This window comes from Triticum aestivum, chromosome 4A, assembly GCF_018294505.1.
Source record: "Triticum aestivum cultivar Chinese Spring chromosome 4A, IWGSC CS RefSeq v2.1, whole genome shotgun sequence".
Classification (NCBI taxonomy): Eukaryota; Viridiplantae; Streptophyta; class Magnoliopsida; order Poales; family Poaceae; genus Triticum; species Triticum aestivum.
Window position 1 is genome coordinate 744,074,121 of NC_057803.1, and position 72,089 is coordinate 744,146,209.

The following is a 72,089-nucleotide window of genomic DNA, read 5'->3' on the forward strand; positions in this document are numbered from 1 at the left end:
CTTATGTTTCTTCGTCTCGGGAGTGCTCCATAGTTTCTGCAAATATTTACAACATGTCAATTATTATTCAAACATGGTACATAGTGGCAAACGTAGAACTAGCTAGCTAATCACAATAAGGAATCATGTTAGTGGCCTCGATGCTGCTTCTCTAGGGTTTGGGGTCGCCTCGACACAAAGGTTCAAGGGTTTGGGGTGGCCTCGACGATAACGCTCTTTTAACTTGATAAATTTGGGTGGCCTCGAGAGAGTTAATTTGTCGGGTAGGGGCGCGGCGGGAGGGGGTAGGAGACCTGCAACACCGTTTTCTCTCTAGGGTTTGGGTGTCCTCGAGAGTTTTCCTCGAGCGAGAGGGCCGAGGGGGGTGCTGCAGTTGTATAAGTTATCACGGTCGAGAGGGGGTATATATATCGACCGCCCCTCATGTCAAAGTTATCTAGAGGGGGTTATATCGACAACGACACGACATACATATACATGGGAAAATAATGTTATCGGGGAGGGGGTATCGGTACCACCCCCTCGTGTTGAAGTTTCTTCTTTCTCCTTTCCTTTCTTTCTTCTTCTCCTCTTCTTTTTCTTCTTCTCCCTCGAGAAAGGAAAATAATTAAGGAAAAGGAAGAAAAGAGGAAGAAGGAAGAAGGAAGAAGAAGAAGAAGTAAAAGAAGAAAAAAAAAGAGGAGAAGAAGAAAGGAATAGAGGAAAAGAAGAAAAAATAGAATTTTTTTTCTTCTATTTTTTCTTCTTCTCCTCTATTACTTTCTTCTTCTCCTCTTCTTTTTCTTCTTTTTTCCTCTTCTTATTTATTTCTCCTCTTCTTCCTCTCCTCTTTTTCTCCTTTCTTCCTCTTCTTAATTATTTTTCTTTTTCCTCTCATTCTTTTTCTTCTTCTTCTTCCTTCTTCCTTCTTCCTCTTTTCTTCCTTTTCCTTATTTTACTTTCTCCTCTACACTAACCTAAAATGCACTAACCTAAAATCGATTGATATCTACTAACAACCTAAATATAAAATTAATACATATATGAAAAAACATATATAAACAAAAAAAATGCTATGAACATTATATTCATACATACATATATAGCCACATCCATCATATATATATATATAGCTACCACATACATATATACATTATACATATGAAAAAAATGCAATGAACAAAAAAAATACACTGATGAAAAAAATACTATGAACATGTACACATATATACACATACAAACACATATACACAAAAAAAATGCAAAAAATGCTATGGAGGAAAATACACTCATAGCCTTTTCCAACAAATTGTCCACACTTAGAAATTACAACTTTATTGGACTCAAAAACCAACTTAAAACCATCTCGACATAAACGGGAACCGCTAACGAGATTTTTATTGATGGACGACACATGATGAACGTTCTTCAGACGCACGGTCTTTCCCGAAGTAAACTTCAGATCGACCGTACCAACACCTCGAACGATGGCATGTGACCCGTTCCCCATCAGCACGGGAGAAGTCCCTGTGGCCTGGTAAGAAGAAAACATGGAGGCGTCATCACAAACATGTACATTGGCACCGGTGTCAATTAACTAATCAGGGGATTGAAATACTGAAAGGATGGTAGGAAAAATACCGTACCCTAATTCCTTCATATCAGTATCACCGATGACAACATTAGCGGACTTGCTGCCCTTCTCATGTTTGCGCTCCTCAAAGCGGTTAGGACACTTCGGAGCCCAGTGATTAGGATCACCGCAGACATGGCAAAGTCCCTTCCCATTCTTATGAGAGTTCTTCTTGAAGTTGGTAGAATGTGATGGCTTGTTCTTTGTATCAGACTTGCCTTTCCCCTGAGTTTTGTTCTTGCTGTTTTTGAACTTATTGGGCTGGAAGTTCTTCTTCTGTACCATGTGGGCACTAGAAACTCCCTCGGCAACTCGAGCACGTGTGTCCTTTGCTCTCGCCTTCTCTTCAACATCAAGAGTACCAATGAGATCCGCAACGGAAAACTCATGTCTCTTGTGTTTCAGGGAAGTAGCAAAATTGTTCCACGAAGGTGGAAGCTTGGCAATAATGCCTCCGGCCACAAATTTGTCCGGCAACACACAGTTGAAGTGCTCAAGTTCTTTTGCGAGTGACTGTATCTCATGAGCCTGCTGTACAACAGAGCGCTCATCAGTCATCTTGTAGTCATAGAATTGCTCCATGACGTACAACTCGCTACCGGCGTCCGAGGCACCAAACTTGGCCTCGAGCGCAGCCCACATGTCCTTGCCGTTGTCAAACGACATATACGAATCCACAATGGAATCATCAAGAACACCCAAAAGAGCGCCTTTAAAGAGAGTATCGATCTTCTCAAAAGCTTCCAGTTGTGCTGGATTAAGATCGCCCTCAGGCTTGCCCTTAGTGGCGTCATAGCAGCCCATGGTCTGAAACCAGTAGACTGCTCTCGTGTGCCACCTCTTATATTGCGCCCCCTTCAAGGCAGGCGGCTTCAGATGCGCAGCAAAACCACTCGGAGTAAATTTCCTATAATCAGGTTTTTGGATTGTTGGAAATATGAGCAAATTACTACGAGATTTAATCCGAATAAACAGAAGATAAATCATGACTACAGTAGCAGAGATTGAACTAATTATGCAAACTAGCATAGCAGATGAACAGATCACATCTAGGGCACAAACTAGAAACATGAATTCTACCACGATCTCGAACAGGAAAAATAGAATCACGTACGGTGCAGCGGGAGCAGCACCGCCGGCGTTGACGTTGTCGCCCATGTCATCGAGGATGAGGTTGCCGAGGTCGGGGAAGAAGTCGTCGTTCGCAAAGTCGTCGTTCGCAAAGTCGTCGCTGCCAGCAGTCGCGCGAGTGTGCTCCCCAAAAACCTGATCGCCCCTCTCCCGTACAGGATCACGAGAGGCGGGGTTCCGGAGGCCTGCTGTCCCTTCTCCCGATGCACGCCGAAAGGAGGGATGGAGAAGACTTGCTTGGCGGCGCAATGATGTGTAACGGTGGCGAGAAACCATACGAAGCGGCGGCGGCTAGGGTAGACGTATGTCTGACTATATAGTGCGGGCCGGGTAGGTCGTGGGAGTAAACCCCACGTCCGAGTCGTCACGATCCAAGAGAATCGGAAACGCTTCAGTAATTAATGCGTCCGTTAATTATTAATTAATGACTCATTAATTTTTCCTGAGCAGCAAAAATATAGACAACGTGCATAGCTCTGTCCTCGGCTCGGCTCAATCTCGCAACCCGCGGCGCGTCGTGACGAGGCGTGGCTTGGCGAGGAGGAGGAGTGCACGTGTAGGTCTCCTCTTCTCATGCTCATACAAGTGGTAGGAGAGCTCACCTTATAAAGAGGTGCAACTCTCTCTCAACTTATGAGGTGGGACTAAACTTTAGCCTCACTCACTCCACTCACATGTGTGCATGAATGGGACAAGAGAATTTTAGAATTTTAGTTGGGCTTTGGGCCAAAAGCCCACTAGCAAATTCCAACAATCTCCCACAAAGTCTCATTGGCACATTTCACCATTTGTTTCCAAAACATTGTTTATATACCGGTGCTTAGGTGAGACTGTGAAGTTGAACTTCCACTTAGAGATTGATTTCCACTTTGTGAGAGAATAAGTAGCTGCTTGTGAACTGGAAGTCGGGTTTATTTCTACAGATGATCTGTTAGCGGATGTATTTACTAAACCTGCTACTAGACATATGCTAGACCGTTTTAGAACCAATCTGAATCTTGTATGTAGTTCAGATTGAGGGGGCATGTAAAGTAGGGTCTAGTATATTGTCCTTGTACACGTATTTGTATACGTATGTAATTGTAATTGTGATCCTCTATATATTGAGACGTGAGGCTGGATGTCAACCACCCACGCAAAACCCTAAACCCTGTGTTTCAACTAGGAGACCGGCGAGCGTTGATCGAACAGTCCATGGAAACGAGATTACTTAATGGATCCAATGGCAAATGTAGACAACCAGATGCGTCGCGTCAGGATTGCGATTGCTAATTGCATCATGAAACTTTTTTTAGACGATTGATTATTGCATCTTGTTACAACAGGCTAGTATAAAAATTTGCATGTGTATAGTACAATAGTACGTAGCTTTGAAGCTAATCAGAGATGCATGAGGTCGGCATGGTGCTCAGTCGTCGGCGAGATGAAGCATGGGTGACGATTTGCATACTGTTGAGGACCCCCGAGGACGGAAGACGGTCGAGGTGGCTCGCTGGGCCGTGAACGAGTACACCGCTCGGTTGGGCGTGTACCACACCGTGCGGAAAGAAACATTAGTACCACACCGCTCGCTACGAAGTCTAAGTCGCGGTCTAAATAGCCTGGTAGTGACCCACGTATTGCCGACGACGCAAGCATATACACCAGCTTGCTGGTCCAGGGTCTGCCGAGGCAAAAAGCAGTCATGACGTATACTTCTGGCCGGGCCAAGCCACGGGCCTGTCACCTGAAGTTGCTGTTAACTCGGCATGAGGGGGGCTAGAAGTGTACGGATTGACGTCAGTCTTTTTTTTTTCCTTTTCTTCTGAGCCTTCACTTTTTTATACCAACATCTATTGTAAAAGTTTGAAGTACAAGCTATTTCAAATATAATAAAAATTACAGCAAGGTCATTGGGCCACCGAACGATCATTATACCGTCGTCGGTACGACTCGCTGAGAGCCTTCCTTTTTCAGCCTCTGCTATTCCTATGCTACTTCATTTGTTGTGCTTTTAATATAACTTGATCTTTTGGTCATCCGGACATTAAGAAATGACAATTTATTTTAAGAAAAATCATAAGCTTTATTACGGCATAATAGTTGGCAAATCGGCTATTATAAGGCTATCAACATTTTCCTTTTTGAATCTCCCTATCAACGTATGTTAGAACATTATACTCCCAATAGCAGCGAGACCCTTCCCGCGCACATACACACACACTTATTTGGGCCAACTCATGGGCCACACCATTGAAATTTCTTTTACATGAAATAACATCACACGCACAAACCAAGTCTTAGGGCAACTCCGATGCGGATCACCTATTGGACACCATTATTGTCTAAAAAAACTATTAGACATAACCAAGACCTCCTTTTCCCCTCATGCTAGGGTTAGCTTTTCCCTCATCGGTGATGGCAACTTGGGCTCAGAGACGACGACCTCCATGATGTTCTTGTGCAACAGGATGAAGCACTGACGGATAATTTGACATGATGGATAGCCATTGCACGAGTCCATATGGACAAGCCCAACAACCAATACTGTTTTTACAAGAACATGATAGTGGCGTGAAAATTTGCCAAGGAGGTGACCTTTCGCCCCCTGAACGACAACCTTTACACCTTGGAGTCCTATTGTGCCTTCACGATTCGAAATGGGTTATCGAAGAAGGGCCTTGGAATTTTCGTGGTATTGGTGCCATACAAAGGGTTTACAAAACCCTCGCCGATCAAGCTCAATTCTCCAAAGATATGGACCTAAATCCACGACCTACCAGATGAGTATGTGTTGTTACTGAATCACTAGCGGGAAAGGTTAGTGAATTTATCTATGCTGAGCCGAAGTCGCATGATTTTGAGGGATTTTTTCCAGAGCTGAAGTTAAGATCAATGTTAATAAATACACGAAGAATGTTGTTTCACTTATCCCGGATAATAAGCGCTAGATCTTTCGCGTGAAATATGAACGACTCCCAAACTAGTGCTCGGTATGTGGAAACCTTGGTCACATGTACAAAGAGTACGGCGATGGGATTCACCCCCATCCCCCGCTGCCCCTTGTCTTTAAGGATTTGTAAGCAACCTCGTTAAGAGGAGTTAGACATGGCCCTCGATGTGGTAGGGGTCATGGTCAAATTAGATGGTTGTTTTAGTTCGAGTGAAATACACTGTAGGTCCCTGAAGTATTTCATGGTATCATGTAAGTCCTCAAAATATGAAAATCATCATCCAAATTCTCGAAGTGCAGTAAGTGTGTCATTAAAGCCCAAAAATTGTCCAAGCCTGCCTAACCGGCCAGCTGGTGTCGCTGACCCATGACACGGCCCTCAAGGCCGGTGATGGAAATACACAAATAAACTAAAATCATTATGTCAAAAAATATTCGTGAATATGGAAAAAAATGTTCATTAAATAATAAAAATGTTTGCAAGTATTGAAAAAAGTTCACGGCTTTAGAAAAATGTTCGCGAACGATGAATTTGAACAAAAGTTCACGAACGATGAATTTGGAATAAAATTTTGCGAACGATGAATTTGGGAAAAATGTTTGCGATGTTAAAAAATGATTGCAAACGATAAATTCAAAAGAAAAGAAGATATATTCACGAACGATCAATTTGGAAATATGTTCACGAACAACAGAAAATGTTCACGAATATGGAATAAATGTTCGCAACTTTAAAAGAGTATTCACGAAAGATAAATTTTAAAATATGTTCATGGACCACAAATATTGTTTGCGAATATGAAAAACTTGTTCGTGACTTAAAACAAATGTTCACGAGTGATGAATTTGAAAAAAGTTTTTGTACGATGAATGTGGAAAAAAAATATTCGCGACTTTAGAAAAATATCTGCGAACGATAAATTTTAAAAGAAAAGAAAATATGTTCACAAACAACCAATACTGTTTGTGAACGAAAAATTTGAAATTATGTTCGCGAACCCCAAAAATTGTTCGCGAATATGGAAAAAAGTCACGAACGATGTCTTTGAATTTGTTTTTGCACAAATTCATAAATGATCATTTTTTTCAAACATTGGCGATTTTTAGAAAGTTTACATTAGCAGTACCCGCCTGCCTGTTACCCCAAGTGTATGGCACACCTGAATAACCCAAGTCCTGCATGGCACAATCATCCAACACCTCTCGAAATGCACGCATTTGGCTCTCTGATCTAGGTGATCGACTGAAGTGCTACCAAGTTTCATTGAAATCCCCCACACACAACCATGGCTGATGTTGGATGGCATGTAGTGTGCGGAGACACCACCAGCTATGATGTCTGTCCTCACTCCGCGGGGCTCCATAGAACCCAGTAAATCTCCATTCAGGAGAGCTTTGATCAGCTTTCCGGACCATCACATTGATATGTCCCGAACTGAAGTTTTTTAACTCAACAACGACTTCATTGGACCAAAAAAGTCCAACTCCATCACTGAGACCAACACTATCCACTGCAAAACAACCTGCCAAACCAAGAGTATGACGTAGATCTTCCACCCTCTTCACCCTAATCTTTATCTCCATAACAAAAACTAAGGCAGGCCCTTCTTGCTTCACTACCTTGTGAAGCTCTCGAACTGCCTCGGGGTTCCCAAGCCCCCGGCAATTCCAACTTAGACAACTCATTGGCTCTGGCAGGGCTGACTAGCAGCCACTGCCGAATTTTCAGACGACGGAGGGGTTGGTTTCTTCTTCTTCGGATCAGGCTCGACTAGAGCTGCATCACCCCCTACCCGTGTTCCATTTGAGTGTCCTTTCCCTGTGGCTTTGAACACCACAATATCAGTAGTAGTAGCTGCACCTATAGCTGTAACTCCTTCTGTATTTGGTAGGTCCAGTGTCTCTACTCTACGATACACTTGATTCTGCTGTGGTCCTCCCTTTCTTTTATTCTGATTATCCTTCCTTTAACTGGGGAGTTGACCTCATTGCTAGCACCTGCCTTATTGTTGGGAGGAACTGTATCTTTCTTTCTGTATCTTTTTTTCTGTTATTCGAGCTTTGTGGTTCCTTGGACGAGCCCTCACCTGAGGCAGTAGGCTTCCTATCCTCCGGCGCACGCAGACTTGTCTTGAAAGGCCAAACTCCGTTTCATCTCGCGTACCGGGTGTAGGACACACCATATCCGAGTGGCCAAGCCGATCACACGAAAAACAAAAGTTTGGAACCTGTTCGTAATGAACATCATACCAGTCCCGACTTTTCCTTTTTGCTGAGTCAATCAATATCCATCTTCTCAATGGTTTCGTGACGTCAATTGTGACTCTAGCTCTAAAAAAACCCAATGGGATCAAACTGGACCGAGGTGATATTCTTGTCAATTTGCTTTGCAATCTCTAGCCCTCGAACTGTGTTTTGCATATTGAAGGGTAGGGTTGGAACCCTAGCCCATAATTGTAATCTGTCAAACTTAAGCTCTGATGGTTGCATGTAATCCTCAAACTCAGTGAGAATCACCGCGTACCGACTGACGTGCCACGGAGATCCATCTCGCACCCGATCGCGATCTCGGCGATTCTCGAACTCCGCCACAAAAACATTCTCGCCTGCTGGCCTGAAGCTCAAACCCCTAGGGTTTCCCCATACCGGCTTTAGAGCACTCTCAATCGTCTGGACGTGGAACACCTTGCGGTGGAGAACCTTGCCCGCAATCGCCCACTTCTGCTGCGCTTCCTCTTCCAGATCATCGACCACCAAAGGGGTGGCCTCCTCTTCCGTGAGATCAAATCTGCCCATCGCCTCTTCCATCTGGGCTCTAGCCGCCCTCGACGATGCAGACCCCGTCTTCCCTGTACTAGGAGCAGTGGATGTGGACATCCTCAGCCCTAACCTCGCGCGCCTTGCCGGCGAGATGCCGATGAGCGCCGCCTGTCTCCACCGAAACCCTAATCGCCCTTGCGAGTGCTCTCAGTTTTTCAGGAAAAAAATCCGATGTATTTACGCTCATTCGCCATCCTATTCGGCTATTCCTCCGCGAAAGTGTGGACTGGGCGTATCCAACTATGTACGTGGGTGAAAGGGTGCGGCAAATAATTAGCGAGTAGCCAACAATCAAAATCTTTTTGTTTTTTGACTTGGGAACAATAAAAAATATCGAGCCAGCTCTTTAATTTTTTACAATCCGCTCGTATAGTTTGTCACGGCTCACGAGTTGAAAATTCCTCCTCTGCACTTTATTTTTCTTGCTTCAGAAAATCAAAAATCTCCCTCTGCACTTTTCTTCTTCTTTTCTTTGAGAAAAACAGGGGCGGACCAAAGGTTGACAGTTATAGAGGATCTATAGTATACTAGCAGTGCAGAAGCAACGCCGCGCCTGTCTGAAACCATTGTTCACTGAATTATAGCTTAGGCGTTGTTTGGATAGAGCAGGATACATGGTAAACGAGTTTGTAGCCGGATTTTAGCAAAATCGGTTTTGCTAATGAATTTTCGGATAACTAATTTACACAGAAACACGTTTGGGTTTGGAAAGGATAAAACTGGCTTGTACATTTCCTTGTTTGGGTAGGAGGATACCGATTCACTTCCTCCCCCTTCTCTCTCTTACTTTCCCCAATTTTGGCCATTGACGGCGACTTCCCAAAGCTTGGACTCCAGCCGCTCCAGCCTGTGATTCCTCTTCCGTCGTTCATCCTCACCGCCAGACACCGGTGCCCTCCTCCCGTCGGGATGGCCTCGACGACTCCGCGCGCGGAGGCTTCCCCTGGTCGCCTAGGCCGACTCTGGTCGTCCCCGTACAGGCTCTGCTCGACGAGATCTGCTCCTCGAGCTCATCCCGTAGGTCCGCCGCCCCTGGGCAACCTCCCTCATCGGCCCTGCACAGGCTTTGCTCGGGGAGAGGTTCTTCTCGAGCTCATCCCAGATGTACGCCGCCCCTTGATGCTGGTCGTCCAGCAGCGTCCGTACATGCAAGTTCAGATCTCAAAAGAGTGCTCGATGCCGTCCACCCTGATAGCGGCCATGTCGGGGCTGGAGGTCAAGCGTCAGGACGATGATTCGGCGGAGCAGGTAAACATTTCATCTTTGTTTGCATTTCAAGGTCGAATTATTTGAGCTGGGAGCTTGAACAATTCATATGATGATTCTACTTGTGCTAATAAGAAATGCCATTCTACTTGCCAAGAGGAAAACAACTTCATAGTTTACAGGGCTTAACAATTAGCTACATGGTAAAGTCGCTGATTTAATTCTTTCCCATAATAGGGACGAAGTGATAATTTGATTAGTGGTTTGACACAGCCTTTGCTCATAGAGACAAAGGAGTGGCAAGTTGACAATGCAGAGGATAATGATGGTTGCTGGTCCATACAGATTCCTCATGCCACATGTGAAGGTTTTCTCGTAATCTCTTTAATGTGCTTATTTTTTGTTGCTGAATGCATAACCTTCATTTGCATTGGCTCTTTTCACAAATATATCAGTTTCAGTTCTTCATCAACTTCATTCTCTAGTCTGCAATGGTCATTTTTCTTATGGAATGACAAATTTATTGCACACAGTTGTACACAAAATATTTTAGCATTACTATCATCTTCTAATACAGAACGGGAAGTGTTGGAACCTATAAATCGATGAAAAATTGGAACAATTATTTTTGTAATGAATCTATAAATAAAATGAAAAAAATAATATTGTAATGCTCAATCATCTTCTGGTTGTTGAGCGGAACGCTGTTGATGATTACTCCACAACTGTCGAGCAATGCCTGCACGAACTCTCTCACCAGCAGCTCGTTCATCTTCTCTTGCTTGCCCTCTAACTTGCTGATCACCATGGTCAACATGTTGTTGTGCTTCCCCATGCTCATAAAGCTTGAACAACTCATCATGATGATTAACCTTCCGGATGAAGTTGTGGATAACACAACAAGCCATAACAATTTTGACTTGTGTTTTATATGGATAAGGAATTCCTCCTTTCCTACTTAAAATTGGAAAGCGAGCTTTTAGAACACCAAAAGTTCGCTCAACAACATTTCGTAGTTGTGCGTGCAGATGATTGAACATATCTTTCTCACTAGTATATCGTCGATTACTTCCACGAAAAGAAGCAATATGATAACGATCTCCACGGTACGGGGCAATAAATTTTGGAGTATTTACATATCCAGAATCAACAAGATAAAATTTACCTGCACGTAAGGTTTGATAGCACGGTCAGAATCTTTATGTAATAAGATTAATCAATATATAGTTCATATGTTTGAACTTTTACCTTCAGGAACAACAAAACCCCCACTAGTAACAGCCCATCTTAGAACTGCTTGATCTGACGCAGAACCTTCCCATCCAGCAGCGACATATGAGAATGTCATGTCAAATGACACTGCTGCCATTACATTTTGAGAGGGGTAACCATGCCTATTTCTATAAGGAGTTTGCTTATCTAGCCTGATTTTTGCCTCAATGTGTGTCCCATCAATTGCTCCTAGGCAGTTCTGTTGGGATTTTGGTTAGTCAAACAATGAAGTTTAAGTTTCCATGACATAGTATTTAATCATATTTAAAAGTAACATGTGTTTGCGATAGGAAAATACCTTGAAATATGGGTAGAACCTTGCATCACCCAATATTTTTGCTGGGATTTCATTCCTTGGATCTGTTATGCAAACATCACGCAACCCATTTATGGCATCTAAAACAATGTTGAAGTGTCGGCTGATTGGTTCACCAGAATGCTGATATCTATCTTGGATGACACGGTTCCTAACATTGTGACCAATGGTATGTAGAAACATGAGTAGTTGTTCGTCCACTGTCATTTGCTTTGTATCCTTCAGTAAGCCTCTCTCACACAAAACATCTCGCAGCAAGTAGAATATGTGCTTCTCAAGACGAATTTGTTCATAAAATCTAACTGGATGTCCCTCTAGCAACTCTTTTGTTTTCTGGGCACCAGTTAATATGGAGGTGTTACGAGGTGTTTTGAATAACCTTGTGAACAACACATCACGAAACACGGACACTGCAGAAATGTTATTAATAAGAACTTGCTCGGAATCAGAAAATTCATCATCTGGAACATTCAAACTGTTCATGGTTCCCTGCACAGTGTACACTATTGATTGTATCATCTCAGAATAATATTTTATAAGATATATGAAATAGTTGGAAATGAACTTTCTCAAACTGAAAGTACAGTTGATTGTTGCAACACAAACTGACAGAAAAAGCAATGGAAATTGTTCTCTAAATACATAAAACGACAATTACTGAAATCAAATAATGGTGTATTACAAAATAACTAAGGATCAAGAATCCAAAGCTTTCGAGTTTCTTCATCCATCTCAATGAAAATGGTGCGTTTGTCACCATCTGTAAATGCTTTTACTGCTTTCAGTTTTGTGCTGGCATCGAGGCTACCCATACTATTTAATACTGACATGCATGATTTAACCGAGTAAGTGTCATTTTGTTCTGCTGTTTTTTTCTTTGCTTCAGCAATGCTGAGTGATGCATCTGCAAGACGATCAATTGCTGTTATGGCATCATCAGCTGTACGTTTTTGTCCTCTTGTAGTTTCTTTTGATCCACTTCCAGGGAATTTCCTTTTTTCTGGCTCAATGGCTGTCGACTTCTTAGTGAACACACCAGGGGAGCCATTGTTTTCATCAGACTCGATTTCATGTACTTCAACATCCTTATTGAGATCAATTTGAGATGATTTAGTTTTGCATGAACCATCTTTCCCTTTGCTAGATACAGCACCAACTCCAGATGCCGTTGAACTAGCACATATTTGTTGAAGATCTTCCCAACTAGGCCACACCTTTTCTCGATATTCTTGGAGTGACTTATCCTTCTGCAAGTTGTTAATTTTTATATTAATAAATATAATATACCAATTTTATATGAATCCTACTCGCACAAACTTACCTCAATTAGTTCCTCCCAAGTTTCTTCTGAAGCTTTTATCATTTTGTCATCGTTGTCCCAACCAAATCCCGTCAGTTTAAGAAGTCTATCCATGGCAGCATAGCAACTCCTGTAGTACTTATGGCGATTTTTCAATTGTTGTAATTCAAGTTTGTCTACTCTTGAATCATTGAATTGTTCTAAGATATCAAGCCATGCTTTCTTTGTGTAACCTGTTCCTTCTTTCCCTCCGTGTAAAGTTTGATCTTTCAGTATAGTGAGAAGTATTTTGTCCTCCGACGATTTCCATACATGCCTCTTTTTATCTGGGTTTTCTTTCCTATTTTTTTGGTCCTTCTGATCATCCATATTTATCTACAAGAAAATAAAAAATTTAAATGAGTTGTACTGCATTCATGATAATAATATTTCAACTGCATTCATGTGATCTCTTGGCGTGTATTCTTCTAATTGCAGTAGACAAATGGGGGTCTAGGACTGAGCTAATCTTTACTGTTTTACCCATGACAACAGTTACTACTAATTGTTTGATTTCTACGTGTATTCCTATGTTCTTTTCACAATGTAGGTCGGCAAAGGAACTGATGGCTTGTATTTCAGTGATCTACTGTTGGCTTACCATTTGTTTTTATAGAGGTAAGCTGCATGTGGATGTTGAATTTAAATTCGAGGGCCCCTTATATCCAGGAGTACACGGTTGGCCTACATACTAGACTATGATACATGTGTATACAATTTAGACTACATCACAAACATACATACTTATATCGCACAGTTCAGATTGGCCTAGTGCCTATTAATACCATATAAATATATAATTAGAGTTAGCGTGCCATTTACTATTTTTTCATATCTGGCATGTACCTGGTTTCCATGTACAGCAGCAAGTAACTAGTGTAGTGGGTTTCTTTTATAATCAAACAGAGGTGTGTTTCCAATTAGAGAGAGGAAGGGACAAATTGCCAAGTTGGTGGTTCTAGTTTCATCTACGAATTGGCTATGTCAGATTACCAGAGTTTTTTTTCTTTCTGCAAAATGAGCTTCATTACCAAAAAAATGAATCGATGAACAATACCATGAATTTGTAGATCTACAACTTATACATACGAATTTGTTGATCAGGATGATTGATCGATGAACAATACCATGAAATTTGTACATCTACAACTTAAATGAACTAATTTGTTGATCTGGATGATTGATCAATGGACAATGTCATGAAATATGTACATCGGCTACAACTTATATTGACAGGATGATTGATCTTACCAGGGTCGTGCAACTTGATTGAAGATGGGAAGATGATGAGAACCGCCTGATGAAGACGCCGCTGAGAACCAGCGCCAGCGTCTCCCAGCCAGCGCCTGTGACTGGAATTGACGGCCAGCCAGTTTAATTAGCGATGGGGCCTGTATATAAGCAATGAAAAAGGCGCGAGGGCGAGCAGCAAAACGCAGAACTGGCGCCAGAAAAGTTGTTGAGAAGCGAGCGGGCGGGAAAAAGTTGTTGCGATCACGCATATAGAAATCGCGTTTGTGGAAAAACGGATAAAACTCGTTTTTCTATAAGCCCGAATCTTGGGTTGTACAGTTCCAGGTTTCCTATAAACGTGGATTTGTTATAGTAGCCAAACGAGGTTTTGTTTGGTTGAACCGTTTTCCTGGTTTATAGAGTACGGATTCTATATATATCTTCTATCCAAACAACACCTTAGCGATGCGGAAGCAAGCTACAAACTTCAAGCAACCACAAAGTTCTAAAACAAAAGCAGAGCGTAAAAACACATTACAGAGAAGGCAAAAAAAATACCACCTATACGCCAAGGGGAACACCAAGTCGATCACCTGACGGAGAAACACATCAAACGGATATCCTTCTTGTATAGGATGGTCCTTTGTTTGTTACATTGATCGTAACTCAATGATCATGAAACTGCTACATATAAATTTTCGAAAGAGAGAAAATTTGCATAAACACAGATTTTTATAAGTCCTTGCCACTGACTTTTGGTGATCGTCATGCACTCATGCTACAACACAAATGGACAGGAAATTGGCAGCGGCACTATGTGAATAGCCATTTAGTACTCGGTGCATTTGGAAAGATTCAGGTAATTAAACCACATCTACCTTTATTAGCCCCAGTAATAATCTCATCTCCCTGCCGAATACCCTCTCGCCAAGCCTAGTGATCAGTAGACATGTACAATTGCAGAGTCTCAATGATCGATTCATATTTGTCAGAAGTATAACAGGAAACCAATCTTCAAACTAATTTCATTCCGTGGAAAATTATCAATGACTATAGAATGCAGACCATGGACGAAATGACAGATCAGCATTGCCAACATAATCAGTACCCTTTCATATAGCATCACAGCTGAGAAATGCTCTGGAACAACCATGAACACGCTTGTAGACAGCCCCATTAATATCAACCATTGTATTAGTTGGGCACACAATAGCAAGTTGTCCAAACTAATCACTATCAAAATAGTTGAAGAAGAATAAATCATACTCCCTCCATCCATATATATCCAACATGCCAAATATGCCAATATGCCAAATATCCAACATAAAAGCCTAATAAGTTCTCCAAATTTTTGTATAATTAAACTTAGTAATTACTATGCATTGTTGTAGTATGTATTCATAAACTTGTCTATATGATTGATTTATTACATGTTGCATGTTGATTATTTTGTGTGATCTGGTTATTCTCTTATTTCTTTAACCAATGTGTCACTATTATTCGTATCCACTCCTAATGGAGTAAACATTGATATTTATCCGCATCCGAGCAATATCTGATCCACATTCGTACTTGCAAAAATTCATATTAATGTTCGTGTTTTTTTAAATATGAAAACAAAACTGGTAAGAGCACCCTTGTCTATTTTCGACTCTAAAGGACATCTCCAACGTGGACCCTCAAACCGCCCGTTTTTTATATCTGGACTGTGTGGTCCGGACGTGTTGTGTCTGTTGGGGAACGTAGCAGAAATTCAAAATTTTCCTACGTGTCACCAAGATCTATCTATGGAGAAACCAGCAACGAGGGGAAGGAGAGTGCATCTACATACCCTTGTAGATCGCTAAGCGGAAGCGTTCAAGTGAACGGGTTGATGGAGTCGTACTCGTCGTGATTCAAATCACCGATGATCTAGTGCCGAACGGACAGCACCTCCGCGTTCAACACACGTACAGCTCGACGATGTCTCCCACGCCTTGATCCAGCAAGGAGAGAGGGAGAGGTTGAGGAAGACTCCATCCAGCAGCAGCACAACGGCGTGGTGGTGACGGAGGAGCGTGGCAATCCTGCAGGGCTTCGCCAAGCACCTACGGGAGAGGAGGAGGTGTCACGGGAGGGAGGGAGGCGCCAGGGGCTCAGGTATGGATGCCCTCCCTCCCCTCCACTATATATAGGGGCAGGGGAGAGGGGGGAGGCGCAGCCTTGCCCCTTCCTCCAAGGAAGGGGTGCGGCTAAGAGGGGGGGAGGAGTCCATCCTCCCCAAGGCACCTCGGAGGTGCCTTCCCCCTTTAGGACTCTCCCCTTTTTCCTATATCTTGGCGCATGGGCCTCTAGGGGCTGGTGCCCTTGGCCCATGTAGGCCAAGGCGCACCCCCTACAGCCCATGTGGCCCCCCGGGGCAGGTGACCTCACCCGGTGGGCCCCCGGGACCCTTCCGGTGGTCCCGGTACAATACCGATGACCCCGAAACTTGTCCCGATGGCCGAAACAGGACTTCCTATATATAAATCTTTACCTCCGGACCATTCCGGAACTCCTCGTGACGTCCGGGATCTCATCCGGGACTCCGAACAACATTTGGTAACCACATACAAACTTCCTTTATAACCCTAGTGTCATCGAACCTTAAGTGTGTAGACCCTACGGGTTCGGGAGACATGTAGTCATGACCGAGATGTTCTCCGGTCAATAACCAACAGCGGGATCTGGATACCCATGTTGGCTCCCACATGTTCCACGATGATCTCATCGGATGAACCACGATGTCAAGGACTCAATCAATCCCGTATACAATTCCCTTTGTCTAGCGGTATGGTACTTGCCCGAGATTCGATCGTCGGTATCCCGATACCTTGTTCAATCTCGTTACCGGCAAGTCTCTTTACTCGTTCCGTAACACATCATCCCGTGATCAACCCCTTGGTCACATTGTGCACATTATGATGATGTCCTACCGAGTGGGCCCAGAGATACCTCTCCGTTTACACGGAGTGACAAAATCCCAATCTCGATTCGTGCCAACCCAACAGACACTTTCAGAGATACCCGTAGTGTACCTTTATAGCCACCCAGTTACGTTGTGACGTTTGGCACACCCAAAGCACTCCTACGGTATCCGGGAGTTGCACAATCTCATGGTCTAAGGAAATGATACTTGACATTAGAAAAGCTTTAGCATACGAACTACATGATCTTGTGCTAGGCTTAGGATTGGGTCTTGTCCATCACATCATTCTCCTAATGATGTGATCCCGTTATCAACGACATCCAATGTCCATGGTCAGGAAACCGTAACCATCTATTGATTAACGAGCTAGTCAACTAAAGGCTTACTAGGGACATGGTGTTGTCTATGTATCCACACATGTATCTGAGTTTCCTATCAATACAATTCTAGCATGGATAATAAACGATTATCATGAACAAGGAAATATAATAATAATCAATTTATTATTGCCTCTAGGGTATATTTCCAACAGTCTCCCACTTGCACTAGAGTCAATAATCTAGTTCACATCGATATGTGATTAACACTCAAGGTCACATCCCCATGTGACTAACACCCAAAGAGTTTACTAGAGTCAATAATCTAGTTCACATTTACCATGTGATTAACACTCGATGAGTTCTGGGTTTGATCATGTTATGCTTCTGAGAGAGGTTATAGTCAAAGGGTCTGAACCTTTCAGATCCGTGTGTGCTTTACAAATCTCTATGTCATCTCCTAGATGCAGCTACCACGTTCTATTTGGAGCTATTCCAAATAACTGTTCTACTTGGAGCTATTCTAAATTGTTGCTCCATTATACGTATCCGGTATCTCTACTCAGAGCTATCCGGATAGGTGTTAAGCTTGCATCGACGTAACCCTTTACGACGAACTCTTTTACCACCTCTATAATTGAGAAAATTCCTTAGTCCACTAGTTACTAAGGATAACTTTGACCGTTGTCCTGTGATCCATTCTTGGATCACTCTTGTACCCCTTGACTGACTCATGGTAAAGCACACTTCAGGTGTGGTACACAGCATAGCATACTGTAGAGCCTATGTCTTAAGCATAGGGGACGACCTTCGTTCCTTTCTCTCTATTCTGCCATGGTCGAGCTTTAAGTCTTAACTTCATACCTTACAACTCAGGCAAGAACTCCTTCTTTGACTGATCCATCTTGAACACCTTCAAGATCATGCCAAGGTATGTGCTCATTTGAAAGTACCATTAAGTGTTTTGATCTATCCTTATAGATCTTGATGCTCAATGTACAAGTAGCTTAATCCAGGTTTTCTATTGAAAAACACTTTCCAAATAACCCTATATGCTTTCCAGAAATTCTACGTCATTTCTGATCATTAATATGTCAACAATATATACTCATCAGAAATTCTATAGTGCTCCCACTCACTTCTTTGGAAATACAAGTTTCTCATAAACTTTGTATACACCCAAAATCTTTGATCATCATCAAAGCATACATTCCAACTCCGAGATGCTTACTCCAGTCCTTAGAAGGATTGCTAGAGCTTTTCTTACTTATTAGCATCTTTCAGGATTGACAAAACCTTCCGTTTGTATCACATACAACCTTTCCTCAAGAAAATCGTCGAGGAAACAATGTTTTGACATCCTATCTGCAAGATTTCATAAATAATGCAGTAATCGCTAACATAATTCCAACAGACTCTTAGCATCACTACGAGTGAGAAAGTCTCATCGTAGTCAACTCCTTGAACTTGTCGAAAAACATCTTAACGACAAGTCGAGCTTTCTCAATGGTGACACTTACCATCATTGTCTGTCTTCCTTTCAAAATCCATATGTACCTAACAGCCTTACGACCATCAAGTAGTTCTTCCAAAGTCTACACTTTGTTTTCATACATGGATCCTCTCTCGGGTTTTATGGCCTTGAGCCATTTATCGGAATCCGGGCCCACCATCGCTTCTCCATAGCTCGTAGGTTCATTGTTGTCTAGCAACATGACTTCCAAGACAGGATTACGTACCACTCTGAAGTAGTACGCATCCTTGTCATCCCACGAGGTTTGGTAGTGACTCGATCCGAAGTTTCATGATCACTATCATAAGCTTCCACTTCAGTTGGTGTACGTGCCACAGGAACAACTTCCTGTGCCCTGATACACACTTGTTGAAGTGACGGTTCAATAACCTCATCAAGTCTCCACCATCCTCCCACTCAACTTTTCGAGAGAAACCTTTCCTCGAAAAAGGACCCGATTCAAGAAACAATCCCTATTGCTTTCGGATCTGAATTAGGAGGTATACCCAACTGTTTTTGGGTGTCCTATGAAGATGTATTTTATTTGCTTTGGGTTCGAGCTTATCAACCTGAAACCTTTTCACATAAGCGTCGCAGCCCCAAACTTTCAAGAAACGGCAACTTAGGTTTCTCCAAACCATAGTTCATACGGTGTCGTCTCAACGAAATTATGTGGTGCCCTATTAAAGTGAATGTGGTTGTCTCTAATGCCTAACCCATGAACGATAGTGGTAACTCGATAAGAGACATCATGGTATGCACCATATCCAATAGGGTGCAACTATGACGTTTGGACACACCATCACACTATGGTGTTCCAGGCTGTATTAGTTGTGAAACTATTTCCACAATGTCTTAATTCTGTGCCAAACTCGTAATTCAGATATTCATCTCTATGATCATATCATAGATCTTTTATCCTCTTGTCACGACGATCTTTCAACTTCACACTGAAATTACTTGAACCTTTCAATAATTCAGACTCGTGATTCATCAAGTAAATATACTCAACATCTACTCGAATCATCTGTGAAGTAAGAACATAACGATATTCACTGCATGCCTCAGCACTCATTGGACTGCACACATCAAAATGTGTTACTTCCAACAAGTTGCTATCTTGTTCCATCTTACTGAAAACGAGGCTTTTCAGTCATCTTGCCCATGTGGTATGATTTGCATGTCCCAAGTGATTCAAAATCAAGTGAGTCAAAACGGTCCATTTGCATGGAGTTTCTTCATGCATATACACCAATAGACATGGTTCGCATGTCTCAAACTTTTCAAAACGAGTGAGCCCAAAGATCCATCAATATGGAGCTTCTTCATCCGTTTTATACCGATATGACTTACGTGGCAGTGCCACAAGTAGGTGGTACTATCATTACTATCTTTTGGCATGAATATGTGTATCACTACGATCGAGATTTAATAAACCATTCATTTTAGGTGCAAGACCATTGAAGGTATTATTCAAATAAACAGAGTAACCATTATTCTCCTTAAATGAATAACCGTATTGCGATAGACGTAATCCAATCATGTCTATGCTCAACGCAAACACCAAATAACAATTTTTAGGTTTAACACCAATCTCTTTGGTAGAGGGAGCGTGCGATGCTTGATCATATCAAGCTTGGAAAAACATCCAACACATATCGTCAGCTCACCTTTAGCTAGTCTCCGTTTATTCCGTAGCCTTTTGTTTCGAGTTACTAACACTTAGCAACCGAACCAGTATCTAATACCCTGGTGCTACTAGGAGTACTAGCAAAGTACACATTAACACAATGTATATCCAATATACTTCTATCGACCTTGCCAGCCTTCTTATCTACCAAGTATCTAGGGTAATTCTGCTCTAGTGGTTGTTCCCCTTATTACAGAAGCACTTAGTCTCGGGTTTGGGTTTTACCTTGGGTTTCTTCACTAGAGCAGCAACTGATTTGCCGTTTCATGAAGTATCCCTTCTTGCCCTTGCCCTTCTTGAAACTAGTGGTTTCACCAACCATCAACAATTGATGCTCCTTCTTGATTTCTACTTTCGCGGTGTCAAACATCGTGAATACCTCAAGGATCATCATATCTATCCCTGATATGTTATAGTTCATCACGAAGCTCTAACAACTTGGTGGCAATGACTTTGGAGAACCATCACTGTCTTATCTGGAAGATCAACTCCCACTCGATTCAAATGATTGTTGTACTCAGACAATCTGAGCACAAGCTCAACAATTGAGCTTTTCTCCTTAGTTTGCAGGTTAAGAAAGTCATCGGAGGTCTTATACCTCTTGACATGGGCACGAGCCTGAAATCCCAATTTCAGTCCTCAAAACATCTCATATGTTTCGCGATGTTTCAAAAACGTCTTTGGTGCCTCAACTCTAAACCGTTTAACTGAACTATCACGTAGTTATCAAAACGTGTATGTCAGATGTTCGCAACAACCACAGACAACGTTCAAGTTCAGCACACTGAGCGGTGCATTAAGGACATAAGCCTTCTATGAAGCAATGAGGACAATCCTCAGTTTACGGACCTAGTCCGCATAATTGCTACTATCAACTTTCAACTAATTTTTCTCTAGGAACATATCTAAACAGTAGAACTATAGCGTGAGCTACGACATAATTTGCAAAAACCTTTTGACTATGTTCAGGATAATTAAGTTCATCTTATGAACTCCCACTCATATAGACATCCCTCTAGTCATCTAAGTGATTACATGATCCGAGTCAAACTAGGCCGTGTCCGATCATCACGTGAGACAGACTAGTCATCATCGGTGAACATCTTCATGTTGATCGTATCTTCTATACGACTCATGTTCGACCTTTCGGTCTCCGTGTTCCGAGGCCATGTCTGTACATGCTAGGCTCGTCAAGTTAACCCTAAGTGTTTCGCGTGTGTAAATCTGTCTTACACCCGTTGTATGTGAACGTTAGAATCTAACACCCGATCATCACGTGGTGCTTCGAAACACGAACTGTCGCAACGGTGCACAGTTAGGGGAGAACACTTCTTGAAATTGTTGTAAGGGATCATCTTATTTACTACCGTCGTTCTAAGCAAATAAGATGTATAAACATGATAAACATCACATGCAATCAAATAGTGACATGATATGGCCATCATCACTTTGCTCCTTTTGATCTCCATCTTCGAGGCTCCATGATCATCATCGTCACCGGCATAACATCATGATCTCCATCATCATGATCTCCATCATCGTGTCTTCATGAAGTTGCCTCGCCAACTATTACTTCTACTACTATGGCTAACGGTTAGCAATAAAGTAAAGTAATTACATGACGTTTAAGTTGACACGCAGGTCACAAATAAATTAAGACAACTCCTATGGCTCCTGCCGGTTGTCATACTCATCGACATGCAAGTCGTGATTCCTATTACAAGAACATGATCAATCTCATACATCACATATATCATTCATCACATCCTTTGGCCATATCACATCACATAGCATACCCTGCAAAAACAAGTTAGACGTCCTCTAATTGTTGTTTGCATGTTTTACGTGGCTGCTATGGGTTTCTAGCAAGAACGTTTCTTACCTACGCATGAACCACAACGTGATATGCCAATTGCTATTTACCCTTCATAAGGACCCTTTTCATCGAATCCGATCCGACTAAAGTGGGAGAGACAGACACCCGCCAGCCACCTTACGCAACTAGTGCATGTTTGTCGGTGGAACCGGTCTCACGTAAGCGTACGTGTAAGGTTGGTCCGGGCCGCTTCATCCCACGATGCCGCCGAATCAAGATAAGACTAGTAACGGCAAGCATATTGAAAAATATCGACGCCCACAACTACTTTGTGTTCTACTCGTGCAAAGAATCTACGCAATAGACCTAGCTCATGATGCCACTGTTGGGGAATGTAGCAGAAATTCAAATTTTTCCTATGTGTCACCAAGATCTATCTATGGAGAAATCAGCAACGAGGGGAAGGAGAGTGCATCTACATACCCTTGTAGATCGCTAAGAGGAAGCGTTCAAGTGAACGGGTTGATGGAGTCGTACTCGTCGTGATTCAAATCACCGATGATCTAGTGCCGAACGGACAGCACCTCCGTGTTCAACACACGTACAGCTCGACGATGTCTCCCACGCCTTGATCCAGCAAGGAGAGAGGGAGAGGTTGAGGAAGACTCCATCCAGCAGCAGCACAACGGCGTGGTGGTGATGGAGGAGCGTGGCAATCCTGCAGGGCTTCGCCAAGCACCTACGGGAGAGGAGAAGGTGTCACGGGAGGGAGGGAGGCGCCAGGGGCTCAGGTATGGATGCCCTCCCTCCCCTCCACTATATATAGGGGCAGGGGAGAGGGGGGAGGCCCAGCCTTGCCCCTTCCTCCAAGGAAAGGGTGCGGCTAAGAGGGGGGGAGGAGTCCATCCTCCCCAAGGCACCTCGGAGGTGCCTTCCCCCTTTAGGACTCTCCCCTTTTTCCTATATCTTGGCGCATGGGCCTCTAGGGGCTGGTGCCCTTGGCCCATGTAGGCCAAGGCGCACCCCCTACAGCCCATGTGGCCCCCCGGGGCAGGTGACCCCACCCGGTGGGCCCCCGGGACCCTTCCGGTGGTCCCGGTACAATACCGATGACCCCGAAACTTGTCCTGATGGCCGAAACAGGACTTCCTATATATAAATCTTTACCTCCGGACCATTCCGGAACTCCTCGTGACGTCCGGGATCTCATCCGGGACTCCGAACAACATTAGGTAACCACATACAAACTTCCTTTATAACCCTAGCGTCATCGAACCTTAAGTGTGTAGACCCTACGGGTTCGGGAGACATGTAGTCATGACCGAGATGTTCTCCAGTCAATAACCAACAGCGGGATCTGGATACCCATGTTGGCTCCCACATGTTCCACGATGATCTCATCGGATGAACCACGATGTCAAGGACTCAATCAATCCCGTATACAATTCCCTTTGTCTAGCGGTATGGTACTTGCCCGAGATTCGATCGTCGGTATCCCGATACCTTGTTCAATCTCGTTACCGGCAAGTCTCTTTACTCGTTCCGTAACACATCATCCCGTGATCAACCCCTTGGTCACATTGTGCACATTATGATGATGTCCTACCGAGTGGGCCCAGAGATACCTCTCCGTTTACACGGAGTGACAAAATCCCAATCTCGATTCGTGCCAACCCAACAGACACTTTCAGAGATACCCGTAGTGTACCTTTATAGCCACCCAGTTACGTTGTGACGTTTGGCACACCCAAAGCACTCCTACGGTATCCAGGAGTTGCACAATCTCATGGTCTAAGGAAATGATACTTGACATTAGAAAAGCTTTAGCATACGAACTACATGATCTTGTGCTAGGCTTAGGATTGGGTCTTGTCCATCACATCATTCTCCTAATGATGTGATCCCGTTATTAACGACATCCAATGTCCATGGTCAGGAAACCGTAACCATCTATTGATTAACGAGCTAGTCAACTAAAGGCTTACTAGGGACATGGTGTTGTCTATGTATCCACACATGTATCTGAGTTTCCTATCAATACAATTCTAGCATGGATAATAAACGATTATCATGAACAAGGAAATATAATAATAATCAATTTATTATTGCCTCTAGGGTATATTTCCGACAGTGTCATCCAACACAGGTCTGTATCGGTACATCGGGCAGCCCGGACGCACTTTTTCTTGCAAACCGGAGACATAGTGGGGCAGGGGCTTTGCGGGCATCCGGACCGCTGTCACGCCCGCGTCTGACCACCCTGGCCCACCCGAAACACCCACCCACACCCGTGCGCTTTCTCGCCCGCTGCCAGCTGCCCGCATTCATGCCGCTAGAGAGCTGCTGTTCCGCATTGACGTCGGCGCAGGACAGACACAATCTCCCCCTCTTGGCACTGAAGCGCATGACGGCCAAGAGAGCGCCGCCCCCGGTTGAACACGCCTCCTTGCCGCATTCAAACGGCCACAGGCTGCTCACCTTCCTCCATCGAACCCCTGCATCTTCCGAGAAATCAACTCCGGCCACAAATGCATCCGCGAGCCGCCCGTCATTAAACAGAACGCTGGTTGGCCCCGGCCGTCCTCCCGCTAGAAAAAAATCGCACCACACCACAGTCCGCTCCCTTCCCCTCCTTGCACAATTTTCTCCACAATGTCCATGGCATCAGACGAGCAAGAAGAGGAGTTCTCCGGCATAAAGCCCGATTGTGTGGCCCATGAGCCCACCGAATACGAGCTAGACAACACTCTACTCCACCACCATCGGCGCTCCAAGGCAGCTCGCCGAGGAGCGACGTGTTGCTCTAGGCCGTCACGGGGGGAGCATGGCGGCACATGCATTGTGGCTGCCATCGACGACGCCTTGTCGTACCCCTCCGCCTGTGCCTGTGACCGCGCTATCCGCCATCAACGAATCCGTAACCACGCCCTGTCGGCGGATAAAGAGCCGGCTTCATGGAGATCGATGAAACAGTGGCCAGCACGTCCGTGCCAGCCACCATCATCGAGAAGTAGAATATGGGAGGCCGTCACCGCTTGGGTCCCACGAAGGACACTGCCGTAGACTAGTCTTACCTTAGTCTGGTATTATTTTTAGTTAAAAAAATGTTCAAAATGTAATGAATTTCATTCGGTTTATATAAAATTTGTCGTGATTGCATGAATTTTGTCCGATCAATTCAAACAATAATGCTTGAAATGTATGCATGCAACGTTGGATGGCCGGCTCCCGCATCTGTGTCCGCGTGTTGGTCCCCCTGTGGACAACTGCCAGAGCAAATTTATAGATGAGCTTTGGAGATGCTCTGAGTCTCACACATAATTAAGATAGCCACACACACCATAAAATATAGCCCCGCGAATCAAAACGCACTGACAACTTCTAGTTACTTTGTTTTTGAGTTGGACCACTTCTAATTACTTTTATGTAAAAAAAAACTAAATAATTTGGACAACGCTATAGGTTCATTTTCACAAAAGAAATTGATAATTTGTCTTTCCATCATGTTTAATTTTTCTATAGGTACGGTTATTGTTTTGGTGCACTGGTCTTGTGGGGCATTAGCACGACGACTATTTGATTGTCTACTACAACAAGTTTGGTCTAGCTCCGGTGAGAGATAAGCGATAACGGCGGGGTCGTCGCTAAATGGCCTGTGGACAGAAATGTATTTTTTTGTGTGTTTTTTACTGCTATGACATGATGAATAGAAAGGAAATAGATTGAAAGTTCTATAAGAAAAATGTTCAACTTTTCTATTTTAAAAAATGCTGTGGTTTCTTGTCAGTTGGCCCACGCTGTCAATACGAAGAGTGTGTGTCCCACCTGCTGTTCCTTACGTGTCAGCATAAAAGAGGCCCCACCTTATCGGAGCTGTATTTTGGAGTAAACATCATTGGAGCCTTGAAGCAGATACATCACGAGCCAAAAACTAAGCTTTTCTTTTTTTCCTCCTCTGTTCTAGCGGGGGGAGGCGGCGATGGCCGCGTGGGACGCGGTGGGCCGCGCTCGACGCCGTCGCCTTCTTCGACATGGGCGCCAACGCCGGGGTCCTCTCCGCGTAGGCGCCCGTGGGCCGCTGAAGCCCCTGCATCGTCCTCCTCGTCGGCGCCGCGCTCTGCGCCGCCGGGTACCTCCCCATCGTCCTCCTCGCCGACCCCGATCCCGCTCGTCTGCCTCTACATGCTGCTCGCCGCGCAGGCGCAGACCTTCCTATAGTACGGCCGGTGTCGTCTCCGCCGTCGAGAACTTCCCGACCGCCGCGGCATCGTGAAGGTACTGCCGTCCTGATTCCCCTCGCTGGCTTGGCTTTCTTTCTTACTGTACTCTGCTAAGTACTAGTGTTCAGCCTCTGCTCCGCGTCAGTACCTAAATGATGTGATTAATTAGACCGATAGCGATTCATGCTACAATCCAACCATGTGTAGATGATGTACGTATATGCTGAAATCAAAATATCCAAAGTATGCTGATGAAATCAGAAGTATGAAAAAAATCCATGTGAAATCAAAAGTGCCACATCCTCTGCTGTGACTGCGAGGAATCAAAAATCACAAGAACCATGTGTTTTGTTTGCTTTCAGTTCCTTTCTTATGTGCTGTGACTGTGAGAAATCTGTTCTGGTGGCATAGCACAGTATACAGATGATGTATATGCTGAGAGTAGCAGAAAAGTACAGTAATGTTATTTCTTAGACTTGTAGTAATTCTGGCTCCCTTGGAGGCAGCATTATTGGTTCTAGAGGAAGAGTAGAATTGTGTAGGCACGGTCATTGTTTCATTATAATGTGTTCTGGCCCAGAGACACCAGAGAGGCAATAATTCAGCCTTCTTTTGCTGGCCTCATCCTTTCAGCACCATGTTTGTTTCCTGAAATCCTCTATCTGCCACACTGCATGGGTGGAGCTATCATTTGCGTTAATTGCACGAACTTTCAGCGTTATTGTCTTGAGTTTTCAGCTAACTATATTCACAACTCTGACGATGTGGATCCAACATTGCACACACTTTGCTCAATAATCCTGACCTGCACTCAGTTTCTCGACAACGTAGCAAACTAGCAATCGTAAGGCACATTTATTAGGCAGTGTATCATGTTTTGTCTTGTTACACAAGTACAGATGTGTCCTACTCCTTTATTATATGGTATTAAACGATTTATGCATTTTCCAAACAGGGTTTTCTGGGCTTTGAGTGGAGCAATACTGGTCCAGGTACAGCACACTCTCCATATTGATCCTGGCAGTTTCATACTTATGCTAGCGATATTACCCACTGGCCACAGCCATTGCATTGCTGCTCATGTACTTTGTCGATGTCCACAGCACTCATCGGCGGTACAACAAGAAGTTCCTTGATGCCTTCTCTCTCATGGCCGTTACTGTTGCTGGGTACCTGAAGGTTGTCATAATCTCCGACCAAGTATTCATGATAAGTTCAGCTGGACAGAGTGTTTGCTTCACGATACTCCTGCTGTTGATCATGTCTCCAGCAGTTATTGTTGCAAGAGCTCAGAAGACGGAACCGAAACAGCGAGAAGAGCCAGCTCTAGCACTGTGCTTGTTGGATCTGGTCAGGACATGTCGTCGCACAAATAAAACCTGAATGTGGTGCAGGCCATGTGTAAAATTGACTTCTGGATGCTCTTCCTTGCGATGGCCTGCGGGATGGGATCGGGGCTAGCCAAGGTGAACAACGTCAGCCAGATCAGGGGCTCCCTTAGGCTACACGATTAGGGAGACCAGCAACCTGGTGTCGCTCTGCAGCATCTGGAACTTCTCGGGGAGGTTCGGCGCAGGCTACGTCTCCGATCACTTCCTCCAGTTGCGAGGAGTGGGCAGGCCTTTCTTCATAGGAGCGACGCTTCTGGTCATGGATGTAGGCGACGCCATCATCTCCTCCGGTTTCCACGCGTCAGTCTACATGGGCTCCGGTTTCCAGAGGTGCTTCTATGACAAGGAGTTGCCACAAGGTGTGTATGACATGACACTTAGTTTTTGTTACAACAATAACATGTTACTATTTGGTATTACTCTCTCCGTTCCTAAATATAAGCCTTTTTAGTGATTTCAAATGGACAACCACATACGGATGTATATAGACATATTTTAGAGTATAGATTCACTCATTTTGCTCCGTATGTAGTCACTTGTTGAAATCTCTATAAAGACCTATATTTAGGAACGGAGGGTGCATAACATAATGTACTAGTATATAGCAACACTATAATGGCTACTTCCTATCTGAATTAATAGTTAAGAAGAGAAACCAATATTATTTTATTCAGTTCAGTGATACATATTTTATTTAAACAAACATTGCATCTGTTTGTGTTTGTAAGAGAGCACTAACATGCTCACTCTACTCCTGTCACTTAACTCATCACCTTGTTTGATGTCTCCTTTAGCTTCCTCCGGTGTTGCGCCCTTCCCGTCGTCTTTCTCCTTTCCTTTCTTCTCCTTTGCTTCTCTTTCTCCTCGGCTTTCTCCGCTTCTGCCTCCTCTTCCTCATTCGCCTTCGCCTTTGCCACTGCCGTGTCTTCCTTGGCCTGCTTGGCCTGCTTGAGCGCCTCAATGAGGCCTAATAAACAATAATCAGGGTCCCTCTTCTTCTTCTTCGTCGACATTGGCATCAAGCTGTCTGCCACATCGGTGGGCGACATGTTGGTCTCCTCGAGCAGCCGTCGAATCTCCCCAAACAGCCCTGCTCCATGATGTCCAGGTAGTACTTGGCAAGCACCTTGAAGCCCTCAAAGAGGCAATAGGATATCTCGATGTGCTTGTCCATCCTGCCCTTCCGGACCGGTGCCAGGTCCGGTTTCTCCTTGTTGTTCGTTGTGAAGATGATGATTCTCTCATGGCCGCATGCTGACCATAGCCCGTTGATGAAGTTAAGCAGGCTTGAGAGCATCAGCTTGCTTTCATCATCCTTCAATGGGTCTTGTTAGCATTTTGTATTGTTGCACGCTTTATATGTAGCAGCATTACAAGTGAGATCACTGCATTTTTCTTTTGCAAGGGAGCACTAGTGAACAAGCTCACTCTTTTTCCTTGGCTTCCTAGCTTGAGATCACTTCACTTGTTGATATCTCCATTGGGTCCTCCGATGCTTTGTCCTTCCCTTTGTCTTCCTCTTTGGCTTTCTTCACCTCTGCCTCCTCTTTCTCCTTGGCTTTCTTTGTTGCAGCCTCCTTGGCCTCCTCTACCTCTTTCACCCTGGCCGCCGCCGCGTCCTCTTTGGCCTGCTTGAGCACCTCCACGAGGCATGTCAAGCACTCGTCGGGCTCCCTCTTTTTCTTCTTCGACATAGTCATCAGGTTCTCTGCAATGTCAGCGGGCGACATGTCTGTCTCCTCGAGCAGCCACTAAATGTCCCCAAAGAACTTGTGCTCGATGACATCTAGGTAGTTTTTGGCGAGCACCTTGAAGCCCTTGAAGCGGCAGTTGGACATCTCGATGTGCTTGTCCATCCTACCCCTCCGGATCAACGTCGGGTCCAACTTCTCCTTGTGGTTGGTGGTGAAGATGATGATCCGCTCACCTTGTCGGAGTCCTTGTTGCGTGCGACCTTCTTGTCCTTGTGGCGTTTTCCGGTGAGGTTGACAGAGCACTCAATGTCCTCTATGATGATGACAGACTTGCCCATGGTCTCGATGAAGAGCTTCCGCAACTTGGTGTTGTTCTTGACCGTCGTGAGCTCGAGGCCATAGACGTCGTAGTCGAGGAAGTTTGCCATGGCGGCGACCATGGTGGACTTGTCGGTGCCGGGTGGTCCATAAAGGAGGTGCCCACGCTTCCACGCCTTGCCGACCTTGGCGTAGTATTCCTTGCTCTCCTGGAATGCCATGAGCTCGTCGATGACGGCCTCCTTCTCATCAGGGGGTGCATGAAGAGCATGTCAAAGGTGGCGGGTTGCTTGAAGGGGACGTGGCTCCAAACGCTTTTGCCCCGGTAGGGGTTCCAACTGCCATTGGCATTGTTGGTGAAGAGGCGGCGTTGGCGGTTCTTGACGGTGACAACACGGCCCTCGCCGTGGATGAAAGGAAGGTAGGAGTTCAAGAGAAGTCATCAATGACCTCCTCAAGGTGGTCCCGGAGAAGTTGTCAATGACCTCCTCCTGGTTGTCAATGGAGACCCGGAGGTTCTTGCTGTCCTTGTCGTGCTCGGCTTGAGCTTGCGCACGGGCACAGGCATCGCTGAGGTAGGCTTCATTGGCGGGGAAGAAGTCACTGCGGTGGAAGCGCTCGACGCCATACTAGGGCTAGGAGATGGTGATCTGGAGGTAGGGGTTGAAGCATGCGGCGAGCTTGTCGGCCCATGTGGTGAGGTAGAGGCGGAAGGTGGGGAGGGGGGGGGACGTAGTTCTGCTCCAAGGAACAGAGGAAGATGATGGTCGCCACCACCGATCCGAGCCCCGCCCACCTCTCCACTATCGCCGACATCGCCGGACCTGGAGCTCCTCTTGGTATCGTGCATTGATAGAAAGCCGTAGTGACCTGGAGACTGGATTTTGTCCACGGGATGAAACAATTTGAAACCAAACAAGTCCAATCCAGTATTTTATAAAATTCAAACCACACCAAATTGATTTAGATTCTCAGCCCATCTAAACCAAGCAAACACAATAATCTAACAGGAAAACCAAACTGAAACCTTAGTTTCAGTCCATTCTATTCCCAACCTTACCTGGACTGGACTGTATATGCGTGTACGTGTTGCGTATATAATGCCAATGATTCCTGTGGTGATTTGCTTAGGTTGAAGCTAACTAGCCAAGCGTCGTCGTCGTCGTTGGCGCCGGAGCAGGTGGGGAGGAGCTGTGAGGAGAACCGTGTTAGAAGTATAATTGTGTTTAAGTTAGAGATTAGGAGTTAGAGATAGGATTGGTTTAAACCATGTACGACTTGTCCCCTACTCCAAGTCTCTCTCCCTCCATTGTACATCTATATATACCCCTACATGGGTCAGATCAAACAACACATTATTAGCCATCTCATATTTTCCACATGGTATTAGAGCGGTTTGTCCAACGACGCCGATCCTAGGACCTTCCCCTACTTCCGCAGCGCGCCGTCCCCGGGGAGATCAATCTCCTCTCCCCGGGGACGCGGCACCTGATCGATCAAAGATTAGATTGGTTCTTTAGATTTGCTTAGCTACAAATTTCGAATTCCAATCTAGGTTTAATTTTCTCAACCATCAATAAACTCCATCGGACCCTCAAATCCTACTGCAGATCCATTGTTGCGCGCGGAAGCGATCCGAACGGAAAGGTCTCCTCTGAAGCCGCGCGCACACATGCAAGCAGCGGCTCCGCTTCCTCCGGCCGTGCGCGTAAGCCCATGGCTGACACCTTCCCGATGCGATCTACATCAACACCATGGGCGGTCAGCAGCCAGCCGCGCGTACGAGTGCGTCGACGGTCGGGACTCTCGCCTCCACGTCTCTCCTCCATCGAGCGACCTCATCGACCGCACAATCAGCCCCAGCCTCCAAGCTACTTCGATTCGCGGTGCATGCATGCACCAACGGAGGAAAGCAAAGCCACAAGCGTCTACAACAATCCAGCCGGGGCATCCGTGCGCATCTAGCGCGCGTGCAAAACGGGAGGGACACGCACCAGGCGAGATCCCAGGCGCGACAACGCGTACACCAGGAGGGTGTCACGAGCTTGACCTGATCTGCATCGAGGACCGCCGTCAACTACAGCCGCGCGACTCCATCGACTCTGAGGCATGCACGTTTCGGGCTGCTTCTCCGCGCCACGCACGACCCGCACCGACAGCTTTAATCGATCGGATCTCGAGTCGTCAACTACGCCTCCGAGCGTACACCGATCGTAGCTACATCGACTTCTTCTGTTCCGGACTACTTCAACAGCGATCTGCACCGAGCCAGATTCCAAACCACGCACATGGCGGACGTCTATACACAACCGACCCAGCCTGCAACTATGTCGGCTACACCGACCTCGATCCGAGCCTGCATCAACCTTGCGTCTGCATCGACCGAACATCTCGCTGTACGACTATGCCAGGCTACGAGCCAACATATTTCTTCACGGCATCGACACCCGTCGCCTCGAGGGACACCTCCAAGCGACGCATCATTGTCGACGCGCCATTGCGACGCCGTGGCCGACACTTCATCGCCAAGGTCTTCATCAACGTCGACTTCACCAACATCTTCATCAACACACCGCCGCCACCTTGTCCACAAGATGGACACCTAGCGTCCTCTGACAGAATTTTCTGCAAGACGCGACCACGACGACGGCAACGACCGCGTCACAACGATGGCATCGACCGCGTCATCCACGACGGCACGACTGCATCGACACGGCGACACTACAGTGACGACCCTACACGGTCACACGGTTCTGGCAAAACCGATGTGTGCTCGATGGGCTTCCTTCGGTCTTGGCAAAACCGGTGGACTCATCACCGATGGCACCCTCTGACATCCACAAGGTGCATCATCCATGTCTGCAGCTCTGTCATAGCGCTTTTTTTTTGCGCCTCCGGCTCTGTGCGGCTTCATCATCCACGACGACTACATCATCGACCACGACTACATCGACCACGGCTACATCACCATGATCGGCTACATCGACATCAACATTAATGGCCTGCTCTACAGCAACACATCGGCAACAACTCCAGTCAACAGCGTCCGCGTCGTCCACGCCACTCCCGCTGTGACTGCGGGAGGGAATAGAGGAGAAGGCAGGAAGGCACCAAAAGGGGACGCAGTCACCGACCCATCAGAGACGCAGTTGATGATGGCGCGGCGGAGAAGACGACGAAAGCACAAAAGTTCAAATTCAGTCGTCATCGTCCGCTTCACTCCCGCTACGACTGAGGTGGAATGTTAGAAGTATAATTATGTTTAAGTTAAAGATTAGGAGTTAGAGATAGGATTGGTTTAAACCATGTACGACTTGTCCCCTACTCCAAGTCTCTCTCCCTCCATTGTACCTCTATATATATCCCTACACGGGTCAGATCAAACAACACATTATTAGCCATCTCATATTTTCCACAAACCGGTTGAGCAGGTTTGTTTTTTTTTTTTTTTGAGCAGGTTAGAAGGTGGTCCAGCGAGCGTTTAGCTGCTGCTGGCCGGGACGAGCACACCGCTCGGTTGGCCGGATGCTTTTTAGTACCACATCGCTAGCGTTGGAGGCTACTTCGCGGTCTAAATAGTCTGGCAGTGATCCATGTATCGCCGAGGACGCAAAGCATATACACCAGCTTGCTGGTCCATGGTCTGTCGAGGCAAAAAGCAGTCATCACATACTTCTGGCCGGGTCAGGCCGTGGGCCTGTCACCTTAAGTTGCTGTTAAGTCGTGCATGAGGGGGGCTAGAAGTATGGATTGGCGTCAGTCTTTTTTTTTCCTATAAGCTTCACTTTTCTTTTTTCAAAGCACCAAGATTTATTATAAAAATGGCCCATGCGCCCAAATTTTTTACCGGGTTGAAGCAAAAAAAAAACGTCGGTTCCAGCAAAAAAAGCCAAAATTCCAGCAAAAAAAAGCCAAAATTCCAGAAAAATTACCTTGCCATCACTAGCCACAACAAAAAAAACTCGTCGGTTCCAGCAAAAGGAAAAGCCGGTTCTAGCTCAAAATTGTGTCTGTTGTAGCATGTCGACTCCACGCCACCAGAAACGCACCACCTCGCTCCAGCGTCGGCTGCTGCCGCAGCTCATGTGACCACCATTTCTAGCAACGACTGTTGCCGGGGTTGCAACACGCAGCACCATGTCGGGGGCGTAGCTCGTAACTTGTGTCCTCGAGCTCATTGGTGTTTGTTGTGCTCGCGACAAGGCCGGGGGAGCACGCGGCGAGCGCGGGGCTTGTCGCAACAAGTCTACCGCCCGGTGGCGTCTCCGTGGGTGCGACTCAGGAGAGCAGGAGGTGGGGCCATCGACACGAGGAGCAGGAGGTGGGCGGCCGTCGACACGGGGGAGCAGGTGGGCGGTCGTCGACGCGAGGAAGATAGAGATGCGGGTGAGAGAGATGACACTGATTGACTAAGGAGATAAGGTATTAGTTGTGAGACGCATGATTAGTTTGGATCGAGCAGCCGACGCAAAGTTGGGCCAGTCCGCTATATAAATATTTTTCTATAAAAATCCATCGAAAGTACAAAGTATCTCAAATGTAATAACTATTACATCAAGGTCTTTGGACCACCGAATGACCAAACGTCGCCAGAACGACCCACTGAAATGCCAACTTCCCCTTTCTTATGTAAGCCTTTCCTTCTCTTTCAAATGATTGAACTTCAAGTTCCTAATCACATTATCGATGCTTCCATATGCCAGCCTTAATGACATACGTGTACGTGTTGCTTATATAATGCCAATGGTTCTTGTGGTGAATTTGCTGAAGTTCAAGCTTAGGTAAGCACGTGTTGTGGTCGTTGGGGCTAAAGCAGGTGAGGAGGAGTTGTACTTCAGATGTATTTTTTATTATGTTTAGGGTGTTTTGTACTTCCGATGAATCTTTATAATTGATTTGATATTTTTACAAAAATAAGAAAATTCACACCAATACATCAACAATTTATATCCGGTGATTCTAATTGGTGGGCTAATTATATATCAGGCTTGCTGATAGGGCTGAACTTATCAGTTAATCATATTTCACAACCTTAGATAATCCGTAAAAAGTATCGGATAATCCACATCCGATGGATATTATCGATACCATATTCGCTAGATATCCAGTTGACCAAAATCCGTATTTGCATCTATATCCGACAGATTCGTGCAATTGCAGACCATATCCTTAGAACCCGATGTGAGTACTGATACGGAACATGAATTATCTGTATCATTTACATCCCTAAGGGTAACCGACGCATTTGTGTGGCTAGATTTGTTTTGCCGTTATAAAAATATCTTTTATATATTAATTTTTCATAGTTAATATGTCCAGATACCATTATATTAACATAGGTTACGGAAAAGTTTAAAGCAAAAAAAAACTATTTAGCAATGATTTTTTAGTGTTCCTCAACCTCAGCCAGTTATTCTCCTGCACACTAAGTTTTATATTTGATTAATTTTTTGTAGCCCTAGTTCTATACCATCAAAAATAAAATAATTAAATGTAGCTAACATACCTTGTGGCCAAATTCTTGTACTCCCTCTGACTCCAAAAGAAGAACGCCCATAATGTTTGTCTATAGTCAAGCGATGTAAAGTGGACCACCTTTGTAGGAAAAACTATCAATAACTATAATACTAAAAATATATTTACCCTAAAATAGTAATATTAAAAAAATATTATTATGTATTTACTGATACTAATTTGGCGTTCAAATTCTGGATAATTTTTTCTAGGAATTCAGTCAAAATTTGCACCGTTTGACTTGTTTGTCTTTATTCCTTCTTATTTGCTCATTAGTACATATCTAAAACTAAAGAGTTTAGAAATTGTCCAATGATGATTAAACATTAGCATTGAATGCTTACATCTAACCTTATTTTAGTTTCCTCAATCCGTCTCATCATTGATCATAATGCAGTTATGCTTAAATTTGGTGCAAAATCATGCCTCTTCTGCACATGCTCATCTTATAAATTATTAATATCTCTTGCGCATCTATATATCCATCAAAACATGCTCATCATAACGTCGGAGGTGTTCGGGCCGAACCATTTTGGCACCGCCTTCAACACGGTGACCACAAGGTGAGCTTGCGTGCGCTGGTAAGCAATGCTTCGCATTATCTTTCATGATCATTGGCATGTGTATACTTTATCAGAACAAGGAAGTTCTATAGGCGAGTTATATACACGAGACTAGTGTCCTTTGTTTTGTAAACGACGCTTTGTTTTTGTTCTGTTCTTACGACAATATCATGTTACATTTAGTCAGGGCTGAAAGAATGCAGAATTGGGTTGCTAAATTAGTTAATTAATAAATGAACGGGCCAATTCAGATTTGGGTTGCTTAGAGCAACTCTAGCAGACCCCGCATCCCGCCGACCCGCATAACTCATTTGTAGTTCGCGCAAAATAACTTTTGAGGGCCGGCACGGGCTGGCACAGATGCGGACCCCGCATAATGGACCCATAAAAAGCATATTCATGGAATATACTTTTTTACGGGTCGGCTTATGCGGGTTCTGATCTGGCGCAGCTCGTCCCGGCCCGTAAAACTTAGATTGATCTATCATAATGCTTTTATTTGCTTTTGCAACAACTTTAGATACAAAATCACTTGTAGAAAACCACCCATTAGTCCCGGTTCGTAAGGGCCTTTAGTCCCGGTTCAGGAACCGAGACTAATGGGTCGTTACTAATACCTCAACCCATTAGTCCCGGTTCAAACACGAACCGGGACCAATGTGCCTCCACGTGGCCCTGTGCGCCGAGCCCAGTCAGGGGGCCTTTGGTCCCGGTTGGTGGCTCCAACCGGGACCAAAAGGCATCCACGCGTCTGCATTCCAGTGGCTGGGGTTTTTGTTTTTTTTAAAGGAGGGGGGTTGGGGGTTTTGGGGGGTTAATTTAGGTGTTTCGTATATTGTGTTAGCTAGCTAATTAATAGAGAGAAGTGTCCTCTCTTATGTCCGTGCTTGGTCGACGCTACATAATATATATACATAAGTGATCGAGAGAACCATTCAGTACAGAAGTTCGTCATGCATACCGAGAGAAGTGATTGATCGACCTCTCCTTCTCCGAGATATTGGTCGAACAACAAGTTTTTTACTGGCTACATACATGTACAATATGTATAAGATCTCTTAATTACAAACCCCTAGCATTTGAAATCAACTTCCACATGGTATTCTCCGGCTTTACTGATGACGTGTTCAAGAAAGAATCTCGCCAATTCCTCTTGAATTGCTTTCATGCGATCTGGTGGTAGGAGTTCATCCCGCATCTGCCACGTCTAATTAATTTGAAGAAGGGGGTTAATTAATACATATATATGAATGAAACTCAACAGAAATGATGGTGTAATAAAATGAAATTGTGAATATTATTGCTTACGCACTTCATATTGTCTTCTAGAGTAGCCCCGCTTGTTTTTCAAAGTCGCGTTGTGGATGAACTCGCACACGTAGTATCCATAGAAATCATTCCCTTCGTCCTGCCACAAGCACTTTACAAGAAATAGAGGTCAATCAAAATGATAATGAAGCATTATAAATGGCATTGATGAAAGTATAACTTTAGAATCAACGGGAGATGCACGCAACTAGCTAGCCAGTAGTACTTACTTTCAGGTATACATATCGCAGCTCCTTCGGCAGTCCCGGAGCTTGTGCGGTAAACTGTTTTCAAACCCTGCAAGACAAAGAAAATAATTATTATTACTTGAGATATCAGGAAATGAACAAAAAATTGCCGATATGGTGCGATAATGATCGATTGAACTTACTTGCTGAGCATTTCAGTCATGTCCGCATAGGTGCTGGGATCTTTCCGTCTGGAGTCTAAGACGGTTACTAGTCCACGCTCAAGCTTAATCTCCAGAAGAATATAGTGGTACCTGCACACGCATGCATAACTCATCAATTACATTAACCTCTCGCTCGAGTAATAAGGGAAACCGAATATGCACATGACAGTAACACTCACGGGCCGTTGTAAGGAAAGAGTATGGTATCTTTGTTTTGATTTTTGATCAACGATTGTAGCAAGTTGTCCTCGGCCTCTTTGGCATTCTTTTCAACCAGAAAAACATCTATGATATTTTTGTTAATGAACCCAATATCATAGATTTTTTTTTTGCACTCGACGATCTTCAATCTGCATAATATATTGAGGATAATTAATTATAAATATATGCAATGAAAGAGCCGAGCTATATATAGAGACTTAATGACAGAAATAGTACTTACAGGCAGTAGCAAAAGACCATTAATTTATCGGGGGCCTTTTGATTGAAGAACTCGAAGAACTCCTCAAATGGAACACACAACAGATCATTTGAAACGAGGTCGTGCTCCTCTTTAATGTTCAGATACAAACTGTTCGTCCCCTCAGACTCTCTGCAGGTTTTCATGTACCAACTATGGAATCTTCGCATCATTGTTGTCAGAGATTTTTCATCTTTGACGAGAGGCTTCCCATACTCGCATCTGAATACGTCCACCTCCATGAAATCAGGAAGTGCATCGTCAGGCAGGTAATCTTCAAGATTGCCATAACCGGCCACTGTCCCCGGAGGATTAGACACATTGAGCGGGGGGCATGATTGCTGTGCTTGTTCGCCGAGCTGGGCAATTTTTTCCCCTTTGCTCGTTGTTCCTTTGACCTTTTACCACTGACAGTAGTTCCCGACCGCTTGGCTTGGAGATATGTCTGTTCAGTAATGCGCTCATAGTTGGTTCTCGGCGGAGACTTTGGTGGTTTCCTCAGGGCATCGAGAGTGCGCTTTGCTTTCACCGGATCTACCTTCTCCTCCGGAGGTGGATGTCTCTTTGCTTTCACCCCTTCAAAGAACTCCTTCACGTGGGCCTGCACGATCGTATTGTTTTCCTCCTTGGTCCTCTCATACGGTAACTTCTCTAGAGGCTTTAGAGGTGGACCGTATCTGTATTGCCTCTCTCTTCTTGTGCTGCTAGACGCCGGAGCAGACGGAGCGGCTGCGGCGTCTGTCTTCTTTCGTGCTTGCTTACGAGGCGGAGGAGAAGGACTACGATGCGCCGGAGCAGCCGGGGCGGCGGTGGGTCTCTTCCGCCCTTGCTGGCGAGGCAGAGAAGGAGGAGGCGGAGTGCCGCCATGCGCCGGAGAAGGAGGCGGAGTGTCGTCGCCACGCGTGCCCTGATCGTCACTCACCGGAGGAGGAGGCGGTGGAGGAGGCGGAGTGCCGCCACGCGTGCCCTGATCGTCACTCGCCGGAGGAGGAGGCGGTGGAGGAGGCGGAGTGCCTTGACTCGCCGGAGGAGGAGGAGGAGGCGGAGGCGTCCAGTTCAGAAGGTTGATGAGCTCCTTCCGCCATAGGCATGGAGTCTTCAGAGCAGAACCCAGCCTAGTCTCCCCTTCACTGGTAGGGTGCTCAAGCGCGAGGTCCTCAAATCCCTCCGTTATTTCATCCACCATCACCTTAGCAAATCCTTCTAGAATCGGCTGGCAGTGATAAGTTGTGCCGGGTCCACTAGGATAAACTTGGCCAACAGCCGCCTTGACCTTCAAATTCATGCATCGCGCCATCATGTGGAAATTTTGAGACTCCGTGATACCATCCATGGGATAGCTGGCAGGAGCCGTCAAGACATGCTCCGGCTGAAGCAGCTCGGTGGAAGCAACGCTGCTTCTCCGCTGAGATGGCGGGGTAGCTTCGGGGGAAGCTTCGGCATGTCGTTTGTTGCGATCTGCTGCTTCTCGTTCCTCTTCTCGATCCTCTAGCCCCATTACCCTTCCAAGCAGCGCCTGCATTTGGTCCTGCTCCAGTTTCTTCCTCCTCTCGTGGGTTTTGTAACCCCCTGCGTCCGGAAAACCAACCTTCCACGGAAGGGAGTCTGGCGTGCCTCGTGTCCGTCCAGGGTGCTCGGGATTCCCAAGGGCCATTGTGAGCTCGTCCTTCTCCCTGTTTGGAAGGAACGTCCCTCGCTGTGATTCATCGATATAGTGTCGAAGGTTCTTGACTGGTGTTTGCAGTTGCTCGTCCGTCCACTAACACTGCCCTGTTACAGGGTCCAAGGTTCCGCCAGCCCCGAAGAACCAAGTCCGGCAACGGTCTGGCCAGCGCATTGTCTTTGGTTCGATCCCTTTTTCAAGAAGATCATGCTCAGCCTTGGACCACTTAGGGCGGGCTTTGAGGTAGCCACCTGACCCCGTGCGATGGTGAAGCTTCTTCTTCGCAGCATTTTTCTTGTTTGTCTCCGACATCTTCTTACTCTTTTCTGATGTCTTGTGGGCCACAAATGCGGGCCAGTGATCTTTGATCTTCTCATATTTGCCGATGAATTCTGGTGTCTCTTTTTTCTTGACAAACTGGTTCAGCTCTTTCCTCCACCTCCTCATTAGGCCTGCCATCTTCTTAAGAGCACAAGACTTGATTAATTGCTCTTTAACTGGCCTCTCCGGATCCTCCTCTGGCGGTAGGGTGAAATTTGCCTTCAGCTCAGTCCAAAGATCTTCTTTCTGCATATCATTGACATAAGACACCTCAGCGTCTTCATCCTTAGCAGGCTTATACCATTGCTGGATGCTGATCGGGATCCTGTCCCTAACAAGAACCCCGCACTGAGCAGAAAATGCCTTCTTTGTCCGGATGGGTTCAATCGGTTCGCCGTCGGGCGCGATTTCTATGATCTCAAACTTTTCATCCGAGCTCAACTTTTTCTTCGGGCCTCGTCTCTTTACCGAAGTTGTGCTCGATCCGGAGGGCTAGAAATTATAAGGAAGAAAGACGACAGTAATTAATATGTGTACATATACCAAAACAATGGATGCATCAATTAACTTGTCAGCACGGGCTTAACTAATATATATATACCTGGCCGGACTCGGTTCGGTGACCGGAGCAGTCAGCACGGTCTCCTTCGTCTTGTACCTCCATTGTGTCACCGCAGCCATCATGAACATAGTCCTCCTCTTGTATCGGCATTAATGGGTCGAAGACATCATAAACATAGCCCTCTTCTTCATCCAGGTGACCATCGGTGTCGATGAGAAATGACGCAACATCATCACTTCCATTTGCGATTATGTCCCCCAACATCACTTCTGTTTCTTCGTCTCGGGAGTGCTCCATAGTTTCTGCAAATATTTACAACATGTCAATTATTATTCAAACATGGTACATAGTGGCAAACGTAGAACTAGCTAGCTAATCACAATAAGGAATCATGTTAGTGGCCTCAACGCTGCTTCTCTAGGGTTTGGGGTCGCCTCGACACAAAGCTTCAAGGGTTTGGGGTGGCCTCGACGATAACGCTCTTTTAACTTGATAAATTTGGGTGGCCTCGAGAGAGTTAATTTGTTGGGTAGGGGCGCGGCGGGAGGGGGTAGGAGACCTGCAACATCGTTTTCTCTCTAGGGTTTGGGTGTCCTCGAGAGTTTTGGTCGAGCGAGAGGGCCGAGGGGGGTGCTGTAGTTGTATAAGTTATCACGGTCGAGAGAGGGTATATATATCGACCACCCGTCATGTCGAAGTTATCTAGAGGGGGTTATATCGACAACGACGCGACATACATATACATGGGAAAATAATGTTATCGGAGAGGGGGTATCGGTACCACCCCCTCGTGTTGAAGTTTCTTCTTTCTCCTTTCCTTTCTTTCTTCTTCTCCTCTTCTTTTTCTTCTTCTCCCTCGAGAAAGGAAAATAATTAAGGAAAAGGAAGAAAAGAGGAAGAAGGAAGAAGGAAGAAGAAGAAGAAGTAAAAGAAGAAAAAAAAGAGGAGAAGAAGAAAGGAATAGAGGAGAAGAAGAAAAAATAGAATTTTTTTCTTCTATTTTTTCTTCTTCTCCTCTATTCCTTTCTTCTTCTCCTCTTCTTTTTCTTCTTTTTTCCTCTTCTTATTTATTTCTCCTCTTCTTCCTCTCCTCTTTTTCTCCTTTCTACCTCTTCTTAATTATTTTCCTTTTTCCTCTCATTCTTTTTCTTCTTCTTCTTCCTTCTTCCTTCTTCCTCTTTTCTTCCTTTTCCTTATTTTACTTTCTCCTCTACACTAACCTAAAATGCACTAACCTAAAATCGATCGATATCTACTAACATCCTAAATATAAAATTAATACATATATGAAAAAACATATATAAACAAAAAAAATGCTATGAACATTATATTCATACATACATATATAGCCACATCCATTCATCATATATATATATATATAGCTACCACATACATATATACATTATACATATGGAAAAAATGCAATGAACAAAAAAAATACACTGATGAAAAAAATACTATGAACATGTACACATATATACACATACAAACACATATACACAAAAACATGCAAAAAAATGCTATGGAGGAAAATTTGGGCAGGGGCGGCGGGGCGGCGCACGCGGCGGCCGCGCAGGGCAGGGGCGGCGGCGCACCGGCCGCGCAGGGCAGGGGCGGCGCGCGGTGGCCGCGCAGGGCAGGGCGGCGGCGCGGTGGCCGCGCAGGACAGGGGCGGCACGCGCCGGCCGCGCAGGGACGGCGGCGCGGTGGCCGCGCAGGGGCGCGGGACGGGAGGGGCGCGGGAGCAGGCTATGCTCACAGGGGGCGGCGACGACGGCGAAGGCGAGCAGCCTGACGGCTTCGGCGGCGGCAGCGACGGCAAGGTGGAGCAGGGGCGTCGGGCGGCGACGGCGACGAGGAGGAGCAGGGGGCGTCGGGGGAGAAGTGGGCGATTTGGCCGAAAACTGCTAAGTGCTGCTTATATAGCACAACCTTTAGTCCCGGTTGGTGGCACCAACCGGGACTAATACCCCCTTTAGTCCCGGTTGGTGCCACCAACCGGGACCAAAGGCCTCTTTTTCGGCAGCCCAAAGGGCGGGAAGCTGCGGCCTTTAGTCTCGGTTGGTGGCACCAACCAGGACCAATGCCCCCCCCTTTAGTCCTGGTTGGTGCCACCAACCGGGACCAAAGGCCCCTGTGCTGCCTGCATCGGGGCCAAAGTTTAGTCCCACCTCGCTAGTTGAGAGGGGCGCCCACTCCCGCACCCCTCTTGAACTCCTCTCTACTGCAGGCTTATAGGCCTACTTGCTACTGCTTTGCCTGATGGGCCTTCTGGGCCTACTGCGGGCCTGAATCCTGGCCCAAAGTAGGGATTCAAGTCGTATTCAGGCCGTGGGGGTCCAGTAGGGGGCACTTTTTTTGTTTTTTTGTTTTCTTTACTTATTGTTGCTATTTTATTTTTTTCCATTTTTTTGTTTTGTTTTCTGCATTATTTATTTTCTTTTGTTTTTTGCTTTATTTTTTAATTCTTTTTGCTTTTAGTTTTAGGAAAATTATAAACTTTCTGTTAGTGCCATTACTTTTCAAATTTGAAAACACTTTTTTTTGTTTTCTTTCTTGATTTATTTATTTTATTTTGTTTCTACTTACAACAAAATACTTATTGTTGTTTTTTTGTTTTGTTTTCTGCATTATTTATTTTCTTTTGTTTTTTGTTTTATTTTTTAATTCTTTTTGCTTTTAGTTTTAGGAAAATTATAAACTTTCTGTTAGTGCCATTACTTTTCAAATTTGAAAACACTTTTTTTTTGTTTTCTTTTTTGATTTATTTATTTTATTTTGTTTCTACTTACAACAAAATACTTATTGTTGTTTTTTTGTTTTCTTTTCTGCATTATTTATTTTCTTTTGTTTTTTGCTTTATTTTTTAATTCTTTTTGCTTTTAGTTTTAGGACAATTATAAACTTTCTGTTAGTGCCATTACTTTTCAAATTTGAAAACACTTTTTTTTGTTTTCTTTCTTGATTTATTTATTTTATTTTGTTTCTACTTACAACAAAATACTTATTGTTGTTTTTTTGTTTTGTTTTCTGCATTATTTATTTTCTTTTGTTTTTTGCTTTATTTTTTAATTCTTTTTGCTTTTAGTTTTAGGAAAATTATAAACTTTCCACTTTTTTTGTTTTTTTGTTTTCTTTCTTGCTTTATTTATTTTATTTTGTTTCTACTTACAACAAAATACTTATTGTTGCTATTTTTAATTATTACGAGGGCCGAACCATAAGACATTAAAGCATTTCAAATGAACTCTGAAAAAGTTGAAAGTTGGCATGGTATCATAAATTGACCCACACATAGCATGTGCATGTACAAAACGGACAATGGTATCATCATAATAGTTGCGGGAGAAAGTCTTCACTTTTTCTTCGCTTGTGTCATTTGCTTATTGCGCCGTAACCATGGATAATCTTCATCGTTTATCAGGATGCTGGGGTCAGCCTTGACTTTAAAGGGAGGAATTTCATGAAACTTTTCATAATCTTCAGACATGTCTGTCTTGTCCTCCACTCCCACGATGTCCCTTTTTCCTGAGAAAACTATGTGGCGCTTTGGCTCATCGTATAATGTATTCGCTTCATTATCTTTTCTCTTTCTCGGTCTGGTAGACATGTCCTTCACATAGATAACCTGTGCCACATCATTGGCTAGGACGAACGGTTCGTCAGTGTACCCAAGATTTTTCAGATCCACTGTTGTCATTCCGTACTGTGGGTCTACCTGTACCCCGCCTCCTAACAGATTGACCCATTTGCACTTAAACAAAGGGACCTTAAAATCATGTCCGTAGTCAAGTTCCCATATGTCCACTATGTAACCATAATATATGTCCTTTCCCCTCTCGATTGTTGCATCAAAGCGGACACCGCTGTTTTGGTTGGTGCTCTTTTGATCTTGGTCAATCGTGTAAAATGTATTCCCATTTATCTCGTATCCTTTCCAAATCAATACAGTCAAAGATGGTCCCCTGGATAACAAGTACAACTCATCACAAACAGTGTTGTCACCTCTGATACGTGCTTCCAACCAACTGCTGAAAGTCCTGATGTGTTCACATGTAATCCAGTCGTCGCACTGCTCCGGGTGTTTGGAGCGCAGACTGTTCTTGTGTTCATCGACATACGGGGTCACCAAGGTAGAGTTCTGTAGAATTGTGTAGTGGGCTTGAGACCAAGAATATCCGTCCCTGCATATTATTGAGTCCTTTCCAAGCGTGCCTTTTCCAGTCAGTCTCCCCTCATACCGCGATTTAGGGAGACCTATCTTCTTAAGGCCAGGAATGAAGTCAACACAAAACCCGATGACATCCTCTGTTTGATGGCCCATGGAGATGCTTCCTTCTGGCCTAGCGCGGTTACGGACATATTTCTTTAGGACTCCCATGAACCTCTCAAAGGGGTACATATTGTGTAGAAATACGGGGCCCAGAATGACAATCTCGTCAACTAGATGAACTAGGACGTGCGTCATGATATTGAAGAAGGATGGTGGGAACACCAGCTCGAAACTGACAAGACATTGCACCACATCACTCCTTAGCCTTGGTATGATTTCTGGATCGATCACCTTCTGAGATATTGCATTGAGGAATGCACATAGCTTCAAAATGGCTAATCGGACGTTTTCTGGTAGAAGCCCCCTCAATGCAACCGGAAGCAGTTGCGTCATAATCACGTGGCAGTCATGAGACTTTAGGTTCTGAAACTTTTTCTCTGCCATGTTTATTATTCCTTTTATATTCGACGAGAAGCCATTCGGGACCTTCATACTAAGCAGGCATTCAAAGAAGATTTCCTTCTCTTCTTTGGTAAGAGCATAGCTGGCAGGACCTTCATACTGCTTTGGAGGCATGCCGTCTTTTTTGTGCAAACGTTGCAGGTCCTCCCGTGCCTCAGCTGTATCTTTTGTCTTCCCATACACGCCCAAGAAGCCTAGCAGGTTCACACAAAGGTTCTTCGTCACGTGCATCACGTCGATCGAAGAGCGGACCTCTAGGTCTTTCCAGTACGGTAGGTCCCAAAATATAGATTTCTTCTTCCACATGGGTGCGTGTCCCCCAGCGTCACTCGGAACAGCTAGTCCGCCGGGACCCTTTCCAAAGATTACGTGTAAATCATTGACCATAGCAAGTACGTGATCGCCGGTACGCATGGCGGGCTTCTTCCGGTGATCTGCCTCGCCTTTGAAATGCTTGCCTTTCTTTTGACATTGATGGTTGGTCGGAAGAAATCGACGATGGCCCAGGTACAGATTCTTCCTGCAGCTTGCCAGGTATATACTATCGGTGTCAAGTAAACAGTGCGTGCATGCGTGGTATCCCTTGTTTGTCTGTCCTGAAAGGTTACTGAGAGCGGGCCAATTGTTGATGGTCACGAACAGCAACGCCTTAAGGTTAAATTCCTCCTGTTTGTGCTCATCCCACGTACGTACGCCGTTTCCATTCCACAGCTGTAAAAGTTGTTCAACTAATGGCCTTAGGTACACATCAATGTCATTGCCGGGTTGCTTAGGGCCTTGGATGAGAACTGACATCATGATGAACTTCCGCTTCATGCACATCCAAGGAGGAAGGTTATACATACATAGAGTCACGGGCCAGGTGCTGTGATTGCTGCTCTGCTCCCCGAAAGGATTAATGCCATCCGCGCTTAAAGCAAACCATACGTTCCTTGGCTCACTTGCAAACTCATCCTAGTACTTTCTCTCGATTTTTCTCCACTGCGACCCGTCAGCGGGTGCTCTCAACTTCCCGTCTTTCTTACGGTCCTCACTGTGCCATCGCATCAACTTGGCATGCTCTCCGTTTCTGAACAGACGTTTCAACCTGTCACGGCCGGTTTTCCAATAAAAATATTTATTGATAAACCAGTCTTTTGAGTCCAGTATGAGAGAAATCCTCCTCACTGGTAGACAATTTCTTGATACAATAAGCCAGTAGCATAAAATATATTACAGGGTTGAACTGCGGTCGCTCAACCAAATTATTACAAGCACGCCAATAATCATACATAATGGCGGACAGGACACAGTGGTGTGGAGACATACTACTGACTCATGGATAGGTTGGTGGTGGAAAAGCACAGCGGGAAGGGAAATACAAGACTCTAAGAATATCATTTCATCGAACGTCGAGGTGAGGCTCGATAAATTTATTTGGTAGCGGAAGCGGATATAAAACAGTGACCAAATCCAGGGTCGCACGAGACTTACTGGGACTCCTCTAAGTGTCGGACTCGCTATCGAACTCTTCATCCATGAGATCGCCTTCGTCAGCATCTGGCCAAATCAACAAGCCAGTGAGTACTTTGAAAGTACTCGCAAGACAGTTCAGACGTAAGATATAACAAATGCGTGCATGGATGCAACATGATTAATTCCTTAATGCACAATAAATAAAATTGGCATAACGGGTAAGTAAAAAGGGAAACGGCGGTAGTCCGCCTGAAATTCCACAGAGCATAAATAAGGACCGATCGGGTGTCTGAAGCGACGCCTCGAAAGGTGAACAAATAAAAATAAGGAAATGATGCCACAGTTGGGCATCTTAGCGACACCACATAAAGGGCTTTAAAAGAAATGCCACGGTCGGACGTCTGAGCGACATCGCAGAAAGGGCTTTAAAAGAAATGCCACGGTCGGACGTCTGAGCGACATCGCAGAAAGGGCTTTAAAAGAAATGCCACAGTCGGACGTTTGAGCGACATCGCAGAAAGGGCTTTAAAAGAAATGCCACAGTCGGACGTCTGAGCGACATCGCAGAAAGGGCTTTAAATGAAATGCCACAGTCGGACGTCTGAGCGACATCGCAGAAAGGGCTTTAAAAGAAATGCCACAGTCGGACATCTGAGCGACATCGCAGAAAGGGCTTTAAAAGAAATGCCACAGTCGGACGTCTGAGCGACATCGCAGAAAGGGCTTTAAAAGAAATGCCACAGTCGGACGTCTGAGCGACATCGCAGAATGGGCTTTAAATGAAATGCCACAGTCGGACGTCTGAGCGACATCGCAGAAAGGGCTTTAAAAGAAATGCCACAGTCGGACGTCTGAGCGACATCGCAGAAAGGGCTTTAAATTCACCAGTAAACAATACTCATAATAAACATTCAATCCATGAGAATAAACGGGTTAGTCCATCCACAGGGATAATCATTCAATCGGACTTAGCACTCATGCGATTCACCGGAGTCTCTGTCATCAAAGCTGACAATTGATTAGGATAAGATGGAACGAAACTTGACATGGAAGAGATGATTTGGAGGAATATATGACTCTGCAGAGTTTGTACAAAAATTTTCCAACAGCCAACGGATTTCCGTAGTCACGAAGGACTAGTTCCGTTTATGGTATTTCGGAAGAAAACACAGCTAACCGGTACACACCCATCCTACCTCTCGATGCTAGGAATCACCCTAGTCATCGTCCAAGAAAAACTTTTGAGACGGGGAGATCACAATCTCGAATAGCATGGGATCAAATTTATATACGCGCGCTCTAAGGGGTGCCCCCCTCTCGGTCCCAACCGGAAACACCCATGCCCCCTGACCGGATGACTGGCTTTAATCCAGGGCCATGGAACCATCATCACGGCCTCTCCTCTTTGGTGTGTACCATGAAAGCGGTTTGCAACTTACTAAACCATATTCCTTGCGGAAAACATGTGGTAGTACAAGGAAGGAAATGATAGGTACTGGACCGATATGGTTTGACACTGAAGTCACATAGTCTGGCGTAAGACTGGCATGCTACAACACTGCCATCGTACCATCCTCATGCCAACACATGGCCATTCATATTCACATTCATCCACGTATGATTTTGAACTCACTCACCTTATTATCACATAAAATAACGTTCATCGGTATGCTCACCAACATGCCATGAAACTAACTAAATGCAAAACATGCCAAGACACTCATCATATCAAAAGTTCAAACATGCTTGCCTGGTTCAGAGTAGTGGGAGCCTAGCTCGGTGAAGTTCGCGGCTCCGTCACCTCCTTCGGTATCTACGGTTTAAAGAAAATATATGCGCTAACGTAAATACCAAGGAGTGCACAGAAGGTAAACCAAATATTTTTCAAATAAATTTGATAAAAAACTAGACAAAATTTTAAAGAGAATAGCAAAAGAATCAATCAAAAATACTTTTCTGATTAAAAGTTATAAGGGTTTTTGTCCAGGGACTTATCTGTAATGAAACAGAAGATTTCCAGGGGCTAGTTTATAAAAACAGAAAACGCTTCGGTAGCGACTACGCCAGCCCGAAGAGAAAACGCATTCTGCCCGAAGGCGCTTCTAGAAAACGATTCGAAAGAGAGAGCAGAGAGGCTGACGGTGGGGTCCCACCCGTCAGGTTCAAATGTTCAAACGGGGCGGCAGAGTTCGCCGGCGCCCGAGAGCCGCGGTGGTCGCCGGCGGCGATCCACGGCGAGGCAGAGAGATCGGGGAGTACCTCCGTGCTCAGGGCACCCTTCCGCGTCAGTTGATGGTGGTGGAGTCGGTCGGCGAGCACCACGTCGACGGCGAGCTTTGCTCCGGCGGACGGCGGCTTGGGTGGTCGAGGGGCTCGTCGGAGAGGGCTGCAAAGGTTAAATTGAAGAGGGGGTCATGCTCCTGGCAGCTAGAGAGGGTAACGAACGGGGTTTGAGCGCCGGAGATGGCCTCACCAGAACGAATCGGGCTGGAGGCCGAGGCGGGGCGAGTCGGCCGGAGCTGGGGGAGGAGACCTCCTCGAGGTCCCCCTAGTGGCCTGGCGGGGTGTTGGTGAGTAGTGGGGGTGCTGCGTGCACGAGAGTGAGCTCGGGACCCCTTTATATAGGCGGTCTGAGGCGGTTGCCGTGAATGAGGATCACCGGCGAGCGATTACGGTGGCGCAGTGCTCGGTCGGGGTGGTTAGGGGGTCGAGCGTCATCATGGAGGTTCAATGGGTCCGTTTTGGTGTTAAACTGGCCGGGGTTTGGGTGTTAAGGGCGAGCTCAACGGAACGGTGATGGCGCGGGCCTGTCGGCGGCGGAGAGCGCGTTCCGTGCTTGCCGGCCACGGTGGCTGTGCTACGGTCGTGCGCTGGCGTGCATGAGGCCACGCGGAGAGCCAGGGAGCGATGGGCGGCGCGGAACGGCGTTCTGCCGTGGTGTGCCTCCTGTCGGCCGCCACGGGAGGTCCCGACGCCGCAGAAGACGCCGGCGAGGGCGAGCCAGCGCGCTACCGACGCCAGGAAGGCTCCACGCACGTGTGTGCAGCTTCGGACAAGAGGAATAGGCGGCGAGGAACATGCCAAGGGCACTGTGGCCGCGTGACTGAAACTGACGGACGGAAGATGACACTGAAACTGAATTTTCTAAACTTTGAACAGTAACAGTGCCCACCAGGTGTTCGACCGAATGAAATTGGCCTCTGGTGATTTTTCCTTGAGCTGATTTTTGGTGGAGTGGCTTCTCCTTGCTCAAGTAGGCTGCATGATTTTTGTTGGAATTTTTGGAGCAGTGTGGATATGAATTTCACCAAATTTGGCAAATCTGGTCCAAACTTGCAGAGACTGTATTTTGAAAAATTTGAGAAGAGGAGGAGTGGATCAAGATGGTTCTGGGTTGTGGGTTCAAAGGACAATCCAGGAGAATTGGTTTGAGTTCAAAACTCAAATGAAAAAGTGTACTTGCTTTGAAAATCCCTCAGGCTCCAAATAATTTTCAGAATTGAATTGAGGGGAAAAATAATTAGAATAAAAATCCAAAACCAGTTTGGATTAGTTGGGACAGAGAATTTAGGTTGATCACAAGGGGGAGGGGAGGTTTTGGAGGGGTTTTATCTCATGGGCAAAAATACAAAGCCAAGGGTGGCTTCAAAGATAAGAAAAACCCAAATTTTCATAGAGCTTCACTTAAAAAAAATCTCTCCTCAAAACCACAAAGTTTTTGATAAAAACCAAATAAAATTTTTGGAGTGTCACAACACCTACCCCCTTAGGAAAAATCTCGTCCCCGAGATTTCAGCTGATCCTTAAATAAGTGTGGATGCTCTGTCCGAAGAAAATCCTCCCTTTCCCAAGTTGCTTCACTGTCGGTGTGATTGCTCCACTGGACTTTGAAAAACTTGATGGTTTTCTGTCGGGTCCTCCTTTCAGACTCCTCTAATATTCTTATGGGACGTTCTCGATAAGTGAGGTCTGGCTGTATGTCAATGTTCTCATGAGATACTTGTTTCTCTGGGTTGCTTACGCACTTCCTTAATTGAGAGACGTGGAACACGTCGTGAATGTCGGACAAGTCTTCGGGTAAGTCTAGATGGTAGGCTATAGTGCCTCTTCGTGCCACTATGCGAAATGGTCCAATGAATCTCGGTGCTAATTTTCCTTTAATCTTAAACCGTTGCAATCCTCTCATCGGGGATACTCTCAAGTATACGAATTCACCGGGTTCGAAACTGACCCTACGATGTTTCTGATCATAATAACTTTTCTGTCGACTTTGAGCGGTCTTAAGTCGGTCCCTGATTAGCTTGACTTTTTCCTCGGCTTCTCTGAGCATATCTGGTCCGAAGATGCGGCTGTCTCCGGTCTCTGACCAATTTAACGGGGTACGACATCTCCTTTCGTATAGGGCTTCGAAAGGAGCCATTTGCAGGTTGGCCTGGTAACTGTTGTTGTATGCGAACTCGGCATATGGCAGGCTGTCCTCCCAACTGGTTCCATAGGTGAGGACACATGCTCTCAGCATGTCTTCTAAAACCTGGTTTACGCGTTCTGTTTGTCCATCAGTCTGTGGATGGTATGCGGTACTGAAGGCTAGTTGGGTTCCCAGAGCCTGTTGTAATTGCTCCCAAAATCTTGAGACGAACTGAGTGCCTCTGTCGGAAATTATAGTCTTCGGGACACCGTGCAGACAGACTATGCGGGAAAGATAAATCCTGGCAAGCCTCTGAGTGGTGTAGGTTGTCTTCACTGGAATAAAGTGTGCTACTTTGGTCAACCTGTCAGTGATGACCCATATGGCATCATTCCCGTGTCGTGACCGAGGTAATCCGACAATAAAATCCATCCCTATTTCATCCCATTTCCACTCAGGTATTTTGTTAGGTTGCAGTAGTCCGGCTGGTCTCTGATGTTCAGCTTTTATGCGTTGACATGAGTCGCAACATGCAATGAAAGCGGCTATGTCCCTCTTCATACCGTGCCACCAAAATCTTTCCTGAATATCCTTATACATTTTGGTTCCTCCAGGGTGGATCGAATATGGAGTGGTGTGTGCTTCAGTTAAAACTTGCTGTTTAAGGTCTTCTATGTTTGGCACGCATAGCCTTTCTCCGTACCATAATATTCCTTCATTGTCTATGACGAATTCCGAGGCCTTGCCCATACTCAACTTCCTTTTAATTCCTTCAATGCTGGGGTGACCGGACTGAGCCTCTTTAATTTTCTCCACAAGGTGTGGTTGTATTTCCAAGTTTGATATGGTGCCTTCTGCTACCATTATCAAGTTGAGCTTGACAAATTCTTGATGGAATTCGGGCCTCAAGCTGTGCAGATAGTTCCCGTCGGAGCTGGGGTTCCGACTCAGGGCATCGGCCACTACGTTTGCTTTCCCTGGATGGTAATGGATACCAACATCATAATCCTTTACCAATTCCAACCAGCGGCGTTGCCGTAAATTTAGTTCTGGCTGCGTAAAAATGTATTTGAGGCTTTTGTGATCCGTATATATCTCACATCGATTCCCAAGTAGAAAATGCCTCCATTCCTTGAGTGCATGAATAACTGCTGCCATTTCTAAATCATGAGTGGGATAATTTTCCTCGTGTTTGCGAAGTTGCCTTGAAGCGTAGGCGACAACCTTGCCTTCTTGCATCAACACGCATCCGAGACCCTTTCTGGATGCGTCACAAAATACTTCAAAATTCTTGTGTATATCGGGTACAATTAATACTGGTGCTGTTGTTAATTTCTGCTTTAGCTCTTGGAAACTTTTCTCGCAGGCTTCTGTCCATTCAAACTTCTTATCTTTCTTGAGTAACTGTGTCATAGGCTTGGATATGATGGAAAATCCTTCAATAAATCTGCGGTAATATCCTGCCATTCCCAAGAAACTTCGTATGTCTGTTACGCTGGCTGGTGACTTCCAGTCAAGTACGGCCTTGACTTTCTCTGGGTCCACTGCTATACTATCTTGAGTCAGCACGTGGCCTAGGAAACCTACTTGTCTTAGCCAAAATTCGCACTTGCTGAACTTGGCATACAATTGGTGTTTCCTTAGCTCTCCTAGTACAATCCTGAGATGTTCTGCGTGCTCTTCTGGTGTTTTGGAGTATACCAGAATATCGTCGATGAATACTACGACGAATTTGTCCATAAACTTCATAAATACTTTTTTCATGAGGTGAACAAAATATGCCAGGGCGTTAGTTAATCCAAATGGCATCACTGTGAACTCGTACAGTCCATATCTGGAGGTGAAGGCTGTTTTGGGGATATCTTCCGTTCGTACCTTCAATTGATGGTATCCTGACCTTAAGTCAATTTTTGAGAATACCTTGGCCTGAGCAAGTTGATCAAACAAATCGTTTATCCTTGGCATCGGGTATTTGTTTTTGACTGTGACCATGTTAAGTGCTCGATAGTCGATACACAATCTCAGCGTTCCATCCTTCTTCTTGGCAAATAAAATTGGTGATCCCCAAGGTGAGGAGCTGGCCCGAATGTATCCTTTATCCAGTAATTCCTTTATTTGCTTCTTCAATTCGATCAACTCGGATGGTGCCATTCTGTATGGTTTCTTGTATATGGGGGTTGGTTCCTGGTGCTAGCTCAATGCGGAATTCTATTTCTCGATCTGGTGGCATGCCTGGCAGCTCTTCAGGGAATACATCTGGAAATTCACACACTACTGGAACCTTGTTTAGCTCAGAAACGTCCACCTTATTTAATCTCGGTTGCCGGGGTCTTTTTCCTTCCTTGGCTGATACTCTTATTGTCTTCCCTTGGTGGTGTGTGAGAATCACGGTCCTGTTGAAACAGTCGATAAAACCTTTATTGGTGGTTAGCCAATCCATCCCTAGGATGACATCCAGTCCTTTATTTTCCAATACAATAAGATTTGCGTAAAACTCCAATCCTTCAAACTCAATGACCACATTCTGACAGTAATTCTGAGAAACTTGCTGAATCCCGGGGGACTTGATTATTATGGATTTCTCCAAAGGAAGCATCGAAAAATTATTTTGCAAAGCAAAACTTTTCGAGATGAAAGAGTGAGAAGCTCCAGAATCAAACAAAACCATTGCAGGTATTGTGTTGACAGGAAACGTACCGAGTACGATATCCGGAGCATTTTGTGCCTCCTCTTTGGTTACGTGGTTCAGATGACCCTTCCTGTGGTTATTGTTGGGATTGAAATTGTTTCGTTTGGGCGCTGAATTATTGCCGCCGTTGTTCGGCTTTGGGGTTGAGTTCCTTGGCTTGGGGCACTGTTTGGCATAATGCCCTTCTTCTCCACAAGCGTAACAAGTAACGCCGGGGCGATAGGTGAATTCCTTGTCCCTTGCATGAAAATTCTTGATTGGGCGTGAGACATTGGATGAGAATTTGGGTGTCCCACCCTTTTTAAAATCTATCTTGCTTCGGTGATTGCGAGTGTGATTAGTCTGGTCCCTTTTTCGCTTGCGGATATCTTCCAGACTGCGTCTCTCATTTTCCAGAGTAATGGCCTTGTCCACCAGCGTTTTAAAATCAGGAAAAGTGTGCACGACCAGTTGGCATTTAAGTGCGGGCGCCAGACCGTCAAGGAATTTCTCCATCTTCTTGATTTCAGTCATACGCTCCTCATTGGCGTAGCGGGATAATAGGGTAAATTGACTGTTGTAATCTGACACTGTCATGTTCCTTTGTTTGAGGTCATCAAATTCTCTCTTCTTGATTTTCATAATACTCTTAGGAATATGTGCACCACGGAAACCTTCCTTGAAATCATCCCAGGTTATGTCATTTTCGTTGGGATGCATGTGCAGAAAATTCTCCCACCACGATGCGGCTGCTCCTGTGAGATAGTGTGGAGCATATAGTACTTTCTCGAGATCTGAACACTTTGCAATAATTAATTTCCTCTCCATATCTCGAAGCCAGTCCTCGGCTTCAAGAGGCTTGTCAGTGTGAGAAAATGTTTGAGGACGTGTCTTCTGTAGCTCAGATAACTTGGAATGTTGCTGATACTGTCCATGATGATTCCCCATGTTGATGACTTGGTTCATCATCTCGCGATGTTGTTGCTGACTCTGTTCATAAAGGCGGCACATTTGTGAAAGTGCCGATTCACTGCCTTGTTGGCTTGACTGTCCCTGAGTGAACTCATTGTTGGGTTGAGTATCATGAATTTCCTCTGGTGGAGTTGGCATGGAACGTGTCCAAGGACGAGACATTTTTCACTCTGGGAAAAATATTTTTGTAAAACTCTTAAGAAAAGCGGAAAGAGTCGCAAAAATAAAACCATAAATGCATAAAGCTGGCAGATATTATTAAATACCCAAGCTTACTTAAGAAAAACAAATCGACTTGCGCATGGAGAAGGACTGCTCATTACATATCTTACACGCGGGCGGTAATTATACAGTACATCACTCAGGATATGCGTACATAATCCTCACATGTTATTAAGGCTAGTGCACTTCTCCAGATCCTACATGATGCGCAAACAGGCTACTTCTCACAACCTATGCACATATCTTACAAAGCGGTACAATACATGGCAGCTAAGCGTACTCAGGCAGAGATGTTGACGACCTCCTTTGCCCTGCCGAGGGCGAGGCGTAGCGAGGTCGGGGACTCGACTTCCTCCTCGCTAATGGGCTCCATACGTGTAGTGTTGCGCAGAGCGGACGAAGCGGTTGCCAGGGGCGGAGCAACACGTACAGGAGTGGGCGCGAAGGTTGGTGTAGTGCGCGCTGGAGTGGGTGCAATGACTTGGTTAAATTCTTCGGTAGAAGGCAGGCGACGAGTAGGCGTAAAAGATGCTGATGACGAGACAAAAGTCGGTGGCGGAGCGATGGGTAGGAGCTCCCTCCTGTTGGCAGCACAGCCATGGACTGAGTCCATGCGGTTAGCTACGAAGTCGTCCACCAGATTGTCGAAGGCTGCCTCCAGGGCCCGGAGATACTCAATGAGCATCTCAAAAGCCTCGTCTCGTTCTCCTCTGGGGCAGGAGTATGCGTAGTGACAGGTGTAAGGCACATGGCACGGAAGATAACGGTAACGACGAGTCTTCATCACGGGAAGGACATCCCTGAGACGAGCTATCGCCTCGCGGGCTGCCATCTGCATAGCATGCCTCTCCGTAGGCATGGCTCTTCCCACGAACCGGAAGCGGCGTAACTCACCACGCCCTCCCCTGAACTGCACCGCGGCCTGGTGCATGGTCAGACTGTCGTTGACTCGGTGCTGGTAGAGTGTGAAGACTGGGCGCACGGATGGCCCCATCGCGACCTGAACGATGGAAGAAAGAAGCTTGACGAACCCATCGGGCACGTTGGCGAAGGTCTGAGACTCGCAGCTGACGTCGGCCATCTACAAAGGTAGGCAAAATTCTGCAGGGTCAGATCATAAATTTATGCTGACTGACAGAAAATGACTACAATTGCAAAAGCATAAAATAGCCCTGTCATGCTAATAACTAATTAGCGATCGCACCTAGTGGCTTCCTACAGTCAGCCTGGCTCTGGTACCAAGCTTGTCACGGCCGGTTTTCCAATAAAAATATTTATTGATAAACCAGTCTTTTGAGTCCAGTATGAGAGAAATCCTCCTCACTGGTAGACAATTTCTTGATACAATAAGCCAGTAGCATAAAATATATTACAGGGTTGAACTGCGGTCGCTCAACCAAATTATTACAAGCACGCCAATAATCATACATAATGGCGGACAGGACACAGTGGTGTGGAGACATACTACTGACTCATGGATAGGTTGGTGGTGGAAAAGCACAGCGGAAAGGGAAATACAAGACTCTAAGAATATCATTTCATCGAACGTCGAGGTGAGGCTCGATAAATTTATTTGGTAGCGGAAGCGGATATAAAACAGTGACCAAATCCAGGGTCGCACGAGACTGACTGGGACTCCTCTAAGTGTCGGACTCGCTATCGAACTCTTCATCCATGAGATCGCCTTCGTCAGCATCTGGCCAAATCAACAAGCCAGTGAGTACTTTGAAAGTACTCGCAAGACAGTTCAGACGTAAGATATAACAAATGCGTGCATGGATGCAACATGATTAATTCCTTAATGCACAATAAATAAAATTGGCATAACGGGTAAGTAAAAAGGGAAACGGCGGTAGTCCGCCTGAAATTCCACAGAGCATAAATAAGGACCGATCGGGTGTCTGAAGCGACGCCTCGAAAGGTGAACAAATAAAAATAAGGAAATGATGCCACAGTCGGGCATCTTAGCGACACCACATAAAGGGCTTTAAAAGAAATGCCACGGTCGGACGTCTGAGCGACATCGCAGAAAGGGCTTTAAAAGAAATGCCACAGTCGGACGTCTGAGCGACATCGCAGAAAGGGCTTTAAAAGAAATGCCACAGTCGGACGTCTGAGCGACATCGCAGAAAGGGCTTTAAAAGAAATGCCACAGTCGGACGTCTGAGCGACATCGCAGAAAGGGCTTTAAATGAAATGCCACAGTCGGACGTCTGAGCGACATCGCAGAAAGGGCTTTAAAAGAAATGCCACAGTCGGACGTCTGAGCGACATCGCAGAAAGGGCTTTAAAAGAAATGCCACAGTCGGACGTCTGAGCGACATCGCAGAAAGGGCTTTAAAAGAAATGCCACAGTCGGACGTCTGAGCGACATCGCAGAAAGGGCTTTAAATGAAATGCCACAGTCGGACGTCTGAGCGACATTGCAGAAAGGGCTTTAAAAGAAATGCCACAGTCGGACATCTGAGCGACATCGCAGAAAGGGCTTTAAATTCACCAGTAAACAATACTCATAATAAACATTCAATCCATGAGAATAAACGGGTTAGTCCATCCACAGGGATAATCATTCAATCGGACTTAGCACTCATGCGATTCACCGGAGTCTCTGTCATCAAAGCTGACAATTGATTAGGATAAGATGGAACGAAACTTGACATGGAAGAGATGATTTGGAGGAATATATGACTCTGCAGAGTTTGTACAAAAATTTTCCCACAGCCAACGGATTTCCGTAGTCACAAAGAACTAGTTCCGTTTATGGTATTTCGGAACAAAACACAGCTAACTGGTACACACCCCATCCTACCTCTCGATGCTAGGAATCACCCTAGTCATCGTCCAAGAAAAACTTTTGAGACGGGGAGATCACAATCTCGAATAGCATGGGATCAAATTTATATACGCGTGCTCTAAGGGGTGCCCCCCTCTCGGTCCCAACCGGAAACACCCATGCCCCCTGACCGGATGACTGGCTTTAATCCAGGGCCATGGAACCATCATCACGGCCTCTCCTCTTTGGTGTGTACCATGAAAGCGGTTTGTGAAGGAAATATGCCCTAGAGGCAATAATAAAGTTATTATTTATTTCCTTATAATCATGATAAATGTTTATTATTCATGCTAGAATTGTATTTACCGGAAACATGATACATGTGTGAATACATAGACAAACAAAGTGTCACTAGTATGCCTCTACTTGACTAGCTCGTTAATCAAAGATGGTTATGTTTCCTAACCATGAACAATGAGTTGTTATTTGATTAACGAGGTCACATCATTAGTAGAATGATCTGATTGACATGACCCATTCCATTAGCTTAGCACACGATCGTTTAGTATGTTGCTATTGCTTTCTTCATAACTTATACATGTTCCTATGACTATGAGATTATGCAACTCCCGTTTACCGGAGGAACACTTTGGGTACTACCAAACGTCACAACGTAACTGGGTTATTATAAAGGAGTACTACAGGTGTCTCCAATGGTCGATGTTGGGTTGGCGTATTTCGAGATTAGGATTTGTCACTCCGATTGTCGGAGAGGTATCTCTGGGCCCTCTCGGTAATACACATCACATAAGCCTTGCAAGCATTACAACTAATATGTTAGTTGTGAGATGATGTATTACGGAACGAGTAAAGAGACTTGCCGGTAACGAGATTGAACTAGGTATTGGATACCGACGATCGAATCTCGGGCAAGTAACATACCGATGATAAAGGGAACAGCGTATGTTGTTATGCGGTCTGACCGATAAAGATCTTCGTAGAATATGTAGGAGCCAATATGGGCATCCAGGTCCCGCTATTGGTTATTGACCGGAGACGTGTCTCGGTTATGTCTACATTGTTCTCGAACCCGTAGGGTCCGCACGCTTAAGGTTACGATGACAGTTATATTATGAGTTTACATGTTTTGATGAACCGAAGGAGTTCGGAGTCCCGGATGAGATCGGGGACATGACGAGGAGTCTCGAAATGGTCGAGACGTAAAGATTCATATATTGGATGATATGGTTAGGCCAAGGGGTTAAGCTCATGAGGCTTTAGATCGGTGCAAAAAGGAGTTTTGCGGAGGCCAGGGGGCCAAACGCCGGAGACCCTGGCGTCTGGCCCTGGGCCAGACGTCGAGGCCCATGGCGTCTGGGCCAGACGCCAAGGATTGTGGCGTTTGGTCCTGGAGTCCGAGTGGGACTCTTGCCTTTCGGGCAAAACCGACTTTGAGGAGGCTTTTGCTCCAAGTTTCGACCCCGGGGCTCAACATATAAATAGAGGGGCAGGGCTAGCACCAAATACACAACAAGTTGATCCACGTGATCTATTCCTTAGCCGTGTGCGGCGCCCCAGCCACCATATTCCTCGATAATACTGTAGCGGAGTTTAGGCGAAGCCCTGCTGCTGTAGTTCATCAAGATCGTCACCACGCCGTCGTGCTGACGGAACTCTTCCCCGACACTTTGCTGGATCGGAGTCCGGGGATCGTCATCGAGCTGAACGTGTGCTCGAACTCGGAGGTGCCGTAGTTTCGGTGCTTGATCGGTTGGATCGAGAAGACATACGACTACTTCCTCTACGTCGTGTCATCGCTTCCGCAGTCGGTCTGCGTTGGGTACGTAGACAATACTCTCCCCTCGTTGCTATGCATCACATGATCTTGCGTGTGCGTAGGAAATTTTTGAAATTACTACGAAACCCAATAGTGGCATCCGAGCCTAGGTTATTTATGTTGATGTTATATGCACGAGTAGAACACAAGTGAGTTGTGGACGATACAAGTCATACTGCCTACCAGCATGTCATACTTTGGTTCGGCGGTATTGTTGGACGAGACGACCCGGACCAACCTTACGCGTACGCTTACGCGAGACCGCTTCCCTCGACGTGCTTTGCACAGAGATGGCTTGCGGGCGACTGCCTCTCCAACTTTAGTTGAACCAAGTATGGCTACGCCTGGTCCTTGCGAAGGTTAAAACGGAGTCTATTTGACAAACTATCGTTGTGGTTTTGATGCGTAGGTGAGATTGGTTCTTACTTAAGCCCGTAGCAGCCACGTAAAACATGCAACAACAAAGTAGAGGACGTCTAACTTGTTTTTGCAGGGCATGTTGTGATGTGATATGGTCAAGGCATGATGCTGAATTTTATTGTATGAGATGATCATGTTTTGTAACCGAGTTATCGGCAACTGGCAGGAGCCATATGGTTGTCGCTTTATTGTATGCAATGCAATCGCGATGTAATGCTTTACTTTATTACTAAACGGTAGTGATAGTCGTGGAAGCATAAGATTGGCGAGACGACAATGATGCTACGATGGAGATCAAGGTGTCGCGCCGGTGACGATGGTGATCATGACGGTGCTTCGGAGATGGAGATCACAAGCACAAGATGATGATGGCCATATCATATCACTTATATTGATTGCATGTGATGTTTATCTTTTTATGCATCTTATCTTGCTTTGATTGACGGTAGCATTATAAGATGATCTCTCACTAAATTATCAAGAAGTGTTCTCCCTGAGTATGCACCGTTGCGAAAGTTCTTCGTGCTGAGACACCACGTGATGATCGGGTGTGATAGGCTCTACGTTCAAATACAACGGGTGCAAAACAGTTGCGCACGCAGAATACTCAGGTTATACTTGACGAGCCTAGCATATACAGATATGGCCTCGGAACACGGAGACCGAAAGGTCGAGCGTGAATCATATAGTAGATATGATCAACATAGTGATGTTCACCATTGAAACTACTCCATCTCACGTGATGATCGGACATGGTTTAGTTGATTTGGATCACGTGATCACTTAGAGGATTAGAGGGATGTCTGTCTAAGTGGGAGTTCTTAAGTAATATGATTAATTGAACTTAAATTTATCATGAACTTAGTCCTGGTAGTATTTTGCAAATTATAGATCAATAGCTCGCGTTGTTGCTTCCCTGTGTTTATTTTGATATGTTCCTAGAGAAAATTGTGTTGAAAGATGTTAGTAGCAATGATGCGGATGGATCCGTGATCTGAGGATTATCCTCATTGCTGCACAGAAGAATTATGTCCTTGATGCACCGCTAGGTGACAGACCTATTGCAGGAGCAGATGCAAACATTATGAACGTTTAGCTAGCTCAATATGATGACTACTTGATAGTTTAAGTGCACCATGCTTAACGGCTTAGAATCGGGACTTCAAAGACGTTTTGAACGTCATGGACCATATGAAATGTTCCAGGAGTTGAAGTTAATATTTCAAGCAAATACCCGAGTTGTGAGATATGAAGTCTCCAACAAGTTCTATAGCTAAAAGATGGAGGAGAATCGCTCAACTAGTTAGCATGTGCTCAGATTGTCTGGGTACTACAATCGCTTGAATCAAGTGGGAGTTAATCTTCCAGATAAGATAGTGATTGACAGAATTCTCTAGTCACCATCACCAAGTTAGTAGAACTTCGTGATGAACTATAATATGCAAGGGATAACGGAAACAACTCCCAAGCTCTTCGTGATGATGAAATCAATGAAGGTAGAAATCAAGAAAAACATCAAGTGTTGATGGTTGATAAGACCACTAGTTTCAAGAAAAGGGCAAAGGGAAGAAGGGGAACTTCAAGAAGAACGGCAAGCAAGTTGCTGCTCAAGTAAAGAAGCCCAAGTCTGGTCCTAAGCCTGAGACTAAGTGCTTCTACTGCAAAGGGACTGGTCACCGGAAACGGAATCACCCCAAGTGATTGGCGGATAAGAAGGATGGCAAAGTGAACATAAGTATATTTGATATACATGTTATTGATGTGTACTTTACTAGTGTTTATAGCAAACCCTAAGTATTTGATACTAGTTCAGTTGCTAAGATTAGTAACTCGAAACGGGAGTTGCAGAATAAACAGAGACTAGTTAAGGGTGAAGTGACGATGTGTGTTGGAAATGGTTCCAAGATTGATATGATCATCATCGCACACTCCCTATAATTTCGGGATTAGTGTTGAAACTAAATAAGTGTTATTTGGTGTTTGCGTTGAGCATGAATATGATTTGATCATGTTTATTGTAATACGGTTATTCATTTAAGTAAAAGAATAAATTGTTGTTCTGTTTACATGAATAAAACTTTATATGGTTACACACCCAATGAAAATAGTTCATTGGATCTCGATCTTAGTAATACACATATTCATAATATTGAAACCAAAAGATGTAAAGTTAATAATGATAGTGCAACTTATTTATGGCACTGCCGTTTAGGTCATATTGATGTAAAGCGCATGAAGAAACTCCATGCTGATGGGATTTTGGAATCACTTGATTATGAATCACTTGATGCTTGCGAACCATGCCTTATGGGCAAGATGACTAAAACGCCGTTCTCCGGAACAATGAAGCAAGCAACAGATTTGTTGGAAATCATACATACCGATGTATGTGGTCCGATGAATATTGAGGCTCGAGGCGGATATCGTTATTTTCTCACCTTCACAGATGATTTGAGCAGATATGGATATATCTACTTGATGAAACATAAGTCTGAAATAATTGAAAGGTTCAAAGAATTTCAGAGTGAAGTGGAAAAATCATCGTAACAAGAAAAATAAAGTTTCTGCGATCTGATCACGGAGACGAATATTTGAGTTACGAGTTTGGTCTTCAATTAAAACAATGTGGAATAGTTTCATAGCTCACGCCACCTGGAACACCACAATGTTATGGTGTGTCCGAACGTCGTAACCGCGCTTTATTCGATATGGTGCGATCTATGATGTCTCTTATTGATTTACCATTGTCGTTTTGGGGTTATGCATTAGAGACAGCTGCATTCACGTTAAAAGGGCACCATCTAAATCCGTTGAGAAGACACTATATGAACTGTGGTTTAGCAAGAAACCCAAGTTGTCGTTTCTTAAAGTTTGGGGCTGCGATGCTTATGTGAAAAAGTTTCATCCTGATAAGCTCGAACCCAAATCGGAGAAGTGCGTCTTCATAGAATACCCAAAGGAAATTGTTGGGTACACCTTCTATCACAGATCCGGAGGCAAGATATTCGTTGCTAAAAATGGATCCTTTCTGGAGAAGGAGTTTCTCTCGAAAGAAGTGAGTGGGAGGAAAGTAGAACTTGATGAGGTAACTGTACCTGCTCCCTTATTGGAAAGTAGTTCATCACAGAAATCAGTTCCTGTGACAAATACACCAATTAGTGAGGAAGCTAATGATATTGATCATAAAACTTCAGATCAAGTTACTACAGAACCTCGTAGGTCTTCCAGAGTAAGATCTGCACCAGAGTGGTGTAGTAATCATGTTCTGGAAGTCATGTTACTAGACCATGATGAACCTACGAACTATGAGGAAGCGATGATGAGCCCAGATTCCGCGAGATGGCTTGAGGCCATAAAATCTGAGATATGATCCATGTATGACAACAAAGTATGGACTTTGATTGACTTGCTCGATGATCAACAAAGCCATGTTAAATAAATGGATCTTCAAGAGGAAGACGGACACTGATAGTAGTGTTACTATCTACCAAGCTCGACTTGTTGCAAAAGTTTTTCAACAAGTTCAAGGTGTTGAATACGATGAGGTTTTCTCACTCGTATCGATGCTTAAGTCTATCTGAATCATGTTAGAAATTGCCACATTTTATGAAATCTGGCAAATGGATGTCAAAACTGCATTCCTTAATGGATTTATTAAAGAAGAGTTGTATATGATGCAACCAGAAGGTTTTGTCAATCCTAAAGGTGCTAACAAAATGTGCAAGCTCCAGCGATCCATCTATGGACTGGTGCAAGCATCTCGGAGTTGGAATATACGCTTTGATAAGTTGATCAAAGCATATAGTTTTATATGGACTTACGATGAAGCCTGTATTTACAATAAAGTGAGTGGGAGCACTACAGCCTTTCTGATTAGTATATGTGAGTGACATATTGTTGATCAGAAATGATGTAGAATTTTTCTGCAAAGCATAAAGGAGTGTTTTAAAGGAGTTCTTTAAAAGGAAAAGACCTCAGTAAAAAGCTACTTATATATTGAGCATCAAGATCTATTGAGATAGATCAAGACGCTTGATAAGATTTTCAATGAGTACATACCTTGGCAAGATTTTGAAATAGTTCAAAATGGAACAGTTAAAGAAAGAGTTCTTGCCTGTGTTGCAAAGGTATGAAATTGAGTAAGACTCAAATCCCGACCACAGCAGAAAATAGAAAGAGAATGAAAAGTCATTCCCTATGCCTCAGTCATAGGTTCTATAAAGTATGCTATGCTTTGTACCAGACCTATTGTATACCTTGCTCTGTATTTGGCAAGGGAGTACAATAGTGATCTAGGAGTAGATCACTGGACATTGGTCAAGAATATCCTTAGTAAGGACTAAGGAGATGTTTCTCGATTATGGAGGTGATAAAAGAGTTTGTTGTAAAAGTTACATCAGTGCAAACTTTTACACTGATCCAGATGACTCTAAGTCTCAATCTGGATACATATTGAAAGTGGGAGCGATTAGCTAGAGTAGCTTCGTACAGAGCATTGTAGACATAGAATATTTGCAAAATACATACGGCTCTGAATGTGACAGACCCGTTGACTAAGCTTCTCTCACGAGCAAAACATGATCACACCTTAGTACTCTTTGGATGTTAATCACATAGCGATGTGAACTAGATTATTGACTCTAGTAAACCCTTTGGGTGTTGGTCACATGATTATGTGAACTATGGGTGTTAATCATATACAGATGTGAATATTGGTGTTAAATCACATGACGATGTGAACTAGATTATTGACTCTAGTGCAAGTGGGAGACTGAAGGAAATATGCCCTAGAGGCAATAATAAAGTTATTATTTATTTCCTTATAATCATGATAAATGTTTATTATTCATGCTAGAATTGTATTTACCGGAAACATGATACATGTGTGAATACATAGACAAACAAAGTGTCACTAGTATGCCTCTACTTGACTAGCTCGTTAATCAAAGATGGTTATGTTTCCTAACCATGAACAATGAGTTGTTATTTGATTAATGAGGTCACATCATTAGTAGAATGATCTGATTGACATGACCCATTCCATTAGCTTAGCACACGATCGTTTAGTATGTTGCTATTGCTTTCTTCATAACTTATACATGTTCCTATGACTATGAGATTATGCAACTCCCGTTTACCGGAGGAACACTTTGGGTACTACCAAACGTCACAACGTAACTGGGTTATTATAAAGGAGTACTACAGGTGTCTCCAATGGTCGATGTTGGGTTGGCGTATTTCGAGATTAGGATTTGTCACTCCGATTGTCGGAGAGGTATCTCTGGGCCCTCTCGGTAATACACATCACATAAGCCTTGCAAGCATTACAACTAATATGTTAGTTGTGAGATGATGTATTACGGAACGAGTAAAGAGACTTGCCGGTAACGAGATTGAACTAGGTATTGGATACCGACGATCGAATCTCGGGCAAGTAACATACCGATGATAAAGGGAACAGCGTATGTTGTTATGCGGTCTGACCGATAAAGATCTTCGTAGAACATGTAGGAGCCAATATGGGCATCCAGGTCCCGCTATTGGTTATTGACCGGAGACGTGTCTCGGTCATGTCTACATTGTTCTCGAACCCGTAGGGTCCGCACGCTTAAGGTTACGATGACAGTTATATTATGAGTTTACATGTTTTGATGAACCGAAGGAGTTCGGAGTCCCGGATGAGATCGGGGACATGACGAGGAGTCTCGAAATGGTCGAGACGTAAAGATTCATATATTGGATGATATGGTTAGGCCAAGGGGTCAAGCTCATGAGGCTTTAGATCGGTGCAAAAAGGAGTTTTGCGGAGGCCAGGGGGCCAAACGCCGGAGACCCTGGCGTCTGGCCCTGGGCCAGACGCCGAGGCCCATGGCGTCTGGGCCAGACGCCAAGGATTGTGGCGTTTGGTCCTGGAGTCCGAGTGGGACTCTTGCCTTTCGGGCAAAACCGACTTTGAGGAGGCTTTTGCTCCAAGTTTCGACCCCGAGGCTCAACATATAAATAGAGGGGCAGGGCTAGCACCAAAGACACAACAAGTTGATCCACGTGATCTATTCCTTAGCCGTGTGCGGCGCCCCAGCCACCATATTCCTCGATAATACTGTAGCGGAGTTTAGGCGAAGCCCTGCTGCTGTAGTTCATCAAGATCGTCACCACGCCGTCGTGCTGACGGAACTCTTCCCCGACACTTTGCTGGATCGGAGTCCGGGGATCGTCATCGAGCTGAACGTGTGCTCGAACTCGGAGGTGCCGTAGTTTCGGTGCTTGATCGGTTGGATCGAGAAGACGTACGACTACTTCCTCTACGTCGTGTCATCGCTTCCGCAGTCGGTCTGCGTTGGGTACGTAGACAATACTCTCCCCTCGTTGCTATGCATCACATGATCTTGCGTGTGCGTAGGAAATTTTTAAAATTACTACGAAACCCAACAGTTTGCAACTTACTAAACCATATTCCTTGCGGAAAACATGTGGTAGTACAAGGAAGGAAATGATACGTACTGGACCGATATGGTTTGACACTGAAGTCACATAGTCTGGCGTAAGACTGGCATGCTACAACACTGCCATCGTACCCATCCTCATGCCAACACATGGCCATTCATATTCACATTCATCCACGTATGGATCATTGAACTCACTCACCTTATTATCACATAAAATAACGTTCATCGGTATGCTCACCAACATGCCATGAAACTAACTAAATGCAAAACATGCCAAGACACTCATCATATCAAAAGTTCAAACATGCTTGCCTGGTTCAGAGTAGTCGGAGCCTAGCTCGGTGAAGTTCGCGGCTCCGTCACCTCCTTCGGTATCTACGGTTTAAAGAAAATATATGCGCTAACGTAAATACCAAGGAGTGCACAGAAGGTAAACCAAATATTTTTCAAATAAATCTGATAAAAAACTAGACAAAATTTTAAAGAGAACTGAAAAAGAATCAATCAAAAATACTTTTCTGATTAATAGTTATAAGGGTTTTTGTCCAGGGACTTATCTGTAATGAAACAGAAGATTTCCAGGGGCTAGTTTATAAAAACAGAAAACGCTTCGGTAGCGACTACGCCAGCCCGAAGAGAAAACGCATTCTGCCCGAAGGCGCTTCCAGGAAACGATTCGAAAGAGAGAGCAGAGAGGCTGACGGTGGGGTCCCACCCGTCAGGTTCAAATGTTCAAACGGGGCGGCAGAGTTCGCCGGCGCCCGAGAGCCGCGGTGGTCGCCGGCGGCGATCCACGGCGAGGCAGAGAGATCGGGGAGTACCTCCGTGCTCAGGGCACCCTTCCGCGTCAGTTGATGGTGGTGGAGTCGGTCGGCGAGCACCACGTCGACGGCGAGCTTTGCTCCGGCGGACGGCGGCTCGGGTGGTCGAGGGGCTCGTCGGAGAGGGCTGCAAAGGTTAAATTGTAGAGGGGTCATGCTCCTGGCAGCTAGAGAGGGTAACGAACGGGGTTTGAGCGCCGGAGATGGCCTCACCAGAACGAATCGGGCTGGAGGCCGAGGCGGGGCGAGGCGGCCGGAGCTGGGGGAGGAGACCTCCTCGAGGTCCCCCTAGTGGCCTGGCGGGGTGTTGGTGAGTAGTGGGGGTGCTGCGTTCACGAGAGTGAGCTCGGGACCCCTTTATATAGGCGGTCCGAGGTGGTTGCCGTGAACGAGGATCACCGGCGAGCGATTACGGTGGCGCAGTGCTCGGTCGGGGTGGTTAGGGGGTCGAGCGTCATCACGGAGGTTCAATGGGTCCGTTTTGGTGTTAAACTGGCCGGGGTTTGGGTGTTAAGGGCGAGCTCGACGGAACGGTGATGGCGCGGGCCCGTCGGCGGCGGAGAGCGCGTTCCGTGCTTGCCGGCCACGGTGGCTGTGCTATGGTCGTGCGCTGGCGTGCATGAGGCCACGCGGAGAGCCAGGGGCGATGGGCGGCGCGGAACGGCGTTCTGCCGTGGTGTGCCTCCTGTCGGCCGCCACGGGAGGTCCCGACGCCGCAGAAGACGCCGGCGAGGGCGAGCCAGCGCGCTACCGACGCCAGGAAGGCTCCACGCACGTGTGTGCAGCTTCGGACAAGAGGAATAGGCGGCGAGGAACGTGCCAAGGGCACTGTGGCCGCGTGACTGAAACTGATGGACGGAAGATGACACTGAAACTGAATTTTTTGAACTTTGAACAGTAACAGTGCCCACCAGGTGTTCGACCAAATGAAATTGGCCTCTGGTGATTTTTCCTTGAGCTGATTTTTGGTGGAGTGGCTTCTCCTTGCTCAAGTAGGCTGCATGATTTTTGTTGGAATTTTTGGAGCAGTGTGGATATGAATTTCACCAAATTTGGCAAATCTGGTCCAAACTTGCAGAGACTGTATTTTGAAAAATTTGAGAAGAGGAGGAGTGGATCAAGATGGTTCTGGGTTGTGGGTTCAAAGGACAATCCAGGAGAATTGGTTTGAGTTCAAAACTCAAATGAAAAAGTGTACTTGCTTTGAAAATCCCTCAGGCTCCAAATAATTTTCAGAATTGAATTGAGGGGAAAAATAATTAGAATAAAAATCCAAAACCAGTTTGGATTAGTTGGGACAGAGAATTTAGGTTGATCACAAGGGGGAGGAGAGGTTTTGGAGGGGTTTTATCTCATGGGAAAAAATACAAAGCCAAGGGTGGCTTCAAAGATAAGAAAATCCCAAATTTTCATAGAGCTTCACTTAAAAAAAATCTCTCCTCAAAACCACAAAGTTTTTGATAAAAACCAAATAAAAATTTTGGAGTGTCACACAACCGTGGTATTATAGGAGCATACCACATCACCTTCGCAGGAACCCTCTTCCTGGGGGGCTCGCCGTCAACATCACCAGGGTCATCTCGTCTGATCTTATACCGTAATGCACAGTATACCGGGCATGCGTTCAGATCCTTGTACGCACCGCGGTAGAGGATGCAGTCATTAGGGCATGCATGTATCTTCTGCACCTCCAATCCTAGAGGGCATACGACCTTCTTTGCTGCGTATGTACTGTCGGGCAATTCGTTATCCTTTGGAAGCTTCTTCTTCAATATTTTAAGTAGCTTCTCAAATCCTTTGTCAGGCACAGCATTCTCTGCCTTCCACTGCAGCAATTCCAGTACGGTACCGAGCTTTGTGTTGCCATCTTCGCAATTGGGGTACAACCCTTTTTTGTGGTCCTCTAGCATGCGATCGAACTTCAGCTTCTCCTTTTGACTTTCGCATTGCGTCCTTGCATCGACAATGACCCGGCGGAGATCATCATCATCGGGCACATCGTCTGGTTCCTCTTGATCTTCAGCAGCTTCACCCATTGCAGCATCATCGTGCACATCGTCTGGTTCCTCTTGATCTTCAGGAGCATCACCGTATTCAGGGGGCACATAGTTGTCATCGTACTCTTCTTCTTCGCCGTCTTCCATCATAACCCCTATTTCTCCGTGCCTCGTCCAAACATTATAGTGTGGCATGAAACCCTTGTAAAGCAGGTGGGTGTGGAGGATTTTCCGGTCAGAGTAAGACTTCGTATTCCCACATATAGGGCATGGACAACACATAAAACCATTCTGCTTGTTTTCCTCAGCCACTTCGAAAAAATTATGCACGCCCTTAATGTACTCGGAGGTGTGTCTTGAACCGTACATCCATTGCCGGTTCATCTGTGTGCATTATATATAATTAAGTGTGTCAAAAATCATTACAGAACATCATGAATAGATAATTAAGTGACCAAATTAATAGAAGTTGATCATCACATTAAAACCAAAGTACATACATAGTTCTCATCTAACAACATCAAGCTCTGCAGAGCATCTAAATTAATTAAACCGTACACTGAAACTATGTAAAACATTTCAATGCAAAAACAAATGCGATCATAATCGCAACCAATGTAACAACTGATCCAACGGCATAATGGTACCAAGCCTCGGTATGAATGGCATATTTTCTAATATTTCTAATCTTCAAGCGCATTGCATCCATCTTGATCTTGTGATTATCGATGACATCCGCAACACGCAACTCCAATATCATCTTCTCCTCCTCAATTTTTCTAATTTTTTCCTTTAACAAATTGTTTTCTTCTTCAACTAAATTTAACCTCTCAACAATAGGGTCGGTTGGAATTTCCGGTTCAGCAACCTCCTAGATGAATAAAATCTATGTCACGTTGGTCGGCATAATTGTCATAAACAATAAATGAACCAATAGTTATGAAAATATAATATATACCACATCCGAATCATAGACAGGACGAGGGCTGACGGGGGCGGATACCAAAACCATCGCACTATATAAGATGCAATAAAAAAAGTAAGAAAATTATACAAGTATCTATCTAAACATACAAATAAGAATATTTTTTTCTTTCAGAAAGAAGATAAGAACAAGAGGCTCACCACGGTGGTGCCAGCGATGAGATCGGTGCGGGTGATCGACGACGTTGAAGACGGGGACGGGGCGTGACGGACCGCTAAACCTAGACAAATATTGAGGAAAATGGAGCTTGGCGGTAGAGCTTGGAGAGGAGAAACCTTAAGTAGTGTGGCTCAGGCATTCCATCGAACACCTTGTGTGCATAGGAGGTGAGCTAGAGCACCACCAAGCCCTCTCTCCCTCGGCCAGAAAAAACAGAACAGTGTGCTCTGCTCTTGCGCGAGGGGGTATATATAGGCACCACCATTGGTCCCGGTTGGTCGCATGAACCGGGATTAAAGGGCAGCCTTTGGTCCCGGTTCATGCCACCAACCGGGACCAATGGTGGTGGGCCAGGAGTGCGGCCCATTGTGTTGGAAATATGCCCTAGAGGCAATAATATAAGTATTATTATTATATTTCCTTGTTCATGATAATTGTCTTTTATTCATGCTATAACTGTATTATCCGGAAATCGTAATACACGTGTGAATACATAGACCACAATATGTCCCTAGTGAGCCTCTAGTTGACTAGCTCGTTGTGATCAACAGATAGTCATGGTTTCCTGGCTATGGACATTGGATGTCGTTGATAACGGGATCACATCATTAGGAGAATGATGTGATGGACAAGACCCAATCCTAAGACTAGCACAAAGATCGTGTAGTTCGTTTGCTAGAGCTTTGCCAATGTCAAGTATCTCTTCCTTTTGACCATGAGATCGTGTAACTCCTGGATAGCGTAGGAGTGCCTTGGGTGTATCAAACGTCACAACGTAACTGGGTGACTATAAAGGTGCACTACAGGTATCTCCGAAAGTATCTATTGTTTTATGCGGATCAAGACTGGGATTTGTCACTCCGTGTAAACGGAGAGGTATCTCTGGGCCCACTCGGTAGGACATCATCATATGCGCAATGTGACCAAGGAGTTGATCACGGGATGATGTGTTACGGAACGAGTAAAGTGACTTGCCGGTAACGAGATTGAACAAGGTATTGGATACCGACGATCGAATCTCGGGCAAGTAAAATACCGCTAGACAAAGGGAATTGAATACGGGATTGATTAAGTCCTTGACATCGTGGTTCATCCGATGAGATCATCGTGGAACATGTGGGAGCCATCATGGGTATCCAGATCCCGCTGTTGGTTATTGACCGGAGAACGTCTCGGTCATGTCTGCATGTCTCCCGAACCCGTAGGGTCTACACACTTAAGGTTCGATGACGCTAGGGTTATAAAGGAAGCTTGTATGTGGTTACCGAATGTTGTTCGGAGTCCCGGATGAGATCCCGGACGTCACGAGGAGTTCCGGAATGGTCCGGAGGTAAAGATTTATATATAGGAAGTCCTGTTTCGGCCATCGGGACAAGTTTCGGGGTCATCGGTATTGTACCGGGACCACCGGGTGGGGCCACCTGCCCCGGGGGGCCACATGGGCTGTAGGGGGTGCGCCTTGGCCTACATGGGCCAAGGGCACCAGCCCCAAGAGGCCCATGCGCAAGGAAACTTGGAGAGGGAAGAGTCCTAAAGGGGGAAGGCACCTCCGAGGTGCCTTGGGGAGGATGGACTCCTCCCCATCCTTAGCCGCACCCCTTCCTTGGAGGAGGGGGCAAGG

At 45.2% G+C, this 72,089-nt stretch overlaps 2 protein-coding genes and 1 long non-coding RNA gene across 3 annotated transcripts; 2 read left to right on the forward strand and 1 right to left on the reverse strand.

Annotated features, from left to right (window-relative positions):
• The first annotated feature begins 9,936 nt into the window (after positions 1-9,936).
• LOC123083565 (uncharacterized) lies at positions 9,937-14,249 on the forward strand. The gene is made up of 3 exons (XR_006439318.1): positions 9,937-10,068; positions 13,179-13,246; positions 13,883-14,249. It is a non-coding gene; the product is annotated as an uncharacterized lncRNA (long non-coding RNA).
• On the reverse strand, positions 10,373-13,223 carry LOC123083564 (uncharacterized). Its single transcript, XM_044505580.1, has 5 exons — positions 12,611-13,223; positions 12,047-12,536; positions 11,272-11,333; positions 10,950-11,172; positions 10,373-10,866 (listed from the first exon to the last, which is right to left on the reverse strand). Exons 1-5 carry the CDS (start codon positions 12,956-12,958, stop codon positions 10,376-10,378), a joined length of 1,614 nt encoding a protein of 537 aa, XP_044361515.1. The 5' UTR covers positions 12,959-13,223; the 3' UTR covers positions 10,373-10,375.
• Positions 14,250-26,095: 11,846 nt separating the features above from the next.
• Positions 26,096-33,161, forward strand: LOC123088535 (uncharacterized). Its single transcript, XM_044510738.1, has 4 exons — positions 26,096-26,419; positions 27,320-27,356; positions 27,468-28,114; positions 31,378-33,161. The coding sequence occupies exons 3-4, from the start codon at positions 28,015-28,017 to the stop codon at positions 32,763-32,765; spliced, it is 1,488 nt and encodes a 495-aa protein (XP_044366673.1). The 5' UTR covers positions 26,096-26,419; positions 27,320-27,356; positions 27,468-28,014; the 3' UTR covers positions 32,766-33,161.
• Positions 33,162-72,089: the final 38,928 nt, after the last annotated feature.

Excerpts from the sequence above, each read along its gene's own strand:
- LOC123083564 (XM_044505580.1), bottom strand. The coding sequence starts at position 12,958 with ATGGATGATCAGAAGGACCAAAAAAATAGGAAAGAAAACCCAGATAAA. Across the intron at positions 12,537-12,610 it reads CTTGGGAGGAACTAATTGAG|AAGGATAAGTCACTCCAAGA; the intron begins GTAAGTTTGTGC and ends AACAACTTGCAG. Across the intron at positions 10,867-10,949 it reads GGGTTTTGTTGTTCCTGAAG|GTAAATTTTATCTTGTTGAT; the intron begins GTAAAAGTTCAA and ends CCTTACGTGCAG.
- LOC123088535 (XM_044510738.1), top strand. The coding sequence starts at position 28,015 with ATGGATGTAGGCGACGCCATCATCTCCTCCGGTTTCCACGCGTCAGTC. Across the intron at positions 28,115-31,377 it reads TGACAAGGAGTTGCCACAAG|ATCCATTGTTGCGCGCGGAA; the intron begins GTGTGTATGACA and ends ATCCTACTGCAG.